This window comes from Arachis hypogaea, chromosome 18, assembly GCF_003086295.3.
Source record: "Arachis hypogaea cultivar Tifrunner chromosome 18, arahy.Tifrunner.gnm2.J5K5, whole genome shotgun sequence".
Lineage (NCBI taxonomy): Eukaryota > Viridiplantae > Streptophyta > Magnoliopsida > Fabales > Fabaceae > Arachis > Arachis hypogaea.
Window position 1 is genome coordinate 41,674,769 of NC_092053.1, and position 72,089 is coordinate 41,746,857.

General features: G+C 39.5%; 5 non-coding genes across 5 annotated transcripts; 2 read left to right on the forward strand and 3 right to left on the reverse strand.

Annotated features, from left to right (window-relative positions):
• Window positions 1-11,257: 11,257 nt before the first annotated feature.
• On the reverse strand, window positions 11,258-11,361 carry LOC112773787 (small nucleolar RNA R71). Its single transcript, XR_003188317.1, has one exon. It is a non-coding gene; the product is annotated as a small nucleolar RNA R71 (small nucleolar RNA).
• Window positions 11,362-20,810: 9,449 nt separating this feature from the next.
• On the forward strand, window positions 20,811-20,916 carry LOC112774170 (small nucleolar RNA R71). Its single transcript, XR_003188670.1, has one exon. It is a non-coding gene; the product is annotated as a small nucleolar RNA R71 (small nucleolar RNA).
• Window positions 20,917-43,313: 22,397 nt separating this feature from the next.
• Window positions 43,314-43,417, reverse strand: LOC112774640 (small nucleolar RNA R71). The gene has a single exon (XR_003189115.1). It is a non-coding gene; the product is annotated as a small nucleolar RNA R71 (small nucleolar RNA).
• Window positions 43,418-53,694: 10,277 nt separating this feature from the next.
• Window positions 53,695-53,798, forward strand: LOC112773799 (small nucleolar RNA R71). Its single transcript, XR_003188328.1, has one exon. It is a non-coding gene; the product is annotated as a small nucleolar RNA R71 (small nucleolar RNA).
• Window positions 53,799-65,806: 12,008 nt separating this feature from the next.
• LOC112773499 (small nucleolar RNA R71) lies at window positions 65,807-65,913 on the reverse strand. Its single transcript, XR_003188046.1, has one exon. It is a non-coding gene; the product is annotated as a small nucleolar RNA R71 (small nucleolar RNA).
• Window positions 65,914-72,089: the final 6,176 nt, after the last annotated feature.

A 72,089-nucleotide genomic window follows, 5' to 3' on the forward strand; every position in this document is an offset into this window, starting at 1 on the left:
AAAACTAAAATTATGCGAGCTCCCCCTGATTGGATGCATTCCTCCACTTTATAACCTCTAATCTATGCTTTCTGTGCTTGGATCTGGGCCAAAAAGGGCTTCAGAAATCGCTGGGGGCGTATTCTGTAAATTCTGATACGTGGCCTCTGTCACGCGTCCGCGTGGGTCACGCGGTCGCGTCATCTGGAACTTTTCCTTTCCACGTGGTCGCGTCAGTCATGCGACCGCGTCATGTGCGTTCTGCTTAAGGCGAGTGGTCGCTTCAGTCATGCGGCCGCGTCGCTGCTTCTTTGCTTCTGGCACGCGATCGCGTTGTCCATGCGATCGCGTGGATACCAGTTTCCTTAAAGCTCCGTTTTGCCTTCTCCTTCCATTTTTTTATGTTTTCTTTTTCATCCTTTAAGTCATTCAGCCTTAGGAAACCTGAAGCTACTCAACACACTAATCACGGCATCAAATGGAAATAAAGGTAATTAAAATAATTAATTTTTTAAAGCTTAGGAAACATGTTTTTCACAATATGACATAATAAGGAAGGGAAAGTAAAACCATGCAATTAATGTGAATAAGTAATTGAAGAGTTGAATAAATCACTCTAATTAAGCACAAAAGAACTCATGAAATATGGGTTTATCAACCTCCCCACACTTAAACACTAGCATGTCCTCATGCTAAATCCAAGGTAAATAATTAAGGTTAAAGTGATGGAATGTTATGAAATGCAACCTATGCTAAATGCATCTACCTAATGAGTCATGCAATTCTAATTCATCCACTCATATATAAAGCCTACATGTAGTCAAATTATTTTCACATTCTCAAGGAGATATATATACATATATAGCTAACCCTCAAATAATAAAGCATTTTTTTTGCAAATGAGATGAGAGAAAAAAAACTTGCAAGACAATCAGAGATAAATGTTAATGAGCTTTCGAACCCTCACTGGATTTTGTGTTTTCTCTCTAATCACTCAGTATTTATTGGGTTAATCACTCTATTATTCTTTTTATTCTTCCTTTCTATAACCTTGTTTTTCGTCTAACCAATCAGCAATTATAGAACATAGTCATACCAAAACTCATGAGGTCTTTACTTATATGTATAAGGCTAAGTGAGCTAATAAGTGAGCTAATAAGTGAATCCTTAATTAGAATAAGATCTCACCTAATATACATACTTAGTAAAACAATGCTTCTTTACCTATTCTCCCTATTTTCTTGCTTTTGATGTCACATGCTCATGTTTCAATTCTTGTTTTTATCCCATGTGCATTGCTTTTTATTTTGCATTGGGGAGTTCTTTTTGTATCCCCTTATTTACATGCTTGAAAACTAACTTCTCTTTTTTTTTTTTGAATACACATGGTAATTTTAATTAATTTGAATTTTCATGAGCCTGCTTCCCAAAATTTTGAGTTGCTTTATTCTTTTTAATTTTTCTGCCTTTTGTCTTTATCAACTATATTCCCAATAAGTTTCTCACATTTTGCTCTATTTATAATTTTCTATCTTAAGCTAACCAAGGATTCACTTGGGATTTTCTTTTGTTTTTCTGCTTAAGGCTAGTAATTTGGCTAAAATAGAATAAGGGGTTTTTTTTTTTAAAAAGCTCAAAGGGGGCTAACAAAGGTGATGTAAAAGGTAGGCTAATTTGGGGTAAGTGAGCTAAAATCAAATGATGGCCTCAATCATTATTTTGAGATGTACCTATATTCTATAATCGGACATATAGACTAAAACAAAGTAAAGAACACCAGAATAAGAAAGAAGGTTGGAACACACAGGAATAAAAATTATGGTTTGAATGTAACCATACAGTTAAGCTCAAAACTCACAGGCTATGTATTCTCTAGCTAAAAAATTATTTATCACTTATGTATGTCATGCAGGTTTAGTTAAAAATTCTCATTATTCTCTTAAAAAGTAATTTAGGGTAGCCTTTGAAGTTTTAATGTTTCTCCTTGATGAAATGTTGTCAGCTTAACTACATCATGTAATGCTATATATACAAGGTTTTATGGATCTAAATCTATTATGTTCAAGTTCCTAGCTTACTCTTTTTTATATTTGTCAATTTAAACTAAGCTATAATTAAGCTATCTTATGTAAAAAGGTAAACTATACTGATTGATCCACTAATAAGTTAGAATTGCAAACTAAACTAAATAACTAAAATGAACTAAATAACTAAAATATGAACAAAAAATGCAAAATGCAGAAAATAGAGTAAAATACACAAGTAGCAATGTATAAGTACTCAGAAAATAACAATAAAAGAAAAAGAGAAAAATACAGAAAAATATCCAAAATAAAAGAAAAAGTATGTAGTAGTTCACCAAAATAAATGCCAGAGATGGCGACCTCCCCACACTTAAAATGAAGCATCGTCCCCGATGCTCAATCAAGCCGGGTGTGAAGGAGTGTCATCACTGGTAGGGATGGTAGCTGGGGTCTCTGTGGCGGTGGTGGGCTGAGAGTCTGGCTGCTGTAGAGGGGGGACTGACTGTATCGGGATCTCTGGATCTGCAGCCTCAAGCTGATGTGGGGCCTCCTGCTGTGGTGTAGCGTGCTCTGTGCCTGCCTGCTGATGAGTCTCCGCCTGGGAATGAGGCTCCTCCTCGTGCTCATCCTCCTCCTCCTCTGATGGCTCTGATGGTGTGTCGGGCTCGGAGGAGATGTCGGCGCCCTGTCTGATCATCGGCGACGCTATTCCCATCTGAAGCTGATGATCAGACAGGGCGCCGACGTCCCCTCCGAGCCCGACACACCATCAGAGCCATCAGAGGAGGAGGAGGATGAGCACGAGGAGGAGCCTCATTCCCAGGCGGAGACTCATCAGCAGGCAGGCACAGAGCACACTACACCACAGTAGGAGGCCCCACATCAGCTTGAGGCTGCAGATCCGGAGATCCCGATCCAATCAGTCCCCCTCTACCGCAGCCAGACTCTCAGCCTACCATCGCCACAGAGACCCCAGCTACCATCCCTACCAGTGATGACACTCCGTCACACCCGGCTTGATTGAGCATCGGGGACGATGCTTCATTTTAAGTGTGGGGAGGTCGCCATCTCTGGCGTTTATTTTGGTGAACTACTACATACTTTTTCTTTTATTTTGGATATTTTTCTGTATTTTTCTCTTTTTCTTTTATTGTTATTTTCTGAGTACTTATACATTGCTACTTGTGTATTTTACTCTATTTTCTGCATTTTGCATTTTTGTTCATATTTTAGTTATTTAGTTCATTTTAGTTATTTAGTTTAGTTTACAATTCTAACTTATTAGTGGATCAATTAGTATAGTTTACCTTTTTACATAAGATAGCTTAATTATAGCTTAGTTTAAATTGACAAATATAAAAAAGAGTAAGCTAGGAACTTGAACATAATAGATTTAGATCCATAAAACCTTGTATATATAGCATTACATGATGTAGTTAAACTGACAACATTTCATCAAGAAGAAACATTAAAACTTCAAAGGCTACCCTAAATTACTTTTTAAGAGAATAATGAGAATTTTTAACTAAACCTGCATGACATACATAAGTGATAAATGATTTTTCAGCTAGAGAACACATAGCCTGTGAGTTTGGAGCTTAACTGTATGGTTACATTCAAACCATAATTTTTATTCCTGTGTGTTCCAACCTTCTTTCTTATTCTGGTGTTCTTTACTTTGTTTTAGTCTATATGTCCGATTATAGAATATAGGTACATCTCAAAATAATGATTGAGACCATCATTTGATTTTAGCTCACTTACCCCAAATTAGCCTATCTTTTACATCACCTTTGTTAGCCCCCTTTGAGCTTTTTTAAAAAAAAATCCCCTTATTCTATTTTAGCCAAATTACTAGCCTTAAGCAGAAAAACAAAAGAAAATCCCAAGTGAATCCTTGGTTAGCTTAAGATAGAAAATTATAAATAGAGTAAAATGTGGGAAACTTATTGGGAACATAGTTGATAAAGACAAAAGGTAGAAAAATTAAAAAGAATAAAGCAACTCAAAATTTTGGGAAGCAAGCTCATGAAAATTCAAATTAATTAAAATTACCATGTGTATTCAAAAAAAAAAAAAGAGAAGTTAGTTTTCAAGCATGTAAATAAGGGGATACAAAAAGAACTCCCCAATGCAAAATAAAAAGCAATGCACATGGGATAAAAACAAGAATTGAAACATGAGCGTGTGACATCAAAAGCGAGAAAATAGGGAAAATAGGTAAAGAAGCATTGTTTTACTAAGTATGTATGTTAGGTGAGATCTTAGTCTAATTAAGGATTCACTTATTAGCTCACTTAGCCTTATACATATATCCTTACCCTTTGCCTTGACCCCATTACAACCTTAATTAAAGACCTCATGAGTTTTGGTATGACTATGTTCTATAATTGTTGATTGGTTAGACGAAAAACAAGGTTATAGAAAGGAAGAATAAAAAGAAGAATAAAGTGATTAACCCAATAAACACTGAGTGATTAGAGAGAAAACACAAAATCCAGTGAGGGTTCGAAAGCTCATTAACATTTATCTCTGATTGTCTTGCAAGTTTTTTTTCTCTCATCTCATTTGCAAAAAAAAAAAATACTTTATTATTTGAGGGTTAGCTATATATGTATATATATCTCCTTGAGAATGTGAAAATAATTTGACTACATGTAGGCTTTATATATGAGTGGATAAATTAGAATTGCATGACTCATTAGGTAGATGCATTTAGCATAGGTTGCATTTCATAACATTCCATCACTTTAACCTTAATTATTTACCTTGGATTTAGCATGAGGACATGCTAGTGTTTAAGTGTGGGGAGGTTGATAAACCCATATTTCATGAGTTCTTTTGTACTTAATTAGAGTGATTTATTCAACTCTTCACCTACTTATTCACATTAATTGCATGGTTTTACTTTCCCTTCCTTATTATGTCATATTGTGAAAAACATGTTTCCTAAGCTTTAAAAAATTAATTATTTTATTTACCTTTATTTCCATTCGATGCCGTGATTAGTGTGTTGAGTAGCTTCAGGTTTTCTAAGGCTGAATGACTTAAAGGATGAAAAAGGAAACATACAAAAATGGAAGGATAAGGCAAAACAGAGCTTTAAGGAAACTGGTATCCACGCGATCGCATGGACGACGCGATCGCGTGCCAGAAGCAAAGAAGCAGCGACGCGGCCGCATGACTGAAGCGACCGCTCGCCTTAAGCAGAACGCACATGACGCGGTCGCATGACTGACGCCACCGCGTGAAAAGGAAAAGTTCCAGATGACGCGACCGCGTGACCCACGCGGACGCGTGACAGAGGCCACGTATCAGAATTTACAGAATACGCCCCCAGCAATTTCTGAAGCCCTTTTTGGCCCAAATCCAAGCACAGAAAGCATAGATTAGAGGTTATAAAGTGGAGGAATGCATCCATTCAGTGGGAGCTCGCATAATTTTAGTTTTCAATGATTTAGATTTAGTTGAGAGGGAGATCTTCTCCTCTCTCTCTTTTAGGATTTAGGATTTCTTCTTGTTTTAAGAGTGACTCTCAATCCAGGTTTTATATTTCCTTGTTTTAAACTTCCCTTTTACTCTATTTATTTATTTCAGTATCTGAGTTGGCTATTTACCTTTATAATTGGATCTATGAATTCTTTCATGTTACAGACAGTTATTTGAATTAATGATATTTGAGGTATTTTCAGTTTATGATTGTTCTCTTTGATTTAAGTTATCATTGCTTCCCATCTAAGGACGTTTTTATTATTTCAGCAATTTTACTTTTTTCCCCTTTTGGTCCTGGTTAAGAATTCAGTAACTCAACAGTTATTAAACTCAACGTAATTGACAATCGTTATCTTGCTAATTGAGCTGAACTTAAATAATCCCAACCTTTTCTTAGGAAATAATTAGGATTCAAAAGTCAATTTAATTAGTCCCTTGACTTTCCTTTGCCCTGGTAAAGGTTGACCAAGTGGAGTTTAGATTCAACTTTCATTATAGTTGAGAGAGATAACTAAGTTGGACCTCTAATTTTCCTTATCTTGCCAAAAGTTGTTTTACAGTTATTATTTATTTTTAATTGCCATTTAATTCACTCGTCATTTAAATTACTTGCTTCTCACCTTCTAAACCCCGATTACAACCTTTATAACCAATAATAAGAACATACTTCCTTGCAGTTCCTTGAGAAGATGACCCGAGTTTTGAATACTCGGTTAACAATTTCTAAGGGTCGATCCCACGAGCATTGATGGACTAAGCAACAATAGTTTTTGATAGGCTTAGTTAGACAAACAAAAATTGGTGTTGAGATGCAGTATAAAAGAGATTAAACAATATAAAAAATATTGAAGAAGGGCAAGTAATTAAGTTGGGAATAATATATATAGAAGACAGTTAAGGCTTCAGAGTTATCTATTTTCTGGATTGACTTTTCTTATTAACTATTTTAATTATGCAAGATTTAATTCATGGCAAACTATTTATGACTAGACCCTAATTCCTTAGACCTTCCTAGTCTTCTCTAAAATTCATCAACTGCCAATTCCTTGGTCAATTAATTCCAATTAGAGGGTGATGATCGAATCCTAGTTTATATGCCACAAGAATCCTAATTATTCAAAGATAAAGGGATTATATGTCACGTATCCCGTTAAATACAAACAATTAGAAATTCAGGATAATATGTTTTCAAGCTATTTTTCAAGTAAAGAGCTTTTCCAAGTTTTACAAGAACTCAAATAGAACATGGGTCATACTTCCGTTCCACCCAAATTCATAAAATAAAGAACGAAAACAATTATTAAAATATAAATCAAAACATGAATTAAAATAGAAAAATAATATTATCAATCCATACAATAGACAGAGCTCCTAACCTTAACAGTGGAGGTTTAGTTGCTCATGGAAAAGAGAAAATAAGGATTCAGGTAAAAATGTACCGCCCCAATCTGATGGCATCAGATCCCTTTTTATAACTAATCCTAATAAATTTAAAATCTAATATTAAAAATTAAATTTAAAATAATATCTTTTCCTAATTTAAGATTTGAATTTAAATTTGAATTAATTAACAGATCTTCAGTTGATGGGTGGGTACCACTTGTTCTGTCCATTCTGCAGCTTTTAATCTGTATTTTCTGGGCTGAAAACTGAGTTAAAACAGCCCAGAAATCGCCCCCAGCGTTTTTCTGCATTTTCTGCACATGGCGCATGTGATGCGTCCGCGTCGTCCACGCGTTCGCGTCATTTGTGCAGATTCCAGTCCACGCGATCGCGTCAGGCACGCGATCGCGTCATTGCAATTTCCTCCATTCCGCGCGGTCGCGTGAGCCATGCATCCGCGTCGGTATTCGCTGGTCATCTCCTTGGCTTCTTCTCTTTCTCTGCAGAAACTCCATTAAATTCTGCCAAATGCTACCTAAAATAACAGTATTGTACAAAACTCAAAATAGCATCCATAGTGGCTAAAATATAATTAATTCTTAATTAAATTCAACAATTTAGATGTAAATTCACTTGAAAAAGATAGACAAGATGCTCACGCATCACAACACCAAACTTAAACTGTTGCTTGTCCTCAAGCAACCAACACTAATATAAGCTTAGGATGTGAATTTGCATGAGAATGAGAGTTCGATTAAGCTCATGTCTCTTCTTATAGTGGGGTTTACAACTGCAATCCTGAATAGTTTTGGCATCTCATTTTATCCTTTGAAGTTCAGAATGATTGGCATCCATAGGAACTCATAATTCAGATAGTGTTATTGACTCTCCTAGTTCAGTATGTTGATTCTTGAACACAGCTACTTTATGAGTCTTGGCAGTGACCCTAAGCATTTTGTTTTCCAGTATTACCACCGGATACATAAATGCCACAGACACATAACTGGGTGAACCTTTTCAGATTGTGACTCAGCTTTGCTAGAGTCCCCAGTTAGAGGTGCCCAGAGTTCTTAAGCACACTCTTTTTGCTTTGGATCACGACTTTAACTGTTCAGTCTCAAGCTTTTCACTTGACACCTTCACGCCACAAGCACATGGTTAGGGACAGCTTGATTTAGCCGCTTAGGCCAGGATTTTATTCCTTAGGGCCCTCCTATCCATTAATGCTCAAAGTCTTGGATCCTTTTTACCCTTTGCCTTTTAGTTTAAAGGGTTATTGATGCCAAGGCATCTTAGGCTAGTTTCACTAGCATTTTTCTGTTAGTTTTAGTTGTTTTATGCATTTTCTTGAGCTTAAAGTAACCAAGAATGGTTAAATGAATAACAAAGCAATGAACCATCCAAACAGTATGATTTTGATGCAAATTCCATGAGTTTTTAGTTATATTACTTGAATGCTATGAATGGAAGATTTCTCATGAAATTTTGCAAGACTTTGATGCAATTGTTTGGATGATTTCAGGGAAGAAGAGGCTAGGCAAGGAAGCAACAAAATCAATAAAGGAAGCTTGAATATCACATGTGGAGTTTAAGTTCCAGTTTAAGCTTAAACTGGAGCTTAAACGCCAGAATCATGAAGGCTAAGAAATGCTGGAACTGGCGTTTAACCTCCAGTTTAACCTTAAACTGGAAGTTAAACGCCAGAATGAGAATTTCACCAAGGGAGCATTTCCACGTTTAAGCTCCAGTTTAACCTTAAACTGGAGCTTAAACGTGTTCGACACAATTCTCACCAGGAAGCATTTCCACGTTTAACCTCCAGTTTAACCTTAAACTGGAGGTTAAACGCCAGAAGTAAGAAAGGCACCAGGAGCATTCCACGTTTAAGCTCCAGTTTAACCTTAAACTGGAGCTTAAACGTGTTCAACTATTTCTCTCCTCGAGGGTTGCTTTCTCATTTCCACGTTTAAGCTTCAGTTTAACCTTAAACTGAAGCTTAAACGTGTTCGACTATTTCTCTCCTCCAGGGTTGCTTTCTCATTTCCACGTTTAAGCTTCAGTTTAACCTTAAACTGAAGCTTAAACGTGTTCGACCCAATTGCTCCTCCAGGGTTGCTTTCTTCATTTCCACGTTTAAGCTTCAGTTTAACCTTAAACTGAAGCTTAAACGTGTTCGACATTTCACACTCCTGGGTTGCTTTCTTCAATTTCCACGTTTAAGTTTCAGTTTAACCTTAAACTGAAACTTAAACTTCAACTTAAACGCCACTTTTTGAAAGGGGTTTCTGGGCCAAATATATTGAAGTTTAAGTTAGCATTTGAGCACAAACATTAACTTAAACGTATTATGGTATGAAACCCAATTGAATATCATGTTTATGGGATTGGGCCTGAAGAATTGATGAGTCTGGAGCTTTAATTTGTTGAGTCTTGTGTCATTACTTGTTTATCACTAAGTTTGCTCAATGAATGTTACAGAATTGGATCACAGCCTCAGCAGGATTATGGACCATAAACCCAAAGCAAAAGGAAATCAGGGAAAGGCCTCAAAGCCCAAGAAACACAACAGAAGCTCAATTTAGAAAGTGTATAAATAGGATAGAATTTAAGTTAGTAAAGGGAGTTTTTACACACAAAGAACTTTGGATCATTTTCTTTTAAGTTTGTAATTGAATTCAGAGCTATGACTCACTAAACCCCTTTCATTGGGTTAGGGAGCTCTATTGTAATTCAATGAATCAATAATAGTTTTATCTTCTTCTTCAATCTTTTCTCTTGAATTTTGTTAGAAAGCTTCTCGATCTAATTCCATTGGGTCGTTGTCTTGGGAAAGAAACTACCCATAATTGGAATCCTTCGGAACCTTGGGAAAGGAATGGAGGATTCATGCTAGAGAAGCTTTCTCACAGTGAATTGGATTGGGGTTTGGATGGATATTGTGACATGTAATCCTACCAAATTGTGGTTCATGAAACTGTGTGGTATAATCAGTGATCGAGCATCATCTCTTCTTATGAACATTTAAACCAAGGGATTGGGAATTTGTTTGTTTTTAGAGAGAATTGGTGAGCCAAGGGATTGGGATCCAATCATATAAGATTGCCAAGCAAAATTCAATGAATGCATTGGTTGAGGAAGAGATAAAAGTTGTTTTGATTCGGAGATCTCAATATCTCCTAACACCCAATGAACTCCCCATTTCTGATTTACCACTTTCTCTTTACATTCGGCAATTAAATTCATGCAATCACCCCCATCCCTTTTAATTTCAGCAATTTAGCTTCTCGCTCTTTAATTCATGCAATTTTACATTCCGCAATTCTCATCTAAATCTTGATTCCGCTCAACTAGAACATACTTCTAATCCGAATTGCTCACTCAACCAATCCTTGTGGGATTCGACCTCACTCTATTGTGAGTTTTTACTTGACGATAACCGGTGCACTTGCCGGAAGGAATTTTGCCGATCGTGCAATTTCCTAAATCGTAGCATATCCAGTTTATGCACATCAAGTTTATGGCGCCGTTGCCGGGGATTGGTTTTCGATTGACAATTCTCAAATTGGAAGTTAACTAGATTGAGCATTTTTCTTGCTTTGTTAATTCAGTTCAAGTTACTTGTTGAATTTTAATTTCTGCACTCTGTTACATGCTTTCTTTCTTTATGCCTTTAAATTCAAGCAACTAACTCACTGACTCACTAACTATTTGAATTAATTCCTCAACTGCTCTAACCATACTCTTCCATTAACCAAGAGTATTTCACTTGTTTGGTGCCTGTGCTGAGTTCTTGTATGACAGGTAGGAGAGGAGAGACATCAACTCCTCCATATACCGAACCAGAGAGGACCCTTCATAGACTTAGAAGGGAAGCAAGAGGGAAGAGAGTACTGAGAGAAGAGGAATCTGAAGGAGAATCTGAGGACAATTTTGAGGAAGCTTTAGATCTCAACATGGATAGAGAAGTTCACAATCATGAGAGGACTGATGGAAACAATGCCATTCCTGAGAGGAGGGTTCTTAGTTCATACATAAACCCAACCTCTGGGAATTGTGGTAGCAGCATTCAGAAACCACCCATTCAGGCCAACAATTTTGAACTCAAACCACAGCTAATATCACTTGTGGAGGATCATTGTTCATTTGGTGGGAGTGCTAATGAAGATCCAAACCAACATCTCACAAAATTCCTGAGAATTTGCGACACTGTGAAGTCCAATAGAGTCTAGGAAGATACCTATAAACTGCTCTTGTTCCCATTTTCACTTAGGGACAAGGCAGCTAAGTGGCTGGAATCATTCTCAAGGGGGAGTCTAACAACCTGGGATGAGGTGGAAAGCAAGTTTCTGGCACGTTTCTACCCCCCACAAAAGGTCAATAGGCTTCGATCTGAGGTTCAGACTTTTAGACAACAAGATGGTGAAACTCTCTACGAGGCATGGGAGAGATTCAAGGATTTGACAAGGAAATGCCCACCAGACATGTTCCATGACTGGGTGCAATTGCATATTTTCTATGATGGACGTTCTTATGAATCAAGGAAGGCTGTAGACCATTCATCAGGAGGTTCATTGAACAGGAAAAAGACTGTGGAAGAAGCCATTGAAGTGATTGAGACAGTGGCTGAGAATGAGTATTACTACGCTTCAGAGAGACACAACACTAAGGGAGTCATGGAGCTGAACCATGTTGATACAATTTTAGCCCAAAACAAGGTGTTTGCCAAGCAACTAGCAGAGCTCACCAGGAAATTAGAAACAAAGCAAGTGGCTGCAATACACACACAAGATCAAGAGGAAGTAAGCACTGAAGGAGGTGATTGGGAAGAGGCCAACTATGTGGGAAACCAACAAAGGCAATCATATGATCCACATTCCAACACTTTCAACCCAGGATGGAAAAACCACCCAAACTTTGGGTGGGGGAACCAACAAACCCAACCACAAAACCACAAACCTTACAACCATAACCAACATAACAATTCCACATACCAAAACTCCAACCAAAGATCATACCAAGCCACACAAAACACTTACTCCCAACCATCATATCATGGCCAAAATAATCAACCTACCCAACCTAATCCGAACTAACAATTTCAAGATCAATTAAACAGGATAGAAGGAATGCTTGCAACCATGGGTCAGGACATAAGTGAGTTGAAAAGCTTTAGGGATGATGTGAGATCTACCTTAAGGAACCATGGTGAAAAACTCAAGAGGATGGAGTCTCAAGTAGGAGAGCTATCTCAACAGGCCCCCAAGTCAACTGCAGTGTTCCCTAGTGACACAGAAAAGAATCCTAAAGGGGAACAAAAGGGAGTGAGATAGGAAGAATACAAGGCCATCACCATATTGAAGGAAGTCTCAGAAGAAGAAGGAATCAGACCCTCAGAACAGGAGCCAGAAATCTTGAAGGAAGGTGTGGAAGAAGCTAAGCAGGAAAGTGAAACTGAGCAAGCCAAGGAACTGCAAAAAGGCATGCTGGAAACATACCAACCAAAAGCACCATTTCCTCAGAGGTTAGGAGGAGGTGAAAAAGGGAAAACCTATTCAAAGTTTTTAGAGACATTTAAGTCTCTCCATATCAATATGCCCTTTCTTGAGATTCTCCAGCAGATGCCTACACATATCAAGTATTTAAAAGAATTGCTGAGCAAGAAAAGAGTTTTGAAGGGAGGACAAACTGTAATAATGAACAAAGAATGCAGTGCCCTCATCAAGAAGGACATAATCTCTAAGAAAACAGACCCAGGAAGTTTTCATATCCCCTGCATCATAGGGGAAACAAAAATTGACAGAGGATTCTGTGATCTAGGAGCTAGCATAAATGTGATGCCTCTGACTCTTATGAAGAGGCTACAACTGAATGAGGTGAGATCCACTGATGTAATCATACAACTGGCTGACAAAACTCAGAAGCAAGATGAAGGGGTAGTAGAAAATGTGCTGGTGAAAGTGGGAAATTATTTCTTCCCCACAGACTTTGTCATTTTGGACATGGAGGAAAGCTACCTACACCCTATCATTCTGGGAAGGCCATTTCTAGCCACTGCTAGAGCGCTCATAGATGTAGAACAAGGAGAGCTAATCTTGAGAATACATGATGAACAGCTCATTTTCAATGTTTTCAAACCTGCATCTGAGCCTGAACCAGAACCTGAAAAGCCTAAGGATGATAGTAGCCATCTGTGTTTGGAGGAAAGCAATCCAGCAACTGAAACTCTGAAACAGTCCTTGGAAGGCAAACAAGAATTGCAAGAGTTAAAGCCACAAGAATCAATAGAAACAGATCAGAAGGATCCTCCTGGCATAAGGGTCAATGAAGAAATCATCAAGAGAAGGGGAAGAATTGTAAAGAAATTGCCAAGAGGGTGGAGAAACAAGAAAATTCCCACTGAAGGTTTCTCTCCGGGAGATAAAGTGATATCAAGTCATTATCTGCCAATCCCACCTGGCCTCAAAACCATTCCTTCCCAGCTCCCTCAAGTGTTCACAATCAGGAAAGTTCTTTCTATGGAACATTTAGAAGTCATGAAGGAATCAAATGGGGACGTTTTCATAGTGAGAGGAGAAGACATCAAGCACTACAATCCACCCTAACAAGGGACAACTGTCAAGCTAGTGACGTTAAAGAAGCGCTTGTTGGGAGGCAACCCAACCTGAGGTAATACCCCTTTGCTGTTTCTTTTATTTGTTTCAATAAAAAGGGTGAAGTAGTTTCTGTGCATTGCAAAGAATTAAGTTTGGTGTTTCACACCAAACAATGAATTCGTGGATCAATAATTCAAAGGGGAATGTGTGACTCTAAGTTTGGTGTTCCACCATAAAGATCAACTGAACACAACAACCTTTGAATTATATGAAAGGAACAACCATTCTAAGCAATCACAGAAATGCTTAAAATCCTTAGCAGCAACTTCATTCCAAGGAGAACTCAAGGATTCAAAGAACAGAGAAGTAAGTAGGAGACTAAGTTTGGTGTTCACACACCAACTTAAGACTCAGACACTTACCCATACATAGTTGAGCTAACCACTCAAGTGCTTGAGAAGCAAGCAACTTCATCACTCTTTGCAGGAAAGGAAACAAGGATCTTAAAGCATGAAGCAACAACTAGGAGAAGAAGGAGAAATCAAATTGTTTCCTGGCAACAAAGAGAAAACAAGGAATTTCACAAGCTGGTGTTGTTCCTTGACAATTCTTTAAAAAGGGCAAACAAAAGCATGCTTGTTCTGGTTTAAACTGTAATTGTTGAATTTTTCTGGAATGTGAAGTTCTAGTATGTTTGTCTGTTTATTGCTTTGAATAAAGTGAATGCCTAGATGTTTGGATATAACTTTACCTTCTTAAACAAATGCTTGCCATGCTTGTTCTGTTTTCAAAAATAAAAGAAAAGTTTGAACAAAAGTAACTTGGCTCAATTAGTGACAAATCAAGTAGAATTAAGTGGTGGTATGCATGCTTGATTGTTTAGTCAGATCACTGGAAATAGAGTGTAGAATTATCATTTTTTGTGTAGAAATTGAAAACTGTCTATGGATCTTGATGAATAAATGTCTTTGGCCATGAAAAAGAAAGAAAAAGAAGAAGAAAAAGCCACTGAAAAAGGGCAACCAAAAAGCAAAAAAAAAAAAATTGAGAAAATAAGCTAGGCACCAATGGTTTGAACTTCTGAGACAAATGCCTGTGGTGTTTATGTATTAAGGATATGCTTGGATGAATAGGTTCTGAGGAGTGTTTCAACACTTGGTAACTTGGGTTAACTAACCCGGGATTATCAACCAAAAGTCCATTATCAAGAGCAACCTAAATACAAAACATTTAGTCACACAAAGAGGTGCTGGGCACCAATGTCTCAAGAAGAAATGTGAACTAAAATGCCTGGAGTGGATATGTGTAGTGCACTGATAAGAAAAAGAAAATGCCAAAGGCTTGTGCAACACATGACACTAAGCAAACAAGGAGCAAAGGAGCTCTAAGAAAAAGAAAAGAAAAACAAAGAAGAGAAAAGTGCCAAGGACATAAGAATAACAAGAGGCCATAGCAGTGTTTGATGGATGCAATGAAAAAGTGATAATCTTACCTGATAAGAATGAAAAAGTGATACTGCAACTTTCTGCATAAAACCCTTCTGATGAACTTCAAATGCTTGCTAATATAGCCAATGTAATTGCTTTCTGTTTCATACTTTCTTCTCAAATAACTCAGGACTTGCTTAGGGACAAGCAAGTATTAAGTTTGGTGTTGTGATGCCAAGGCATCTTAGGCTAGTTTCACTAGCATTTTTCTGTTAGTTTTAGTTGTTTTATGCATTTTCTTGAGCTTAAAGTAACCAAGAATGGTTAAATGAATAACAAAGCAATGAACCATCCAAACAGTATGATTTTGATGCAAATTCCATGAGTTTTTAGTTATATTACTTGAATGCTATGAATGGAAGATTTCTCATGAAATTTTGCAAGACTTTGATGCAATTGTTTGGATGATTTCAGGGAAGAAGAGGCTAGGCAAGGAAGCAACAAAATCAATAAAGGAAGCTTGAATATCACATGTGGAGTTTAAGTTCCAGTTTAAGCTTAAACTGGAGCTTAAACGCCAGAATCATGAAGGTTAAGAAATGCTGGAACTGGCGTTTAACCTCCAGTTTAACCTTAAACTGGAAGTTAAACGCCAGAATGAGAATTTCACCAAGGGAGCATTTCCACGTTTAAGCTCTAGTTTAACCTTAAACTGGAGCTTAAACGTGTTCGACACAATTCTCACCAGGAAGCATTTCCACGTTTAACCTCCAGTTTAACCTTAAACTGGAGGTTAAACGCCAGAAGTAAGAAAGGCACCAGGAGCATTCCACGTTTAAGCTCCAGTTTAACCTTAAACTGGAGCTTAAACGTGTTCGACTATTTCTCTCCTCCAGGGTTGCTTTCTCATTTCCACGTTTAAGCTTCAGTTTAACCTTAAACTGAAGCTTAAACGTGTTCGACCCAATTGCTCCTCCAGGGTTGCTTTCTTCATTTCCACGTTTAAGCTTCAGTTTAACCTTAAACTGAAGCTTAAACGTGTTCGACATTTCACACTCCTGGGTTGCTTTCTTCAATTTCCACGTTTAAGTTTCAGTTTAACCTTAAACTGAAACTTAAACTTCAACTTAAACGCCACTTTTTGAAAGGGGTTTCTGGGCCAAATATATTGAAGTTTAAGTTAGCATTTGAGCACAAACATTAACTTAAACGTATTATGGTATGAAACCCAATTGAATATCATGTTTATGGGATTGGGCCTGAAGAATTGATGAGTCTGGAGCTTTAATTTGTTGAGTCTTGTGTCATTACTTGTTTATCACTAAGTTTGCTCAATGAATGTTACAGAATTGGATCACAGCCTCAGCAGGATTATGGACCATAAACCCAAAGCAAAAGGAAATCAGGGAAAGGCCTCAAAGCCCAAGAAACACAACAGAAGCTCAATTTAGAAAGTGTATAAATAGGATAGAATTTAAGTTAGTAAAGGGAGTTTTTACACACAAAGAACTTTGGATCATTTTCTTTTAAGTTTGTAATTGAATTCAGAGCTATGACTCACTAAACCCCTTTCATTGGGTTAGGGAGCTCTATTGTAATTCAATGAATCAATAATAGTTTTATCTTCTTCTTCAATCTTTTCTCTTGAATTTTGTTAGAAAGCTTCTCGATCTAATTCCATTGGGTCGTTGTCTTGGGAAAGAAACTACCCATAATTGGAATCCTTCGGAACCTTGGGAAAGGAATGGAGGATTCATGCTAGAGAAGCTTTCTCACAGTGAATTGGATTGGGGTTTGGATGGATATTGTGACATGTAATCCTACCAAATTGTGGTTCATGAAACTGTGTGGTATAATCAGTGATCGAGCATCATCTCTTCTTATGAACATTTAAACCAAGGGATTGGGAATTTGTTTGTTTTTAGAGAGAATTGGTGAGCCAAGGGATTGGGATCCAATCATATAAGATTGCCAAGCAAAATTCAATGAATGCATTGGTTGAGGAAGAGATAAAAGTTGTTTTGATTCGGAGATCTCAATATCTCCTAACACCCAATGAACTCCCCATTTCTGATTTACCACTTTCTCTTTACATTCGGCAATTAAATTCATGCAATCACCCCCATCCCTTTTAATTTCAGCAATTTAGCTTCTCGCTCTTTAATTCATGCAATTTTACATTCCGCAATTCTCATCTAAATCTTGATTCCGCTCAACTAGAACATACTTCTAATCCGAATTGCTCACTCAACCAATCCTTGTGGGATTCGACCTCACTCTATTGTGAGTTTTTACTTGACGATAACCGGTGCACTTGCCAGAAGGAATTTTGCCGATCGTGCAATTTCCTAAATCGTAGCATATCCAGTTTATGCACATCAGTTATTGGCTTTTTTTGCTTGCTTTTTCTTTTTATTTTTTTTCTTTATTTTATTAATTTTAATTTTTTTCGCAAGCTTTGTGTTTTTCACTGCTTTTTCTTGCTTTAAGAATCAATTTTATGATTTTTCAGATTATCAATAACATTTTTCTTTTTCATCATTCTTTCAAGAGCCAACAATTTTAACATTCATAACTTCACTATCAAAAATTATGCACTGTTCATGTCATGCATTCAGAATCACAGAAAATACCACCATATTTAAGTAAATAAGACTATTATTCAATATAGACCCACTTTCTCATGCAATATATCACTCCTGTATTTTTTATTTGAATTTAAGCTCAGTGAGTAACACATGAGACATCTTTTCAGAATTAAAGAGATAGGGAGAACTAAACTAGTCCTAAGATTCTAACTAATAAAGGATCATGCAGCAAACAAAGCAAAATAATAGGAAACCGGAACATAACATAGAAAAAGAGGGGAGGAATAAAAAATGAAAGGAACTCAACCACCTTAATTATCCTAGCGGTCGCTTTATTCTTTAGGTTGTGCTCCTTCGCAATGATGATTCGCCTCCCTTTTGTACTAGAAAACCTATAAGCGCAGCGTCAACACCAAACTTAAAGGTTTGCTTGTCCTCAAGCAAAGAATGAATGAAAATAGAAGAGACAAATATTAAAATGAAAGAAAAAATAAAAGGATAAGAGAACAAGAGAGAATTAGGATTGGGAGAGGAAGAAAGAAAACTGGGCGGCGCAAGTGACGCGTTCGCGTGCAGCACGCGATCGCGTACGTCGCGCATTCTTCATAATGACGCGATAGCGTCAGGCACGCATTCGCGTAGATGGCCATATATGCTACTGACGCGAACGCGTCAGTCACGCGTTCGCGTGACCAAATTTGTGCTTTTAGCACACTTCTTGCCCCAAGTTGGCACAACTCTCTGCCCAAACGCTCTTTTACGTCGAATTTGCAGGTCACGCGATCGCGTCGGTGACGCGACCGCGTGAATGGCGAAAATCACAAACGAGGCGAACGCGTGAGGTACGCGATCACGTGGGATCGTTTGTGCGAAAGGCTCCATTCTGGCGCCACTCCCGCGCAACTCTCTGTAACTTTTTATTTTTTTCTTGCACCCTTAGATGAGGCGTTCGCGTCAGCGACGCTGGCGCGTCGGGTGCTTTTTTTTTTAATTATAGCTTGAGGTGTTCGGTTCCTGGAAGAACGTAGCTGCATGATCAGAAAATTAGTAAGAACTCAAAAAACAAAATAAAATAACTAAAAAATCTACTACTACTAAAAATAGCTAAGGATACGAAATTATTGGGTTGCCTCCCGACAAGCGCTTCTTTATCGTCACTAGCTTGACGGTCAGCTCCTCTAAGGAGGAGGATCATAGGGGCTCAGCTCTTCACCCCTTACTTTGAACTTCTTTCCTGTGTCTCCATAACGTAGCTCAATATGCTCCAGAGAGAGGATTTTGATTACTGTATAAACCCATGCTGGATTGCTGGTCAACACCACCTTCATTCCTGGGGAGAAACCTTCAGTGGGGATCTTTTTGTTTCTCCATCCTCTGGGTATTTTTTTCTTTTTGGGGACCTCCTCCTTGGTGGATGATGCAGTTTCAACACCAAACTTAGGTTTGATGTCAGGCAGAATTTTATCGGTTGTCACCACAGGAGGTTTAAGTTGCAAATTCTGCTGTGCATCATCAGGGGGTTCTTGAAGGTTTGGATCAATAAACTCAACCTGCATGCACCTCTCTTCTTCACCTGTTGAATGCACATCTTTGAAGACATGAAAGATCAGTTGCTCATTATGCACTCTAAGCACTAATTCACCCACTTCTACATCAATCAGAGCTCTTCCAGTGGCTAGGAATGGTCTTCCTAGAATTATAGAGGCATTCTCATCCTCCCCTGTGTCAAGAATCACAAAGTCTGCTGGGAGAAAGAACTTACCCACTTTAACCAAGATGTTTTCCACTAATCCGTATGCAGTCTTCATAGATTTGTCTGCCATCTGTAATGCTATCTTTGTGGGTTGTGCCTCTTGGATTTGCAGCTTCTTCATCACAGACAAGGGCATTAAATTGATGCTTGCTCCCAGATCACATAAAGCTTTCTCAAAGGTTGTGCTCCCAATAGTGCATGGAATTTGAAAGCTCCCTGGATCTGGCATCTTTCTTGGCAAGTTATTCTAAATTACAGCACTACATTCCTTAGTCAGGACTACTGTTTCATCTCTCTTTAAATGCTTTTTCTTTGACAACAGCTCCTTCATGAACTTGACAGAGATAGGCATTTGCTCCAAGACCTCAGCAAAAGGAATATTGATTTGTAACTTTCTGAAGATTTCCAAGAACTTTGAGAACTGTTTGTCCTTGGTCTCCTTTTGAAGTCTCTGAGGATATGGCATTTTAGGCTTGTATTTAGGAGCCTTTGGCAAAGTAGGATAAGTGTCAAGAGAGTCTGGGAATGGGTTGTCCGCACGCTTTGGAGGGGCGTATTCTACTTCTTCCTTCTTCTCCTCTGGAGCTTCCTTTTCAACTAGCTCTTCATTGGCCTTAGTCTCAGAGCCAGCTACTTTACCACTTCTTAATTGAATACCCTTGCAATCTTCTCCTGGGTTCACCACTGTATCACCTTGAACTGTACTTGTAGACCTCTCAAGTATTTGCTTGCTCAGTTGGCCCACTAGCACTTCTAAGTTTCTAATGGAGGCCTTGGTTTCCTGCATAAATTGTGCTTCCGCACTTGCCACTTGTTCACTTATTATGGTGATAGCCTTGCATTCCTCTCTTGGATTTGGAATTGTGTTACCAGGAAGGTTATTAGTGGTCCTCTGATCAATTTCATTGACCTTTGTGGCTAATTGACCCATTTAAATTTCCAGGTTCTTGATGGATGCTCTGGTTTCCTGTCTAAAACCTGTCAATATTGCTTCCAAATCATTGTTCTGCTGGAAACCGCCCTGAGAACTATTGTTGACGTTCTGGGGTCTCTGAGGTTGGTCCCTCCATCCAAAATTTGGGTGATTCCTCCATCCCTGGTTGTATGTCTTAGAATATGGATCATTGTTGGGATTCCTATAGCCACTCCCCATGTAATTCACCTGTTCAGAAGAAGGTTGAGCATAATCATAATTATCATTTTGCATAAAGTTACCTGTCATGTCATAGGAGGTATCTTGGGGTGGATTTTGAGTGTTGATAGCTGAGACTTGCATGCCACCCATCTGTTGAGTAAGTAGATTTATCTGCTAAGACATAAGCTTGTTCTGAGCAAGAAGAGCATTAATAGCTTCTACTTCCAACACGCCTCTCTTCTGAGAGGTCTCAGAGTTAACAGGATTCCTGTTAGATGAGTAGAGATATTGGTTACTTGCAACTAATTCAATCAGCTCAATAGTCTCCTCTGGTGTCTTCTTCTTGTGCAATGAACCGCCTGCAGAAGTATCTAAGCTCATCTTGGACATCTCACCTAAGCCTTCATAAAAGATATCTAGTTGGGTCCATTTGGAGAACATGTCTGGAGGGCATTGCCTAGTCAGCAGCTTGTATCTCTCCCAAGCTTCATAAAGAGTTTCACCCTTCTTCTGTCTGAAAGTCTGAACCTCCAACCTAAGCTTAGTCAGCTTCTTTGGTGGGAAAAATTTAGTGAGAAATTCAGTAACGACCTTTTCCCAAGTATTCAGACTCTCCTTTGGTTGGGAATCTAGCCATAGCTTTGCTTTATCCCTCAGAGCAAACGGGAAAAGCATGAGTCTGTACACCTCTGGATTCACTCCATTTGTCTTCACAGTATCACATATCTGCAGAAAATTAGATATGAACTGATTTGGATCTTCATGAGAAAGTCCATGATACTGGCAGTTTTGCTGCACCAGGGTGGCCAGTTGTGGCTTCAACTCAAAGTTGTTTGCAGTTATAGGAGGCACCACAATACTTTTTCCATAAAGATCCGCAGTAGGGGCAGAATAAGAGCCAAGCACTCTCCTCTGTTGATCATCCCCATTCGGATTTACCACATTGGCATTAGCATTATTATTTGCCATAGTGGATTCTGCAGCCTTGCAAAGTCTTGCTTGTTGTAAACGCTGCCTGAAAGTTCTTTCAGGTTCAGGATCAAAGTCTAAGAGATGTTCTTTGTCTCTATTCCTGCGCATACACAAGCAGAAAACAAGAAAAAATGGGACTCTCTACGTCAGAGTGCAGAGAAGTCCCTGTGAGGTAACCTGTGTAAAATAATAAAAATACTAAATAAATAACTAAAAAAATTCGAAAATTTAAAAAAAAAATAAACAGAAAAATTAAAATAACATTAACTGAGTAACACCAAACTTAAATTCAGAAATAATAAATTTTTTTTGTGCTATTTTATTTATTTAAATATAATTTTTTTTATAAAAGAAAAAAAAGTACGGAAAGGGGGGGGGGGAGATAACATAAACGAAAGGGAAAATAAAAAAAGAAAAAAGAAAAATAAACGTAAAGAGAAGAAAAAAGAAAAAAAATAATCGTAAAAAAATGCAAAATAAAATAAAAAAATAAAGATTAATAATAATAAAAAAAATAAAAAAATTATCTAATCTAAGCAATCAAACAACGAGTAGTTGTTAATCACAATCAATCCCCGGCAATGGCACCAAAAACTTGGTGCAGTATTTTACAACCACACTTACTAACCGGCAAGTGCACCGGGTCGTACCAAGTAATACCTTACGTGAGTAAGGGTCGATCCCACGAGGATTGATGGACTAAGCAACAATAGTGTTTGATAGGCTTAGTTAGACAAACAAAAATTGGTGTTGAGATGCAGTATAAAAGAGATTAAACAATATAAAAAATATTGAAGAAGGGCAAGTAATTAAGTTGGGAATAATATATAGAGAAGGCAGTTAAGGCTTCAGAGTTATCTATTTTCTGGATTGACTTTTCTTATTAACTATTTTAATTATGCAAGATTTAATTCATGGCAAACTATTTATGACTAGACCCTAATTCCTTAGACCTTCCTAGTCTCCTCTAAAATTCATCAACTGCCAATTCCTTGGTCAATTAATTCCAATTAGAGGGTGATGATCGAATCCTAGTTTATATGCCACAAGAATCCTAATTATTCAAAGATAAAGGGATTATATGTCACGTATCCCGTTAAATACAAACAATTAGAAATTCAGGATAATATGTTTTCAAGCTATTGTTCAAGTAAAGAGCTTTTCCAAGTTTTACAAGAACTCAAATAGAACATGGATCATACTTCCGTTCCACCCAAATTCATAAAATAAAGAACGAAAACAATTATTGAAATATAAATCAAAACATTAATTAAAATAGAAAAATAATATTATCAATCCATACAATAGACAGAGCTCCTAACCTTAACAGTGGAGGTTTAGTTGCTGATGGAAAAGAGAAAATAAGGATTCAGGTAAAAATGTACCGCCCCAATCTGATGGCATGAGATCCCTTTTTATAACTAATCCTAATAAATTTAAAATCTAATATTAAAAATTAAACTTAAAGTAATATCTTTTCCTAATTTAAGATTTGAATTTAAATTTGAATTAATTAACAGATCTTCAGTTGATGGGTGGGGACCACTTGTTTTGTCTATTCTGCAGCTTTTAATCTGTGTTTTCTGGGCTGAAAACTGAGTTAAAACAGCCCAGAAATCGCCCCCAGCATTTTTCTGCATTTTCTGCACATGGCGCATGTGACGCATCCGCGTTGTCCACGCGTTCGTGTCATTTGTGCAGATTCCAGTCCACGCGATCGCGTCAGGCACGCGATCGCGTCATTGCGATTTCCTCCATTCCGCGCGGTCGCGTGAGCCATGCGTCCGCGTTGGTATTCGCTGGTCATCTCCTTGGCTTCTTCTCTTTCTCTGCAGAAACTCCATCAAATTCCGCCAAATGCTACCTAAAATAACAGTATTGTACAAAACTCAAAATAGCATCCATAGTGGCTAAAATATAATTAATTCTTAATTAAATTCAACAATTTAGATGTAAATTCACTAGAAATTTGCGGATAAATCCTCGTTGCAAGTATAGTTTCTAAACCTTCAAAAGTCCTTTCATACAAACGTTTTGGGTGTCACAAGTAAGAAACCCCTTAATAATTGTTAACCGAGTATTCAAACCTCGGGTCATCTTCTCAAGGAACTGCAAGGAAGTATGTTCTTATTATTGGTTATAAAGGTTATAATCGGGGTTTAGAAGGTGAGAAGCAAGTAATTTAAATGACGAGTGAATTAAATGGCAATTAAAAATAAATAATAACTGTAAAATAACTTTTGGCAAGATAAGGGAAATTAGATGTCTAACTTAGTTATCTCTCTCAACTATAATGAAAGTTGAATCTAAACTCCACTTGGTCAACCTTTACCAGGGCAAAGGAAAGTCAAGGGACTAATTAAATTGACTTTTGAATCCTAATTATTTCCTAAGAAAAGGTTGGGATTATTTAAGTTCAGCTCAATTAGCAAGATAACGATTATCAATTACGTTGAGTTTAATAACTGTTAAGTTACTGAATTCTTAACCAGGACCAAAAGGGGAAAAAAGTAAAATTGCTGAAATAATAAAAACGTCCTTAGATGGGAAGCAATGATAACTTAAATCAAAGAGAACAATCATAAACTAAAAATACCTCAAATATCATTAATTCAAATAACTGTCTGTAACATGAAAGAATTCATAGATCCAATTATAAAGGTAAATAGCCAACTCAGATACTGAAATAAATAAATAGAGTAAAAGGGAAGTTTAAAACAAAGAAATATAAAACCTGGATTGAGAGTCACTCTTAAAACAAGAAGAAATCCTAAATCCTAAAAGAGAGAGAGGAGAAGATCTCCCTCTCAACTAAATCTAAATCATTGAAAACTAAAATTATGTGAGCTCCCCCTGAATGGATGCATTCCTCCACTTTATAACCTCTAATCTATGCTTTCTGTGCTTGGATCTGGGCCAAAAAGGGCTTCAGAAATCGCTGGGGGCGTATTCTGTAAATTCTGATACGTGGCCTCTGTCACACGTCCGCGTGGGTCACGCAGTCGCGTCATCTGGAACTTTTCCTTTCCACGCGGTCACGTCAGTCATGCGACCGCGTCATGTGCGTTCTGCTTAAGGCGCACGGTCGCGTCAATCATGTGGCCGCGTCGCTGCTTCTTTGCTTCTGGCACGTGATCGCGTCGTCCATGCGATCACGTGGATACCAGTTTCCTTAAAGCTCCGTTTTGCCTTCTCCTTCAATTTTTGTATGTTTCCTTTTTCATCCTTTAAGTCATTCAGCCTTAGGAAACCTGAAGCAACTCAACACACTAATCACGACATCGAATGGAAATAAAGGTAATTAAAATAATTAATTTTTTAAAGCTTAGGAAACATGTTTTTCACAATATGACATAATAAGGAAGGGAAAGTAAAACCATGCAATTAATGTGAATAAGTAGGTGAAGAGTTGAATAAATCACTCTAATTAAGCACAAAAGAACTCATGAAATATGGGTTTATCAGAGGTCAGAATCCAGTAGCATCTGCAGTCCTTTTTCAGCCTCTGAATCAGATTTTTGCTCAGGTCCCTCAATTTCAGCCAGAAAATACCTGAAATCACAGAAAAATACACAAACTCATAGTAAAGTCCAGAAAAGTGAATTTTAAATAAAAACTAATATAAATATAATAAAAACTAACTAAAACATACTAAGAACAATACCAAAAAGCGTATAAATTATCCGCTCATCAACGCCCAACATTCGCAGGTTTGAAGCTCTTCACAGTCCTCCCTTCCCAGATCCTACTCGAAATACCACAGACAAGGTTTAGACTTTTCGGATCTCAGGAATGCTGTCAATGGTTCTAGCCTATACCACGAAGATACTAATCTCACGGACTCGGTCCGTGTATTAGATACCCAAGAGAATATACTCCGGCTGTCGTCCAATGACTACGTTGAACATCATGTATACCGCTTGTGGTTGTCAGGCATGCGGATCTTGGCTAAGCGAGTAACGAAGATAGTGGGTGATTGTCACAGGTCACCCCTTCATTCTGACTTAACTGAATTAAGAACAAGAGTATATCTTGGAGAAGAAGTAGGCGTGAATTGAAAGAAAAACAATAGTACTTGCATTAATTCATGAAGAACAACAGAGCTCCACACCTTAATTTATGGGGTGTAGAAACTCTACCGTAGAAAATACATAAGCGAAAAAGGTCTAGGAATGGCCGTGAGGCCAGCCTCCAAAAGAGGTTTCAAAAGTCACACCTTACCAAAATGAATCTCAAAAAAAGTAGTTTTTATACTCAACTAGTAACTTAGGTTTACAGAAAATAAGTAACTAAGTGCAGATAGTGCAGAAATCCACTTCCAGGCCCACTTGGTGTGTGCTTGGGCTGAGCCTTGAGCTTTACACGTGCATAGGCCATTCTTGGAGTTAAACGCCAGCTTGGGTGCCACTTTGGGCGTTTTACGCCAGTTTTGGTGCCAGTTCTGGCGTTTTACGCCAGAAATCTTTGGTGGGCGTTTAACATAGACTATTATATATTGCTGGAAAGCCCAGGATGTCTACTTTCTAATGAAATTGAGAGCGCGCTAATTGAGCTTCTGTAGCTCCAGAAAATCCACTTCGAGTGCAGTAGGGTCAGAATCTAACAACATCTGCAGTCCTTTCTCAGCCTCTGAATAAGATTTTTGCTCAGGTCCCTCAATTTCAGCCAGAAAATACATGAAATCACAGAAAAACACACAAACTCATAGTAAAGTCCAGAAATGTGATTTTTGCATAAAAACTAATAAAAATATAACAAAAACTAACTAAAACATACTAAAAACTATGTAAAAATAATGCTAAAAAGGGTATAAATTATCCGCTCATCAGTAAGAAAACTTAATCTGGATGAATAAACAACTCTGAAACCTTAACTGTTTTCTCCTATACATTTCACACTACTCTTACTGTTTTCATTTTCTATTCTTTAAATTTCTATTTAATGATTTTAAAATCCAAAACACCACTTTCTGCTTGCCTGACTAAGTGAGTCATTCGACCATTATTGTTCAGTCCATCAATCCTCGGGGGATCGACCCTCACTCACCTGAGGTATTACTTGGTATGTCATAAACCCCAATTTTGTAGTTTATCTTGTGTAGAATTTTGGGGGGGGGGGTTTATCAATATTTTTCGCACTTATTCATATAAACTGCATGATTTTGTGTTTCCTTCCTAATTTTGCTTCATGGTTGAAAACATGTTTCTTTTACCTTAAAAATGCTATATTTTAATCTTCTTCTATTACCATTTGATGCCGTGATGTGTTTGTTGAGTGAATTCAGGATTTATAGGGCAAGAATGGTCTAGAAGATGGAAAGGAAGCATGCACAAGTGGAAGGAACATGAAGAATGGAGCTTTGGAAAACTGGAGGTGATGTGCACGCGTGGCTAACGCGCACACATGGATTGGCGCAACAGTGACTGACGCGTACGCATGATTGATGCGTATGCATGGCTCAAAAAACTCAAATGACGTGCACGCGTGACCGATGCGCACGTGTGACGCCCAGCACGTGACTTCATTAAGGAAATCGTGGTTGGCGATTTCTGGGAGGCTCCAGGCCCAATTCCAATTGGATTCTGCATAGAAAAGACCTAGGAATTGATGGAGGAAGGGGGGATCAATCATTTTACACCTTACACACATAGTTTAGGTAGTTTTTGGGTTCTCATGTTCTAGAGAGAAAAACTCTTATTTCTCTCTAGATCTAGTTTGATTTGATCTTCCATTGTTGAAATTCTGAATTGATTTTGTTAATTTTAGTTTCAATTACTTAATTTGAATTCCCTAGTATAATTTTGTTTAGATCTTGTGTTTGAATTTGAATTTTCTTGTTATTTCCCATTTTCTTCTCATTTTATGAACTTTGTAGATCTAGAATTCCTATTGGTGCATTGATGTTTTCTATGAGTAATAGTGTTATTTGAGTTATTTTCTATTGATAATTGTTAGTGGGCACTTGTAGTTTCCAATTAATTTGCAATTTGAATATGTCTTTTATTAATGAATACCATGTGTTTGATTAAATGTTTCATTTGATTATGGAGTAGTTTTCTTTACTCTTGGCCTAAGCTAAGGGAATTGGGTAAACTTGAGTCATTGAGTCTAATTGAGTTGGTGATTTGAGAGCCCTAGTGGTCAAGTTGATACCCATTGACACCAATCTACTACTAAGCCAATTAGTAGTTAGATTGGGACTTATGAGTTGAGATTGATCAAGCCATTTGATGTACTTCAATCTTGAAGTATATATTGTACGTACTTCAAGCATTGAGGTAGACTTAATGAGCTTGGTTCCTCATAATTGTCAAGATATGGTTATTAGACAAGGATGGTGACCCTAATTCCCATGCCTAGCCAAGAGTTCCTTCTATTATTCAATTTTGAAACCCAAAAATACCAATTGCTTGACTCTTGTTATAGTTAGCTTAGTCGTTTACTTAGTCTTAGAATAGAAATTTCTTATACTTAGTTTTAATTACTTTGATTTAGTTTCTTGCACTTTAAGATTCCTTGCATGTTAAGTTTAGTAGTTTAAATTCTTGTTTATGACTTCCAACCCCAGAATTCTAATCAATATTGATGCACATGTTTGCCTATTCTCTTGAGGACGACCCGAGACCAATACTCTCGGTTACTTTATATTGGGATTGACTTTGTGACAACCATAATTCTAAAATTTGATTGATAGGATTACATGTTGGTCTAGGACTATACTATGACAATGACATTGCTTTTCTATCGATGAAATTCTAGATCAACCATGATCTATCTCTATCAAATTTTTGGCGCCGTTGCCGGGGAATGGTTGCAACGTATGCCTTGATATTGGTTATGTGAATATGTGAATAGTGTAGATAGTTTACTTGCTTTCAATATTTTGTTTTTAGTTTATGATTACTTTTTATGCATGAGCTATGACTCCCAAGTTTGATGACTCGGTCTCAACCGAACTCTAGCTTAGCCGAGCTTGATCTTGAGATTGAAAGAACTTTGTTGCATACTCGGCAAGCTAGGCAGCAGTTGAGCTATACGGCTAGTGCTTCGGTCCTTTTTGAGGAACCTTCCGAACCACTAGACGGAACCGAGAGCAACCTAGAGTCCACTACTTCTTATTCTTCTATTGACACTACTGATACATCTTTGCATCCCACAGGTGAAAATTTCATGGCGGAGCCACGAAGAATCACCTTGCACGAACAAGGGGCTCCGGATCTTATTCTTCAACCATTGCAAGCTAGGTATCCAAATCTTGATCCAAACTTGGAGTTGAAGAATAGTTTGATTAATTTATTTCCCAAGTATCATGGACTTCTGGGCCAAGACCCAATTAGACATCTAAGAGATTCTCAAGTTGCTTGTTCTACGGCTCGAAGGCATGGTGCTGATGAGATTGCTATCATGGTTTTTGCCTTCCCCTTTTCTTTTGAGGGGCAAGCAAAAGAGTGGTTCTACTCCCAACCGGATGAAGTTGTGACAGAATGGGATTTGTTGAGAAGAGAGTTTTTAGACAAGTTCTTTCTGCCGAAGAAGACCGATTACATCTGGAAAGAAATCTCCGGTATAATGTAAAGGGACCAAGAGACCCTATATGAGTACTGGACTTGATTCAAGAGACTATTGGAATCTTGTCCACACCATGGATTGGACACTCACTTGCTCATTAGCTATTTCACCGAAGGTCTTTGCGCGGTGGACAAGAGATTGCTCACCGCTTCTAGTGGTGGTTCCCTTTCCAAAAACAAGATGGCGGCGGATGCTTGGAGCTTGATAAATGATGTCGCCGAGGCTACACAACATGTAAGGGTGAGGAACAACCCCCTCAAGGGTGTGGTGGAAGCACCTACTTCCGAATCAAGTTTGACCAAAGTGCTTGGGGACATGACTACTCTCCTCACGGAGATGCGCAAGGAACAAAAGGCATTTTACTCAATCCAAGCCATCCAAGCCCCACCTCAAATCCTCCAACTTGAAGGACCACCTAGAGTATGTGGTTTATGCTCTAGTACCGCACATTACACCGACCAATGCCATCAAGTTCAAGAGGATTACACCCTTACGGTAGCCAATGTGAACTACAACAACCGTCCACCCTATCAATCTCAAGGACAAAATAATTACTCTTTTGGTAATAGTTCCAATCAAGGGTAGAGGGACAATGCTCAAGGGAACACCCAAAATCAAAGATGGAACAACTCCTCTTCTCACTACCACAACAACCACCAATCTTCATCCTAATATCACAACAACAACCATCAAGCCAACCAAAACAACCACTCTAGATACCAAGCACCACACCAAAGACAACAATCCAACCAATCCTCTTCTTCTCCCACCAACCAAGGTGATGATTCTAACCGCTCACTCCACCAAGAGCAAGAAAGACTTAGGGCTATTGTGGAAAAACATGAAGAGAGCAATAGGACTCTCACTGCACAAATGAGCACTATGAGTGCCCAAATGTCTTCTATAGCCAAAATTCTCTCAAGGTTGACCTTACCTCCTACCAACTATACCAACACCAACCAAGCCTCTAGCTTATATAACCTTCCTTCTCAACCTCTCCCAAACCCAAAGGGTAGCATCAATGCAATTACCTTGAGGAGTGGTACAACGCTTGAGGAAGTTGAACCTAAACCCATCAAGTTGGAGGGGAATGTTCCTAATGTGGAAGTTGGTGAAACAATGCAGATGGATGAAGATGAAAAGGAGGAAGAAGTTGCAAAGGAAGAAGAAGAATAATTGAGGGCCAAGGAACCGAAGTGGAAGAGCACCTTAGAGGAACAAATTCCCATACCTTTTCCTACGTTAGCAAAAAAAGCCAAGAAGCATGAGGAGCTTGATCCCAACATAGTGTAAATCTTTAAGAATATGGAGGTAACTATTCCACTCTTTGATGCCATAAATCAAGTTCCGAAATATGCTAAGTTCCTTAAGGATGTGTGCACTTATAAAGAGAAGATTGGTAGACTAGGGATGAATTTATTAGGCAATTCTGTTTCTTCTATGATGGATGATTTTCCTAAAAAATATAGTGATCCCGGTCCTTGCTTGGTATCTTGTATGATTGGTGAGATTCAAATTAAGGATTGCATGTGCAACCTAGGGTCATGTGTGAGCATTATGCCATTCTCGATTTATGAGAAGTTGAACCTTGCACCGTTGAAGCGATCCGGAGCTAGGTTTGTGCTTGCAGACAAGAGTATAATTTCAGTTGTGGGCATTGCTAAGAATGTGTTGGTGAGAATTCAAGACTTAATCTTTCCGGTAGATTTCCATATCCTAGAGACACCTCCCATTGATTCGGATAGGCCATCCTCCATCTTACTTGGAAGGCCATTCTTGAAGACATCCCGGTTTAAACTAGATGCATTTTTGGAAGATTATTCATTTGAGGCTAAAGGGAAGGTGGTGAAGTTTAAATTGGAGGAAACCATGCGGCAACCTTTTGAGGTCCACTCAATTTTTGGTTGTGATAGTATTGAAGATGATGTGATTGAAGAACACCTTAGGAGCAATGATGAGATAAATGTCATTAGGAATTTGGGTATAAGAGGACTTAGCAAGGAAAAGGGGAAGGATCCAAAACATCCATATCCTCAAGTGAACAAGGCTCCCAATCATGGTGCAACTGACAAGTGGAAGCATCTCCCCTTGAAGGACACTCTTACCAAAGGCAACAAGAAGGACAAGATGGATGTCCTTGAGGATGTCCCAAAAAGATGATTTCAAGCTCATGACCGTCCAACTTAAGGACGTTAAAGAAAAGTGTTAGGTGGGAGACACCCCACCATGGTATGATCTTCCTTGTACATAATTTCTTGAATATAGTTTTAGAGCCTTTGATTGATTTTGTGATTGTTTGATGTTGTTGAGTTGATTTTGTTTGATTTTGTTAAGCTTGTTAGAGTCTTCATGAGGATTTCATTGATCTTAGTATTGGTTGAATTGGTAAATTTTGAAAAGAAAATGCTTGATTTTGATTGTTGCATGAAATTTTAAGTAGTTTTGAAGCATCTAGCTTGTATGAATGCCAAGATTGTACTATAATTGTTTTCCTCATGTTGTTGTTTAAAAAAAAAAGTCGCCCCACGCGTAGGGGTGGACGACACATACGCGTCGATGCGTTTCCACAACTCCTGGTACAAAAACCTGAGAGTTGTGCTGGGACTGTTCGAATCCTGTGCTGGGAGTACAATGCTTCCCATGCGTGCACGTCTCTGACGCGAACGCGTCGATGGTCCATAACGCATACCCACGCATGAGCGTGGGTGACGCATATGTGTCGTTTGCTGACTTCGTAACTCCTGGTACAAAAACCAGAGAGTTGCGCGAGTTTTATGTTACTATTGTGCGAGGGACACAATCTCACCCCACGCGCAAGTGTGGTCGACGCGTACGCGTCTCCCTCCCATTTATGCTATCCACGCATAGGTGTACACGACGCTTACGCGTCGATCATCTTTTCCCGCCTCCACGCGTACGCGTGGATGAGGCGCACGTGTCACATGCCTAACGCAGCTAGAAGTGCACGCTGCCCTGTTCTCTTCCTTTTCCCTTTCTTTCTTTTACTCTTTCTTCTCTTCTTTTTCCTTCTCCTTACCACCTTTTCTTCACCCATTACCATCGGCGACTTCAACCACCGGTGACCACCACCTCTGGTGGTCCCACACATTTTCTCTCTCCTCTCTTCTCTCTTCTCTTTTCTCACTTATACTCAACCTCACTTTCCTCTCTTTCAAAGTTGCATTTCTCTTCTTTCTTTTTTGTTTCTTTTTAAAATTTGTCTTTACTATTGCGTTTAATTACTTTGCTCTCTTTATTTTAGTTGCATTTTAATTTTATTGTTTGTTTGTTTGTTTACCCTTGTTTCTTTTTTTTCCTTTTATTTTCTTGCATGGGTGTTGAATCTCATTTACTTTTGAATTGATGAATTTCTTCATATCTCTTAGCTTGTTTGTGCTATGATAAATGGCATTCTATTTTGGGGCATATCCCCCTTGAACTCATCAAACTTGGTTGTTATTTACACGTTGCACACCAAGTATTTGTGAAAAAAAGAGCCAATGCCATCTTTATTCATTGTGAACCTTTTTCTTTCAACTTAGTGCCTCTTTTTCACAACACTTGCACTACATGAGCATTGATCGTCATTTCCATGATTTTTCATCATCAATTGCTCATTATTTGTAGTTTGCTATGCTTGTAGCATTATGTAAGAATGAGTGGTTCAATGCTCTCTAACCCCATATTCTTCCAATTCTAGACTTCATTGTCTTAGAGTTTGTTGAGAGAAAGGTTTTTCTATGACCCTGATAAACCCAGATTTTGTGGTTTATTTTGTGCTTATTTTGGGGGATTTGTTCACCTTTTTCCCACATTTATTCAATGAAATAACATGGTTTTATAATTCTCCCTTGAATTATGCTTAAATGTAAAAACATGCTTTTTAGACCTTAAATTGGTGATTTTAATTCACTTTAATTCCATTCGATGCCTTGATGTGTTTGTTAAGTACTTTCAAGTTCATAAGGCAAGTATTGGATGGAAGAAATGAGGAGAAAAGCATGCAAAGAGGAGAATGCATGAAGAAACAAAGATTTGGAATGCACCAATGGACGCGCACGCGTACAAGGCGCGCACGCGCAAAAGTGGTTTTCCACAAGGACGCGCACGCGTACATGCTGCTTCCGCGCGGATGAGGAAGTTGCCAATCGACGCGCACGCGCACATGACGCGCGCGCCGATATTCTTACTTGGCCCACTTAAAGTGAAATTGCTGGGGGCGATTTCTGAGCTGCCCAGGCCCAAGTCTAACTTGTTTCTGAGTGTATTTAATGTAGAATTGAAGTCCAAGCAAGGGGGAGCAATTGTTGGTAGCCTTAGCATCATGTAGTTTAGTTTCTAGAGAGAGAAGCTCTCTCTTCTCTCTAGAATTAGGTTAGGTTAATCTCTTCTAGATCTAGGTTTAATTACATGTTATCATCTCACTTCTTTTATGATCTCTTACTTCTACTCCTTGATTCTCATGATTTGTAGTGTTAATTTTACTTTTATGCTCTCCTATATATTCATGCACTCATGTTGGATATTGGGTTATTTTTAATGCAATTTAATGTTTGATATTCTTTTAATTGTTGATGATTGAGTTGTGAATTTTACTTTTCATGCAATTGGTAGTTAGTAGATTTAATATTTCTTGCACTTTTATTCTGCCTTCCTTTTATGCCTTCCAAATGTTTGATAAAATGCTTGGAAGGATGTTAGAGTAGATTTTGAGCATTCTTGGCTTGGAGAGAGTGATTAGGCAATCTTGAGTCATGAAAACCCAACCTATGTTGGTGATCTAGAGTTGTAGCTAGCATCGTTTCCATTAACACTAATCTTTTGCTAATTTGATTAGTAAGTTAGTTAGGACTTTTGGATTGAGATTAGCTAGTCTCGTTAGACTTTCTCCCTATTTGTTGGAGATGACGTAATGAGATAAATTCTTGTTTATATTTGTGACATGATTAATTGGTCTTGTTTGACATTTTCCCGATGTGTGAGTTAACTAAATAAGATGAATTAATCATGCATGACTAGGATAGAAAGCATATGATCTCTATTCAATGCCATGAATGTCTCTCTTCTTTAATTGCCTCTTTTAATTGTTTGCTTGATTTACTTTCTTTGCACATTTAAATTCCTTGTCCGATCACCAACTAAAACCCCCCATTTTACCCCTTCATAGCCAATACGCATGCACTCCATTGATTCCTAGGGAGACGACCCGAAGTCTAAATACTCCGGTTATTTCTTATTTGGGGTTTGTTTTTGTGACAACACAAAAATTTAATTTGATTTGAGGATTGACTATCGGTTTGGACTATACTAACAACGGAAATATTTTGTGAAATTCTGAATCGGTAACAAATCCTCTCTATCAAATTAATGGCGCCGTTGCCGGGGAGTCAATGGTGCTATGTTATTGGCTATTGTAAATATTGTGAATAGCTTTATTTTTGGTTTATTTGTTGATTTTTGCTAGTTTTAGGATTTAATCTTCTTTATTTCTTATTGCTCTTTGTTTTTATTTTCTATTTCACTATGAATTCTCACTTTGGCTATGAGTATAGTTCAAACTATGTTGTAGGGAATGAAAGCTTCAATGAGGAGGTGCATCAAGGATTTGGAGATCAAGGGTGGGTGGAGCCTCAGACATTTGATCAACCTCCATGACAACAACCTCCACCAATGCACTACGAAGAAGAGCCATTCTATGATGCATATCAATCCAATGGCTATGGTGAATTCCCTTGTGACTTTCAAGAACCACCACCATATGCCTATGAGCCATATCCTCAATATAGCCACACATCATACTCACAAGCCTCATACCACCATTTACCTCCATATGACCATAACTCATACACACCATATCAACCACCATTAGAATCACATGTGGAACAACCACCATCCCAATACCAATACTCTCAAGAACCACAAATTCCACATACACCACCTCAAGAACTCCACCAATATGAACTACCTTCCGATTACAACAATCTACCCCTAACCGATGAATTTTCTCTTCCAACACCATCTCCAGATGAAGCCTTCATGTTAGAACTGAGAGACCTTGAATCTCGTATTTTAAGGCGACAATAGGAGGATGAAACCAAGTTTAAGGAGTTAAGAGTAAGGGTGGCCGGCATAGTAGAAGCCGTGAGTCACCTAACATCTCACCTAAGCTCATGCATCATAAGCCCTCCACTTGGTGACCATGGAGAAGCGATTAAGGAGCATAATGAAGAAGTAAACTTGGAACTCCATGGTGAGGAAGGAGAATTGAAGCAAGAAGCGCAACAAAAGGAGAAGATGGAAATTAGCGAACAAAAGGAAGTAGTGGGCGGATGTTTAGGATATGTTGAGTACATAAAGGAATCTCGAGTTGAGGAACCCTCTTCCAAGGAGTGTGGAGGGAATATCAAAGAGAAGAGCAATGTTGCGGGAGTAGACAAAGAGTTAAAGAAAATTGATCGAGAAGTGGATTCCATCACTAGTGATTTTTTGCCCACCTTGATCAATTCCCTTGACGATCCTGTTGAACCTTCCCCCAGTAGATTGGAAAGCAAGGTTGAGGAGGACGTACAACCTCCAAGGCCTAGTGCGAGTGAAGAATTGGAAGAAGTGTTCCGAGCAACAAACTCCCCTACCTATGATGATTCCGAATCAACATATGATCCTTTTGAGTTTGAAGAGTCCTTCCCCAAATTGCTTAGACTTGATGATGAAGTGGACTTCACTAAACCTCCTATCTACGATGAGAGTGATGGGGAAGAAATAGAAGAGATTAGTGAAGAGGAATGTGAACTTGAGGAAGCTTGGCATGAGGAGGAACTTGAAGAACCTCGCCAAGTGGTGGAAACCTCTAGAAGAGGATGGACAGGAGTAGATCTTGCTTTATCACGATCTTTGGGAACTCCTCCACCTAGTTCGTCGTCCAATCCTCCGCTTGAGTGGGTAAAACTTCTAACTCTCAGCTTTATTATCCCACTTGAGTATGGTTTGCTTGAAACGGATGGCCAACTTAGGGCGCTTTGTGGAATTAAGCGAAAGAGGAGGATGTTTAGTGGTTGGAATTCTAAATCTAGGCTCATTATGGTGGGAAGCTCGAAATTAGAGAGCATGGATTGGTGTAATGCTAAATTAAATGGGTCTAGGAGAGTAGTTTGGTGCTTCCATGAGAATTCTGTTTTCTCGTCGCCCGGACAAAGTCAAGGCAATCAACTAGAAGATGGGTGCGAGGACAAGATATGGGATCCTGGATTATCCTATGATAGTCATTCTCGGGAGCTCACGTCCTGGAGAGAACCTCACCAAAGCTTAATGAAGAAGGTTGGAACTTCTGACAACCGATTGAAGGACAAGCACTTTTGGAGGTTCAGGGATGGATACAAGTATAAGCCACCTTGACAAGAAGCCTCCCAAGGTCCAACTTAAGGACTTAAACTAAAAGTGCTTGGTGGGAGACACCCCACCATGGTAAACTCTTTCCATTCTATTGTGGATATAATGAATGAATGAATTGGGTTCCATTGTATATAGTTTCTTTACTTCTTGGTATATTTTTCTTTGTTTACTAAGGTGTTTATGCATTCCGTGCTTTAATAAGGGATGGAACTTTGGATTGAGTTTTTGCTTGAATTGCAAGTTTTCTCAAGTTGTTTAAAAATGCCCCTATGTTTCAAAATGTGCTTAATCTTGCACCTTAGCTAGTTCTAGAGTTTTAGAGAAGGATGGGAAGTTATGAGATCTTTTGATGCTCATATAAAAAAAAAAAAAGCAAAGCCACGCGCAAGCGCAAAGTGCGCGCGCGTCGGTTGCGCATTTTAGTTTTCTGGGCCAAGGACCAGAGAGTTGCGCCACTTTTGGGCCAACTCTGTGCCTCAACCCACGCGGACGCATGCTATACGCGTCCGCATCACTCCCTATTTTTCTGTCCACACGTTGGCGTACTTCACGCCTCCGCGCCCATCCAATAAGCTCAAGCCATCCACGTGAATGCGCACAACGCGCGCACGCGTCGATACGTCTTAGCATCACCCAGGCCAAAGGACCCGAGAGTTGTGCCAACTCTGGGCCTCTTTTGTGCCTTTGACCCAGCCCATCCGCGCCGACGCGCACTTTACGCGTCCGCGCCTATTCTAATTCCTCCATCTACGCGCAAGCGCGCATGGCTCTCCCGCGCCGTTCTTCCATTTCTCCCACCCACGCAAACGCGCAAGGTGCGCGCACGCGTGGATTCGAATTTTTACTTACCCCAGGGACGCGAAGCCCTAGCGCGTTCGCGCATCAACCCCCTTCCCCCTCCAACGTTCCATTTCCTTCCTCTTCCTCTATCTCTCACCTTCAACTTTCACCCTCCGGCGAGCGCTCCGCTACCATCGCCGCCGCTGTTACCGCCTAACCGTTGCCGCACCCCTCTCTTCTTTCACTCTTTCTTTCTCTCTCACTTCTTCGCCCCCCCTCTCTATCTCTGTTCACCCTCAGTGCCGCCCCAGCGCCACCGTGACCACCATTGTCGCCGGCGCGAGCTTCATTTCAAGGCGATGTCGAACCACCACTCCACTCTGCCTCCCTCTCATTTTCCCGTTCAGTCTCTGCACCCAGGTTCTCACCTTCCCCTGTTCTGCCTCCTTTTTACTGCTTACTGTAATTCCATTAATGTAGTTAGAGTTAGCTTAGTTAGTTAGTTTAGTTTGACTTAGGTGGTTAGCGAATCTGGGCTGAGTAGTGGAATTAGGTTTGTTTGAATTTTTACTGCTGTGTGAAATTGTTCTATTTGCTGCATTATTTTGTGTTCATGTAATGTGTTAATGCTGCTTGCTTGAGATGGATTGGTGAAGGGAGTGCTGATTGAAGCAACTACCCCTGTTCTCTGTGTTGTCTGCATTGCCTTATGCTGAACTATTGACTATTTGTTATATTCATATGAACTTGTATATGTGTGATTTTGTGCTTCTAATTGTTAATGAGTTCATGTGAAATTTGATTTGACTGCTTGACCTTTGGAAAATAGCCAATTTGCTGCTGAAATGCTGCTGGATTTTCCTAACCATATTCTTCGAATTAACAATGTTTTGATTGGATTAACAAACTTCTATTTGATGATTTTTGTGTCAATTAGAATTTTGTTACCTAAATGGTTTTGAAAAAACTCCTCAAGAACAAGTTCTTTGGTCATGCTTTCCATATTCTTGCTTGTTATTCATGCTGATTTGCTTCTATGCATTGCATGGTTGAGTAAGCTTTTCCACATAGACCACATAATTTACATTAAGCCACATAGACCACAAGGTTTTCCACTCTTCTCTCAACTTGTGACTTTGATGCATCATTGAATTTAGTGTTGAATGCTTCTTGATTGATTCATTCCTTAATGAATTGATTTTACCAACATAAATTCATATGATTCTAGTGATCTTCACATTGATTGGTGACTTGCTTTCATATTAGTTGCTTTCTAGCAATCTTATATTTCATCATCAATGACTTGTTGCAATTCATGATTGTGGACGTGCTTACATCCTTGTTTTGTGCATTCCTTTCGAATTGAGATAGTAATCACCATATCACTAATTTTCAAACTAATTTCTAACTTTAACCTGCTTAACCGACTGACTTCTTTTGTTTTCAACTTAACTCTTTATATCATTCTTTTGGATATGGTGCCTTCTAAGCTCAGTAAACGAATAATGTGCAAAATATGGTTTCAATTCTTGGTTTGAAGTCTAGTTTGAATTCTGTATTTTGTTGCTTGCATTCCAAGAAATCTCCTTTCTTTATTCACTTCATGAATATGCTTTGATTTGAGTGCTTTATATCTACTTGGCTATATGCTTATATTATAATATCTCTGTTTTTCAGGATGTCGGATAAAGGAAAGGCTATAGCCACCACTTCCAAAAAGAAGAAGCGCTCTAAGACCTCTACACCCTCACCATATGCTAACTATGCCAAGAATCCGCTAAATGATAAAGAAAAAGAAAATCAGCTACTTCCATCCACTGATTCAACCAAATTCCCAAACCTCTACTGCGAGCTATGCTTTTCTCGTTATACAAAGAAAAAGCTGAACATTGAGAAGAAGCTGAATCTTCCCAATGACGTGAGGCGTGCCATAAACGCCCGTATTTCGGAGTTAGGATTGGATTTCGTTGATAGAGACTTGGGAAGGATTAACATTTCGTGGGTTAAGGAATTTTACTGTAACTTCTTCCGACCGAACTTGGATTCAGTGCACTTAAGGGGTAGAGAGATTATGGTCACTGAGGATGCCATAGGGGATGCACTGCTTTGCAGAGTTGGTACTCCTGAGACTTGTGCCTACCAGCAGGCAGATGTAGCTCTCCTCTCCATGACCTTTGACTATGAGGCACTTAAGCGCGTGATTGCTACACTAGATTCTTCCTGGGTGATGGATTCGAGCAACAAAAAGCCTAAGGGGATGCTTTCTGCATATCTGACTAGGGAGGCTAGGACCTGGCAGCAGATATTCGCCCACTATGTCCTACCTACCACTCGCTTCTCAGAGATTCTGATGGATATGCTAGTTCTGATTGGGTGTGTCATGGAGGGGAAAGAGGTGTATTTCCCCCGGTTGATTAGGCATAGCATGTGGAGAGCTCATATTCGCGGCTTGCTACCGTTTCCTACACTGGTTACTAGTTTAGCTGAGCTAGCTGATGTCCTGTGGGAGGACGATGACGTGACACCACCACCTCCAGATGACGATGACAAGGAGGTTACTATTCCATGGGGGTGTATGGGTGCACGAGAAGCGCCCGACTAGTCGCCGTTCTTGAGCTATAGCGGTAGTTGAGGCAGCTAGACCTTCATCCTCCACAGCAGCTGGACCCTCTTCCTCCACAGTAGCACCTGCACCACCAGCAGCACCTGAGCCGACTTATCTGTTAGTGCAGCACCTTCTTCTCTTCATGGAGCGCTTCGAGCATCGTGTCATGCAACGTCTTGACCGCATAGATCAGGTGTTCGCATCACAGGGCATTGAGCTTCCTCCACTTCCAGACTCTCCCGCCTCCGACGAGCAGGATCAGGAGGAGGAGCATGGTGAGGAGCCGACACAGCAGGAGGCACCACCAGAGACGCAACCTCCGGAGGTCTAGCATGACATTCCAGAGCCACAACCAGTGCCACTTCCAGAGCCACAGCCAGTGCCACCTCTAGTCCCACAGCCCGAGCCTGAGCATGAGCCACAGCCTGGTGCAATTGTTGACCCCATCCCGAGCTTCAGTAGTAGCATCGAGGACGATGCTTAATTCTAAAGTGTGGGGAGGTCACCGTTCGTGACCGGTGTTTGTACTTATGTGGTGAACTTTCAGACTTTTATTTCTATTCGCTACTACTCTATTTTGTTCTATTCCGCACTTTATGTTTTAGATCATTTTGAGATTACTGTACATATTTATGATATTGTAGATACTCTTATATATATATATATATATATATTTTGCATCTTAGTTGTTGATTGTGATTGGAAAATTTTGGGATTGCTAAAAATCTAGTCAACCCATTTTATATAAGAAATGCGTTTTGATTGAAAAAAAAGGGGGGGGGGGTAAACTAGGAGAATTTTAAAAATTTTTTTTCTAAATCACAATTTTGCATTAGAATAAGCTTAATCAATATGATGAAAATTTTCAAGAAACTCATTTTTAGGGCACCACCCCAATTGGTTGAAATTTTTTTTTTAGAACTTGCTTGAGTTATACACTTTGTGGATCATGTTTTTGATGCCAGGGCATCTTGGCCAGTTTCACTGACCTTTTCTTTACTGTTTTTAGGTTAGTTTCATGCATTTCCTTAGGAAATAAGCTAGTTTTGGGTAGATATTCACTTACACCTTGACTCAAGCATACATTGTGCATTTTACATTATTTCATGAGGATTCTGCATAAGTTTAGTGACAAATTGTATGTTGCATTGCCCATGACTTGGACTAGAACTTTGATGCACTCTATTGCTTGATTTCAGGACCAGAGGAAGCAAGGAAAGGGAGGAAACTTGCAAGGTTAATGAGAAAAGTGATTGCCAATGACACTCTCATAGCCATCATTGCCCACGTTAAGAGTCACGTTAACTAAGTTAACGTGAACTCTAACGTGGAAAAGGGAAGTTGAGCCAATGTTAGTGACACTTAACATTGTCACTAACGTTGGCAAACACTCATGAGTGGCCATGTTAGAGCCCACGTTAACCTAGTTAACGTGGCCTCTAACGTTAAAGGGGGAAGAGAAGCCAACGTTAGTGACATTCAACATTGTCACTAACATTGGCCTAAGGATGCAACACACCACGTTAACTCCCACGTTAACTTGGTTAACGTGGGAGCTAACGTAAGAAGTGAGAGTTGTCGCCAACGTTAGTGACACTCAACATTGTCACTAACGTTGGAAGCAACCACACAACCCCCCAAGGAGCCACGTTAACTTCCACGTTAACTTAGTTAACGTGGAAGCTAACGATGTGGAATGAATGATGAGCCAACGTTAGTGACACTCAACATTGTCACTAATGTTGGGATGGATAAGAATGGCCACGTTAGAAGCCATGTTAACCTAGTTAACGTGGACTTTAACGTGAGATCTAGGGGCACATTGGAACGTTAGTGACACTCAAGGCCACGTTAGAAGCCACGTTAACCTAGTTAACGTGGAGCTTTAACGTGAAGCAAAAAGGGGCACATTGGAACGTTAGTGACAATGTTGAGTGTCACTAACGTTCTCAAAGGTTGGCAAGGCCACGTTAGAAGCCACGTTAACCTAGTTAACGTGGAGCTCTAACGTGAGGCAAAGGGGTACATTGGAACGTTAGTGAAAATGTTAGGTGTCACTAACGTTCTCAAACTTATACTTTCACTAAATGTTAACACCCCTAACGCCCTGAGTTGAAGTCTCTGCCCACTTAGCACTTTCTCTCTGCAAGTAAAGCCAAGCCCAAATGAAGAAAAGAACTTCTTCAAACTCAAGATCCAAAGGCCCAAGACTTGAAGAGTAAACTAGAAGCTGAGAAGAGTAGTATATATAGGAGTAGCTTTGGATTGTAAAAGGAGTTCTGGAGGCTGGAAAAAGAGAACTACTCTCTGTATTTTACTTTCTCTGCATTTTCTAGTTTTATGATGTATTCTCCATCTTTATTTTCATTTCCTAGAGCTATGAACAACTAAACCCCTTTCATTGGGTTAGGGAGCTCTGTTGTAATTTGATGGATCAATACTAATTTTCATTATTTTTCTTCTATCTTTTCTCTTGATTTTACTTGAAAGCTTTCGATCTTCATCCAATTGAGTAGTTATCTTGGAAGAAAAGCTATTCAAACTTGGATCTCTTTTGAACCTTGAAAGAGGAATGAAGAGATCAAGCTAGAAATGCTTTCTCATGCTGGACCAAATTGGGTTTGGATGGGTATGTGACTATAACCCTCTCAATACTTGATTTGGGAAATGCATGTGGTATAATCAGTGACCATACTTCATCTCTTCTCATGAGCAATTGACCAAGGAATTGGCTATTGATAAAGATTTTATGGCGCCGTTGCCGGGGATTGATTGTGCATCAACAATGATTAAATTGGAAGATCACTAGCTTGAGCATTTTTATTTTGTGAATTTCATTTTCTGTTTGAGTGATTTACTTTTTGTTTTAGTTAAACTTCTTCCCTTCCCCCTCTACTCTTTTGTTCTTCTTTGTTATTTTCAATTCTGTTTGCTAACCCACTAACTATTTGATATATTGCATCACCCACAACTAACAGTAATTCTGACACAAATACTTTCTGCACCTATCTTTTCTTGCTTGCACTTGATGGTTGTATGACAGGGAGAAGAAGCGGGGCTTCAACTTCCTTCGATTCTGAACCTGAGAGGACCTTCCTTAGATTAAGGAGGGAGGCAAGAGGAAAGAAAGTAGTTGCTGCTGAGGAAGAAGAGGAATTCTTTGAAACAAACATGGAAGACAACATGGAAAACCATCATGAAGAAGAAGATCACAACCATGGGGGAGGAGGTAGAGCAAATCACGCTGGGGAGGATAGAAGAGTTTTGGGGTCTTACATCAATCCAAACCCAGGCAATTGTGGAAGTAGCATCCAAAAGCCAACAATCCATGCCAACAACTTTGAACTTAAACCACAGCTCATCACCCTTGTTCAGAACAACTGTTCGTTTGGAGGAAGTGTTCAAGAAGACCCCAATCAACATTTAACCACCTTCCTGAGAATATGTGACACAGTGAAGTCTAATGGTGTTCATCCTGACGCCTATAGACTGCTCTTATTTCCATTCTCACTCAGGGACAAGGCAGCCAAATGGCTGGAATCTTTCCCAAGGGAAAGCTTGACAACTTGGGAAGACGTGGTGAACAAATTCTTAGCAAGATTTTACCCTCCTCAACAAATCAATAGGCTGAGAGCTGAGTTCCAAACTTTCAGGCAACAAGATGGTGAGACTCTATATGAAGCATGGGAGAGGTTCAAGGACTTAACAAGGAGGTGTCCACCTGACATGTTCAACGAATGGGTGCAGCTGCACATTTTCTATGAAGGGCTCTCTTATGAGTCAAAGAAGGCTGTAGACCATTCATCTGGAGGATCTTTGAACAAGAAAAAGACCATTGAGAAAGCCATAGATGTTATTAAAACAGTAGCAGAGAACGACTACTTCTATGCTTCCGAAAGAGGGAACACAAGAGGAGTAATGGAGCTAAACAATGTAGATGCTCTGTTGGCCCAAAACAAGCTCATTACCCAGCAACTGGCTGACCTCACCAAGAAGATGGAAATTAACCAAGTAGCAGCAATCTCCACTTCATCAACAATCCAAGAAGGAGTGAATGAAGAAGCAGAGGGAAGTCAGGAGCAAGCCAACTACATTGGGAATTCACCAAGGAAAAACTATGATCCATACTCCAAAACCTACAACCCTGGATGGAGAAACCACCCAAACTTTGGGTGGGGAAGTGAGCAAGATCAAAACCAAGACCAGAGACGTTACAACTCCAACAACAATGTAGCTCACCAGCAATTCACACAGAGGACGTCTCAACACCCCCACAACAATACTTCTTCATATGCTTATCAAAACCAAAATAGCATATCTGCTCCGAATCACCCATCAATTGATGACAAGCTCTCTAAGATCGAAACCTTAATTGAAGGAATATGCAGAGACATTCGAGACAGTAAAGCATTCAGAGAGGAAGTGCAGTCAAACATGCAGAATCAAAATGCTGCCATCACGAAACTGGAGACACAAATCAGCTATCTGTTTAAGCAGCTCCCTAACCATAACTTTTGCTATGATGCCCACTCAAGCAAAAGGGAGGAGTGTCAAGCTATCACACTTAGGAGTGGGAAGGAACTGAAGGAACATCCCCAAAAACCACAAGAAGAAGGCTCAAATGAAAAGGGAGAAGAGCAAGATGGAGTTCAACTTCCCACGCCAAGTCTGCAGAAAGAAAAAGAGATACCCCAACTGAACATCTCAAGAGCTCCATATCCCCAGCTATTGAAGAAAAAGGAAGATGACAACCAGTTCTTGAGATTTTTGGAAATCTTCAAGAAGCTACAAATCAACATACCCTTTGCTGAAGCCATAGAACAAATGCCACTCTATGCCAAGTTTTTGAAGGAGCTAATGACTAAGAAGAGAAGCTGGAAGAACAATGAGACTGTGATACTAACTGAAGAGTGCAGTGCTATCATTCAGTATAAACTACCTCAGAAACTGAAGGATCTTGGGAGCTTTCAGATCCCTTGTATTATAGGAGAAATCACAGTAGAGAAGGCTCTTTGTGACTTAGGGGCCAACATCAATTTGATGTCAGTAGCTATGATGAGAAAGATGAAAATTGAGGAGGCTAAACCAACAAAAATGGCCCTACAACTGGCAGACCGATCGTTCAAATTCCCTCACGGGATAGTAGAGGATTTGCTAGTAAAAGTGGGAGATTTCATATTTCCAGCAGATTTTGTGGTGCTGGACATGCAGGAGGAAGCCAAGACCTCCATCATCCTGGGAAGGCCATTCTTGGCCACTGCTGGAGCTGTCATCGATGTTCAGAAGGGTAACCTCACACTGAGATTACACAATAAAAAGATGACATTCAATGTGTTCAAGGCCATGAGTTATCCACCAGAACAATTGGGGGAATGCATGAGGTTAGATGCACTTGAGGATGAAGTGCAGGAGAATTTTGAAGAAGAAGAACCTGAAGAGGACGAGAGATTGGTGGAGGAAAAATCTGAATCAAGTGAAGAGGTAGCCACAGCAGAAATACATATACCAGATGCACCAAAGGAAGGGAACGAAAAGTCAGAAGCACCCAAACTTGAACTCAAAGCACTGCCACCCACTCTCAGATATGCATACCTAGGAGAAAATAAAAACTACCCAGTGATCATAAATTCATCCCTCAGTCAAGATCAAGAGGACGAGCTACTCAAGGTGCTGCAGGAGCATAAGGATGCCATTGGATGGACCCTTGCTGACCTGAAGGGAATCAGTTCAGCCATATGCATGCATAAAATACTGTTGGAAGATGATGCCAAGCCATCCATTCAATCCCAAAGAAGGCTGAACCCAATCATGAAGGAAGTGGTACAGAAAGAGGTTATGAAGCTTTGGCAAGGAGGGGTCATATACCCAATTTCGGACAGCCCTTGGGTTAGCCCCATACATGTTGTGCCAAAGAAGGAAGGAATCACTGTGGTTACCAATGAGAAAAACGAGCTCATACCTACAAGGACCATCACAGGATGGCAGATGTGCATAGACTACAGGAAACTCAATGAGGCTACACGAAAGGACCATTTTCCCCTTCCATTCATGGATCAGATGTTGGAAAGACTTGCAGGGCACGCATATTATTGTTTTCTCGATGGTTATTTAGGATATAACCAAATAGTGGTTGATCCGAGAGACCAAGAGAAAACCTCATTTACTTGTCCGTATGGAGTGTTTGCCTATAGGCGCATGCCATTTGGATTATGTAATGCCCCTGCAACTTTCCAACGCTGCATGCTTTCTATCTTTTCAGATATGATAAAAAAATTCATTGAAGTTTTTATGGATGATTTCTCGGTATTCGGAGATTCTTTTCCTAGTTGCCTACATCACCTCACCTTGGTATTGAAAAGATGCCAAGAGACCAATTTGGTCTTGAACTGGGAAAAATGCCACTTCATGGTGACAGGAGGAATAGTCCTTGGTCACAAGGTCTCTCACCAAGGCATTGAGGTTGATAGAGCTAAAGTAGAACTTATTGAAAAACTACCCCCACCCAGTGATGTCAAGGCAATTAGGAGTTTTTTAGGGCATGCTGGTTTTTACAGAAGGTTCATTAAAGATTTTTCAAAGATAGCCAAGCCCTTAAGCAATCTCCTTGTATCTGATACACCATTTATCTTTGATGAAACATGCATGCTAGCATTTGCACATTTGAAAATGAGGTTATCCTCTGCTCCTATCATCTCCCCACCTGATTGGAACCTACCATTTGAATTGATGTGTGATGCATCTGATTTTGCAGTTGGGGCAGTGTTAGGACAAAGGAAAGATAACCTAGTTCGTGTGATATACTATGCTAGCAAAGTCCTTAATGAAACTCAAAGAAATTATACCACTACTGAAAAGGAGTTGCTAGCAATAGTTTTTGCATTTGACAAATTTAGATCATACCTCATTGGTGCTAAAGTGATTGTTTTTACGGATCACACGGTACTTAAATATTTGTTTGCCAAGCAAGAATCAAAGCCAAGACTAATAAGGTAGAACTTACTATTGCAGGAATTTGATATTGAAATTAGAGACAAGAAAGGAGTGGAGAACAAGGTGGCAGATCACCTATCCAGAATCCCTCATGATCAAGGTGGAGAAAATGATACAAATGTGAATGAGCTCTTCCCTGATGAGCAATTGATGACAGTTCACAAAGCACCATGGTTCGCAGATATTGCAAATTTCAAGGCAACTGGGGCATTACCCCCAGGGATCAATAAACATCAAAAGAGGAAGCTCATGAATGATGCAAAATACTTTGTCTGGGACGAGCCATATCTCTTCAAGAAATGTTCAGATGGAATCCTTAGAAGATGTGTTTTGGAAGAGGAAGGAAGAGAAGTCCTGTGGAACTGCCACGGTTCATGTTATGGCGGGCACCTTGGAGGGGACAGAACTGCAGCAAAGGTGTTACAAAGCGGATTCTTTTGGCCCACCCTTTTCAAGGATGCCAAGGAACTAGTAAAAAGCTGCAATGAATGCCAAAGATCTGGAAACCTGCCCAAAAGAAACGCCATGCCACAAAATTTCATCTTGGAACTGGAACTGTTTGATGTGTGGGGAATAGATTTCATGGGACCATTCCCAACCTCATATGCAAACAAGTACATCCTGGTAGCAGTGGATTATGTTTCCAAGTGGGTAGAGGCTATTGCAACCCCAACTAATGATAACAAGGTGATGCTGCATAAACTTGTTATGCTACGATTTAGGAAATTGCACGATCGGCAAAATTCCTTCCGGCAAGTGCACCGGTTATCGTCAAGTAAAAACTCACAATAGAGTGAGGTCGAATCCCACAAGGATTGGTTGAGTGAGCAATTCGGATTAGAAGTGTGTTCTAGTTGAGCGGAATCAAGATTTAGATGAGAGTTGCGGAATGTAAAATTGGCGGGAAACGTAAATGACAAGAAATTGAAATGGCGGAATCTTAAATTTGCATGAATTAAAGAGCAGAAGCTAAATTGCTGAAATTAAAAGGGAATGGGGGTGATTGCATGAATTGAATTGCAGAATGTAAAGAGAAAGTGGAAATCAGAAATGGGAAATTCATTGGGTTATAGGAGATATTGAGATCTCCGAATCAAAACATGTTTATCTCTTCCTCAACCAATGCGTTCATTAAATTTTGCTTGGCAATCTTATATGATTGGATCCCAATCCCTTGGCTCACCAATTCTCTCTAAAAACAAACAAATTCCCAATCCCTTGGTTTAAATGTTCATAAGAAGAGATGATGCTCGATCACTGATTATACCACACAGTTTCATGAACCACAATTTGGTAGGATTACATGTCACAATATCCATCCAAACCCCAATCCAATTCACTGTGAGAAAGCTTCTCTAGCATGAATCCTCCATTCCTTTCCCAAGGTTCCGAAGGATTCCAATTATGGGTAGTTTCTTTCCCAAGACAACTACCCAATGGAATTAGATCGAGAAGCTTTCTAACAAAATTCAAGAGAAAAGATTGAAGAAGAAGATAAACTATTATTGATTCATTGAATTACAATAGAGCTCCCTAACCCAATGAAAGGGGGTTTAGTGAGTCATAGCTCTGAATTCAATTACAAAGAAATGAAAACTAGCTAAATGCAAAGGTAAAAGTTCTCTCTAACTTAAATTCTATCCTATTTATACACTTTCTATATTGAGCTTCTGTTGTGTTTCTTTGGGCTTTGAGGCCTCTCCCTGCTTTCCTTTTGCCTTGGGTTTATGATCCATAATCTTGATGAGGCTGTTGATCCAAATTCTGTAACATTCATTGAGCCAACTTAGTGATAATCAAATAATGACACATGACTCAATAAATTGAAATTTCAGACTCATCAATCCTTCAGGCCCAATCCCATAAACCATGATATTCAATTGGGTTTCATACCAGAGTAAGTTTAAGTTAATGTTTGTGCTCAAATACTAACTTAAACCGCAATATTGTTGGCCCAGAAACCTTTTCCAAGAGTGGCGTTTAAGTTGTAGTTTAAGCTTAAACTGCAGCTTAAACGCCAGACACTTCCAGTGATGCCTTTTGTGGAAGCACGTTTAAGCTTCAGTTTAAGGTTAAACTGAAGCTTAAACGTGGAAATGGAAGAAGGCAGCCCTGGAGGGTAACTTAGTCGAACACGTTTAAGCTTCAGTTTAAGGTTAAACTGAAGCTTAAACGTGGAGATAGAAAAGGCAGCCCTGGAGGTCGAACACGTTTAAGCTCCAGTTTAAGGTTAAACTGGAGCTTAAACGTGGAAATAGAGAAAGCCATCCTGGAGGTCGAACACGTTTAAGCTCCAGTTTAAGGTTAAACTGGAGCTTAAACGTGGAAGCTGAGAAAGGTAGCCCTGGAGGTGTCGAACACGTTTAAGCTCCAGTTTAAGGTTAAACTGGAGCTTAAACGTGGAAGCTGAGAAAGGTAGCCCTGGAGGTGTCGAACACGTTTAAGCTCCAGTTTAAGGTTAAACTGGAGCTTAAACGTGGAAGCTGAGAAAGGTAGCCCTGGAGGTCGAACACGTTTAAGCTCCAGTTTAAGGTCAAACTGGAGCTTAAACGTGGAAATGGCTCCCTGGTGCTTTTCCCCTTTCTGGCGTTTAACCTCCAGTTTAAGGTTAAACTGGAGGTTAAACGTGGAACTGCCCCCTTGGTGCCCTTCTCACTTCTGGCGTTTAACCTCCAGTTTAAGGTTAAACTGGAGGTTAAACTTCAATTCCAGCATTTCTTAGCCTTCATGATTCTGGCGTTTAAGCTCCAGTTTAGGCTTAAACTGGAACTTAAACTCCACATGTGATATTCAAGCTTCCTTTATTGATTTTGTTGCTTCCTTGCTTAGCCTCTTCTTCCCTGAAATCATCCAAACAATTGCATCAAAGTCTTGCAAAATTTCATGAGAAATCTTCCATTCATAGCATTCAAGTAATATAACTAAAAACTCATGGAATTTGCATCAAAATCATACTGTTTGGATGGTTCATTGCTTTGTTATTCATTTAACCATTCTTGGTTACTTTAAGCTCAAGAAAATGCATAAAACAACTAAAACTAACAGAAAAATGCTAGTGAAACTAGCCTAAGATGCCTTGGCATCACAACGCCAAACTTAATACTTGCTTGTCCCTAAGCAAGTCCTGAGTTATTTGAGAGAAAGTATGAAACAGAAAGCAATTACATTGGCTATATTAGCAAGCATTTGAAGTTCATCAGAAGGGTTTTATGCAGAAAGTTGCAGCATCACTTTTTCATTCTTATCAGGTAAGATTATCACTTTTTCCTTGCATCCATTAAACACTGCTATGGCCTCTTGTTATTCTTATGTCCTTGGCACTTCTCTTCTTTGTTTTTCTTTTCTTTTTCTTAGAGCTTCTTTGCTCCTTGTTTGCTTAGTGTCATGTGTTGCACAAGCCTTTGGCATTTTCTTTTTCTTATCAGTGCACTACACATATCCACTCCAGGCATTTTAGTTCACATTTCTTCTTGAGGCATTGGTGCCCAGCACCTCTTTGTGTGACTAAATGTTTTGTATTTAGGTTGCTCTTGATAATGGACTTTTGGTTGATAATCCCGGGTTAGTTAACCCAAGTTACCGAGTGTTGAAACACTCCTCAGAACCTATTCATCCAAGCATATCCTTAATACATAAACACCACATGCATTTGTCTCAGAAGTTCAAACCATTGGTGCCTAGCTTATTTGGTTGCCCTTTTTCAGTGGCTTTTTCTTCTTCTTTTTCTTTCTTTTTCATGGCCAAAGACATTTATTCATCAAGATCCATAGACAGTTTTCAATTTCTACACAAAAAATGATAATTCTACACTCTATTTCTAGTGATCTGACTAAACAATCAAGCATGCATACCACCACTTAATTCTACTTGATTTGTCACTAATTTAGCCAAGTTACTTTTGTTCAAACTTTTCTTTTATTTTTGGAAACAGAACAAACATGGCAAGCATTTGATTAAGAAGGTGAAGTTATATCCAAACATCAAGGCATTCACTTTATTCAAAGCAATAAACAGACACTCATACTAAAAACTCCACATAACACTTAAATGACTTATGATGAAAGAAAGCTCATAAAGACAATTCACCAATTATCATTTGATTATTAAGGAACGAGACCACCTCTTATTTATTGCTTGGTTCTTCTTAATTCTTGGGATCCTGCTTCTTCTTGCTTCTTGCCTCTTTTTGACCACTTGTGCTTCCTTTGTCTTTTTCCTCCATTTTTGTCTTTTCTTTTGTACCTGCACAAACAAACAAGTTTGCTATCATTTTTCGGTCCATGTGAATGATGAATAGTACTTGCACATGTAAATCAATGATTGACTTCATGAGCTTATAGCCGTGACTTTTGTATATATGCACACTTATTATTGGACACCAAACTTAGTGTTTGGTAAAGTCTCCTAATGACATGAAATCCATATTGGTTGTCCTTAATGAATGTGCATAATTCTAATAAATCATAGTCACTTTGGCTCTTTGATTCTAAACAAAGTTACTACCCTAAGTAATTGAAACCAAAGTATTAAAACATGCGAATGGTTTACTTGTCATGAATTTCGAAACCCAGAGGAACTTCTTGCTTTTCATGAACCGTGTTCAAAGAGGAACACCAAACTTAATGTTTGGTTGTGCTCTTTGCATGAAAAATTGAATGCATTTTGAATAAAGTTTGGGGTGCCCTCAAGCACACCAAACTTAGAGACAAATTGTATTTTATATGCAATGTTTAGTGCACTCTTTCAGCAGTTGTCCTGAGGATTCAAGTTCATGCATAAGAAACCATGCTTTATTAGATGCAAAACAAAACAAAAAAAAAAATAAGGATATTAAAAACATGGGTTGCCTCCCATGAAGCGCTTCTTTAACGTCACTAGCTTGACGGTTGTCCCTTGTTAGGGTGGATTGTAGTGCTTGACGTCTTCTCCTCTCACTATGCAAACGTCCCCACTTGATTCCTTCATGACCTCTAAATGTTCCATAGAAAGAACTTTCCTGATTGTGAACACTTGAGGGAGCTGGGAAGGAATGGTTTTGAGGCCAGGTGGGATTGGCAGATAATGACTTGATATCACTTTATCTCCCGGAGAAAAACCTTCAGTGGGAATTTTCTTGTTTCTCCACCCTCTTGGCAATTTCCCTATCATTCTTCCCTTTCTCTTGAGGATTTCTTCATTGACCCTTATGCCAGGAGGATCCTTCTGATCTGTTTCCATTGATTCTTGTGGCTTTAACTCTTGCAACTCCTGTTTGCCTTCCAAAGACTGTTTTAGAGTTTCAGCTGCTGGATTACTTTCCTCCAAACACAGATGGCTACTATCATCCTTAGGCTTTTCAGGTTCTGGTTCAGGCTCAGATGCAGGTTTGAAAACTTTGAAAATGAGCTGTTCATCATGTATTCTCAGAATTAGCTCTCCTTGTTCTACATCTATGAGCGCTCTAGTAGTGGCTAGAAATGGTCTTCCCAGAATGATAGGGTGTAGGTAGCTTTCCTCCATGTCCAAAATGACAAAGTCTGTGGGGAAGTAATAATCTCCCACTTTCACCAGCACATTCTCAACTACCCCTTCAGCTTGCTTCTGAGTTTTGTCAGCCAGTTGTATGATTACATCAGTGGATCTCACCTCATTCAGTTGTAGCCTCTTCATAAGAGTTAGAGGCATCACATTTATGCTAGCTCCTAGATCACAGAATCCTCTGTCAATTTTTGTTTCTCCTATGATGCAAGGAATATGAAAACTTCCTGGGTCTGTTTTCTTAGAGACTGTGTCCTTCTTGATGAGGGCACTGCATTCTTTGTTCATTGTTACCGTTTGTCCTCCCTTCAAAACTCTTTTCTTGCTCAACAATTCCTTTAAATACTTGATGTGTGTAGGCATTTGATGGAGAATCTCAAGAAAGGGAATATTGATATGGAGAGACTTAAATGTCTCTAAAAACCTTGAATAGGTTTTCCCTTTTTCACCTCCTCCTAACCTCTGAGGAAATGGTGCTTTTGGTTGGTATGTTTCCATCGTGCCTTTTTGCAGTTCCTTGGCTTGCTCAGTTTCACTTTCCTGCTTAGCTTCCTCCACACCTTCCTTCAAGATTTCTGGCTCCTGTTCTGAGGGCCTGATTCCTTCTTCTTCTGAGACTTCCTTCAATATGGTGATGGCCTTGCATTCTTCCCATCTCACTCTCTTTTGTCCCCCTTTAGGATTCTTTTCTGTGTCACTAGGGAACACTGCAGTTGATTTGGGGGCCTGTTGAGATAGCTCTCCTACTTGAGACTCCATCCTCTTGAGTTTTTCACCATGGTTTCTTAAGGTAGCTCTCACATCATCCCTGAAGCTTTTCAATTCGGTTATGTCTTGACTCATGGTTGCCATCATTCCTTCTATCCGGTTTAATTGATCTTGAAATTGTTGGTTCGGATTAGGTTGGGTAGGTTGATTACTTTGGCCATGATATGATGGTTGGGAGTAAGTGTTTTGTGTGGCTTGGTATGATCTTTGGTTGGAGTTTTGGTATGTGGAATTGTTATGTTGGTTGTGGTTGTAAGGTTTGTGGTTTTGTGGTTGGGTTTGTTGGTTCCCCCACCCAAAGTTTGGGTGATTTTTCCATCCTGGGTTGTAAGTGTTGGAATGTGGATCATATGATTGCCTTTGTTGGTTTCCCACATAGTTGGCCTCTTCCCAATCACCTCCTTCAATGCTTACTTCCTCTTGATCTTGTGTGTGTATTGCAGCCACTTGCTTTGTTTCTAATTGTCTGGTAAGCTCTGCTAGTTGCTTGGCAAACACCTTGTTTTGGGCTAGAATTGTATCAACATGGTTCAGCTCCATAACTCCCTTAGTGTTGTGCCTCTCTGATGCATAGTAGTACTCATTCTCAGCCACTGTCTCAATCACTTCAATGGCTTCTTCCACAGTCTTTTTCCTGTTCAATGAACCTCCTGATGAATGGTCTACAGCCTTCCTTGATTCATAAGAGAGTCCATCATAGAAAATATGCAATTGCACCCAATCATGGAACATGTCTGGTGGGCATTTCCTTGTCAAATCCTTGAATCTCTCCCATGCCTCGTAGAGAGTTTCACCATCTTGTTGTCTAAAAGTCTGAACCTCAGATCGAAGCCTATTGACCTTTTGTGGGGGTAGAAACGTGCCAGAAACTTGCTTTCCACCTCATCCCATGTTGTTAGACTCCCCCTTGGGAATGATTCCAACCACTTAGCTGCTTTGTCCCTAAGTGAAAATGGGAACAAAAGCAGTTTATAGGCATCTTCCTGGACTCCATTGGACTTCACAGTGTCACAAATTCTCAGGAATTTTGTGAGATGTTGGTTGGGATCTTCATTAGCACTCCCACCAAATGAACAATGATTCTCCACAAGTGATATTAGCTGTGGTTTGAGTTCAAAATTGTTGGCCTGAATGGGTGGTTTCTGAATGCTGCTACCACAATTCCCAGAGGTTGGGTTTATGTATGAACTAAGAACCCTCCTCTCAGGAATGGCATTGTTTCCATCAGCTCTCTCATGGTTGTGAACTTCTCTATCCATGTTGAGATCTAGAGCTTCCTCAAAATTGTCCTCAGATTCTCCTTCAGATTCTTCTTCTCCCAGTACTCTCTTCCCTCTTGCTTCCCTTCTAAGTCTATGAAGGGTCCTCTCTGGTTCGGTATATGGAGGAGTTGATGTTTCTCCTCTCCTACCTGTCATACAAGAACACAACACAGGCAACAAACAAGTGAAATACTCTTGGTTAATGGAAGAGTATGGTTAGAGCAATTGAGGAATTAATTCAAACAGTTAGTGAGTCAGTGGGTTAGTTGCTTGAATTTAAAGGCATAAAGAAAGAAAGCATGTAACAGATTGCAGAAATTAAAATTCAACAAGTAACTTGTACTGAATTAATCAAAACAAAAAAAAATGCTCAATCTAGTTAACTTCCAATTGAAGAATTGTCAATCGAAAACCAATCCCCGGCAACGGCGCCATAAACTTGATGCTGCATAAACTTGTTATGCTACGATTTAGGAAATTGCACGATCGGCAAAATTCCTTCCGGCAAGTGCACCGGTTATCGTCAAGTAAAAACTCACAATAGAGTGAGGTCGAATCCCACAAGGATTGGTTGAGTGAGCAATTCGGATTAGAAGTGTGTTCTAGTTGAGCGGAATCAAGATTTAGATGAGAGTTGCGGAATGTAAAATTGGCGGGAAACGTAAATGACAAGAAATTGAAATGGCGGAATCTTAAATTTGCATGAATTAAAGAGCAGAAGCTAAATTGCTGAAATTAAAAGGGAATGGGGGTGATTGCATGAATTGAATTGCAGAATGTAAAGAGAAAGTGGAAATCAGAAATGGGGAATTCATTGGGTTATAGGAGATATTGAGATCTCCGAATCAAAACATGTTTATCTCTTCCTCAACCAATGCGTTCATTAAATTTTGCTTGGCAATCTTATATGATTGGATCCCAATCCCTTGGCTCACCAATTCTCTCTAAAAACAAACAAATTCCCAATCCCTTGGTTTAAATGTTCATAAGAAGAGATGATGCTCGATCACTGATTATACCACACAGTTTCATGAACCACAATTTGGTAGGATTACATGTCACAATATCCATCCAAACCCCAATCCAATTCACTGTGAGAAAGCTTCTCTAGCATGAATCCTCCATTCCTTTCCCAAGGTTCCGAAGGATTCCAATTATGGGTAGTTTCTTTCCCAAGACAACTACCCAATGGAATTAGATCGAGAAGCTTTCTAACAAAATTCAAGAGAAAAGATTGAAGAAGAAGATAAACTATTATTGATTCATTGAATTACAATAGAGCTCCCTAACCCAATGAAAGGGGGTTTAGTGAGTCATAGCTCTGAATTCAATTACAAAGAAATGAAAACTAGCTAAATGCAAAGGTAAAAGTTCTCTCTAACTTAAATTTTATCCTATTTATACACTTTCTATATTGAGCTTCTGTTGTGTTTCTTTGGGCTTTGAGGCCTCTCCCTGCTTTCCTTTTGCCTTGGGTTTATGATCCATAATCTTGATGAGGCTGTTGATCCAAATTCTGTAACATTCATTGAGCCAACTTAGTGATAATCAAATAATGACACATGACTCAATAAATTGAAATTTCAGACTCATCAATCCTTCAGGCCCAATCCCATAAACCATGATATTCAATTGGGTTTCATACCAGAGTAAGTTTAAGTTAATGTTTGTGCTCAAATACTAACTTAAACCGCAATATTGTTGGCCCAGAAACCTTTTCCAAGAGTGGCGTTTAAGTTGTAGTTTAAGCTTAAACTGCAGCTTAAACGCCAGACACTTCCAGTGATGCCTTTTGTGGAAGCACGTTTAAGCTTCAGTTTAAGGTTAAACTGAAACTTAAACGTGGAAATGGAAGAAGGCAGCCCTGGAGGGTAACTTAGTCGAACACGTTTAAGCTTCAGTTTAAGGTTAAACTGAAGCTTAAACGTGGAGATAGAAAAGGCAGCCCTGGAGGTCGAACACGTTTAAGCTCCAGTTTAAGGTTAAACTGGAGCTTAAACGTGGAAATAGAGAAAGCCATCCTGGAGGTCGAACACGTTTAAGCTCCAGTTTAAGGTTAAACTGGAGCTTAAACGTGGAAGCTGAGAAAGGTAGCCCTGGAGGTGTCGAACACGTTTAAGCTCCAGTTTAAGGTTAAACTGGAGCTTAAACGTGGAAGCTGAGAAAGGTAGCCCTGGAGGTCGAACACGTTTAAGCTCCAGTTTAAGGTCAAACTGGAGCTTAAACGTGGAAATGGCTCCCTGGTGCTTTTCCCCTTTCTGGCGTTTAACCTCCAGTTTAAGGTTAAACTGGAGGTTAAACGTGGAACTGCCCCCTTGGTGCCCTTCTCACTTCTGGCGTTTAACCTCCAGTTTAAGGTTAAACTGGAGGTTAAACTTCAATTCCAGCATTTCTTAGCCTTCATGATTCTGGCGTTTAAGCTCCAGTTTAGGCTTAAACTGGAACTTAAACTCCACATGTGATATTCAAGCTTCCTTTATTGATTTTGTTGCTTCCTTGCTTAGCCTCTTCTTCCCTGAAATCATCCAAACAATTGCATCAAAGTCTTGCAAAATTTCATGAGAAATCTTCCATTCATAGCATTCAAGTAATATAACTAAAAACTCATGGAATTTGCATCAAAATCATACTGTTTGGATGGTTCATTGCTTTGTTATTCATTTAACCATTCTTGGTTACTTTAAGCTCAAGAAAATGCATAAAACAACTAAAACTAACAGAAAAATGCTAGTGAAACTAGCCTAAGATGCCTTGGCATCACAAGGTAGTCATGAACTTCCTCAGGAAGAATATCTTTAGCCTGTTTGGAGTCCCAAGAGCCCTCATTAGTGATGGAGGGAGCCACTTTTATAGCAAACCACTAGAAGCTCTCCTCCTACGATATGGGGTAAAACACAAAGTAGCCACACCTTACCACCCTCAAAGGAGTGGGTAAACTGAGATATCCAACAGAGAACTGAAGAGGATCCTGGAAAAAACTGTGGGTGCATCTAGAAAGGATTGGTCGAAGAAGCTGGATGATACTCTTTGGGCATACAGAACAGCATTCAAAACTCCACTTGGAATGTCCCCATATCAACTGGTCTATGGGAAGGCTTGTCATTTACCACTGGAGCTGGAACACAAAGCTCTCTGGGCTATCAAAATACTAAATTTTGACAGCATTGCTGCTGGTGCGAAAGGATCTTGCAGCTGCAAGAGATGGAGGAATTCAGGTCACAAGCCTATGAAAACACTAAGATGTATAAAGAGAAGGCAAAGAGAAAACATGATATGCATCTTGCGCCAAGAAGTTTCGAAAAGGGGCAGTGAGTACTCCTTTACAATTCTAAATTAAGGATGTTTCTAGGAAAACTCAAGTCAAGGTGGTCCGGACCTTTCATGGTTTCGAAAGTATCACCATATGGCCACATCGAAATCACAGATGAAGGTTCAGAGAGGACTTTTACAATGAATGGACAAAGACTCAAGCATTATCTGGGCAATATAAGGGAAAGCCCCAGAGTAAAGTACCATCTCAAGTAATTAAGGACTCGTCGAGCTAGCGACGATAAAAGAGCACTCTGTTGGGAGGCAACCCAACCTCAGGTAGTTTCACTTTTATCTTTATTTCAATAAAAATCACAAGTCGTTTCCCCTGTATTGTAAGGAGCTAAGTTTGGTGTTCCACACCAGAACAATCCAAGAGTGATGGTGTAATTCTAAGTTTGGTGTTCCACCAAAGGACATTGGTCAGAATTACACTCCACTCTAGAAGAACATTGCTAGTTCCATCCAATCAAGAGAAACCACTTAGATGTAGTTAGACTATAGGTGATCATTGCTTTGCTGACAATAAGATATGGGGTTCTCTGCATATGTGCAATGTTTGCACTGGGCAAGGAACTAAGTTTGGTGTTCACACACCAAATTGAGTTCAAAAAGCACCAGCATACATGCAAGCTGACTATGTCTCAAGTGCTTTGGGAACAAGCAACTTCCAGTCACCTTGCAGGAATCTTATGAGAAAATGGTGCACCTCTACCCAAAGAAGCGAGGCAGCCAAAAACTAGGATGATGACAAAGAGAGAGAGGAACCAGAAATCATCACCCGAAGGTTGTATTGTTACTTAATTCCATTGTACTCAGAATGGTTGAAAGTTGGAAGTCCGAATGCACTTTTGATTTGTGGCTACTTGTAGTTGAAATTTTTTTATTCTGTCTTTTAAGTTCTGAGTAGGTCTGTGTGCTAGTCTTTATGTCACTGCATCCTTACTTAACTTACTTGTATGCTGGTTCCTTTTGAATTAAATGAAGAGAGAATGATTGTTTTTAAAAGACCAGAGTGGAGTTCATATTGTGGAAGTGCATTCATGAATCTTTGGGGTAGTCATAAGTTAGCTAAGTTGGTTCAACCACAAGGTTAGGAGGACAACTATCTATCCTGAATAATTGACTTTGGATATACCCATGAGACTGAGTATATGACAAGATCCTAATAAGAGAAAAGGGAAAGAATAATGGAAGTGAAAAACAAGAGAAGAAGAGTAAGCAATAAGGCTAGGCACCAATGGTTTGGACCTTGAGACAAGTGTCTGTGGTGCTCCTGTGTGAGGGATCTACTTGGATGAATAAGCTCTCAGGGGTGCTTTATCACTTGGTAACTTGGGTTAACTAACCCGGGATTATCAGCTGAAAATCCACTATCAAGAGTAACCCTCACTACAGAGCATTTAGTAACCCAAAGAGGTGCTGGACACCAGGGTCTCAAGAAAAGAAAATAAACAAACTATATGCCTGTGGTGTGTATGTATGGGGGAGAGACTTGAGGGAGTAAGTCCTTAAGGGTGCTTCAACACCTAGCACCTTGAACCAACTGGTTCGGGAGTGTTGGCTGAAAACTTATCTTAAAGAGTTGCCCCCTTACAGAGCACTTAGCCTAAATAACACAAATAACCCTTGAAATAACAATAAAAGGATCAATGAATAAAAGTCTCATGGGATATAAACAAAGTAAGTGTTTAGGGACATGATAAAGGTCTGAAAGCCAGTAATGGAATGAACCTAAGTTGCTATGCATGAAACCACCATAAAATCAGTAACATGACTTCCACAAGAATGACTCACTCCTCTGGATATTCCATTCATCATTCTCTTGTTCCAGTACTTGCTTAGGGACAAGCAAGCTTTAAGTTTGGTGTTGTGATGCCAGGGCATCTTGGCCAGTTTCACTGACCTTTTCTTTACTGTTTTTAGGTCAGTTTCATGCATTTCCTTAGGAAATAAGCTAGTTTTAGGTAGATATTCACTTACACCTTGACTCAAGCATACATTGTGCATTTTACATTATTTCATGAGGATTCTGCATAAGTTTAGTGACAAATTGTATGTTGCATTGCCCATGACTTGGACTAGAACTTTGATGCACTCTATTGCTTGATTTCAGGACCAAAGGAAGTAAGGAAAGGGAGGAAACTTGCAAGGTTAATGAGAAAAGTGATTGCCAATGACACTCTCATAGCCATCATTGCCCACGTTAAGAGTCACGTTAACTAAGTTAACGTGAACTCTAACGTGGAAAAGGGAAGTTGAGCCAACGTTAGTGACACTTAACATTGTCACTAACGTTGGCAAACACTCATGAGTGGCCACGTTAGAGCCCACGTTAACCTAGTTAATGTGGCCTCTAACGTTAAAGGGGGAAGAGAAGCCAACGTTAGTGACATTCAACATTGTCACTAATGTTGGCCTAAGGATGCAAAACACCACGTTAACTCCCATGTTAACTTGGTTAACGTGGGAGCTAACGTAAGAAGTGAGAGTAGTCGCCAACGTTAGTGACACTCAACATTGTCACTAACGTTGGAAGTAACCACACAACCCCCCAAGGAGCCACGTTAACTTAGTTAACGTGGAAGCTATCAATGAGGAATGAATGATGAGCCAACGTTAGTGACACTCAACATTGTCACTAACGTTGGGATGGCTAAGAATGGCCACGTTAGAAGCCACGTTAACCTAGTTAACGTGGACTTTAACGTGAGATCTAGGGGTACATTGGAACGTTAGTGACAATGTTGAGTGTCACTAACGTTCTCGAAGGTTGGCAAGGCCACGTTAGAAGCCACGTTAACCTAGTTAACGTGGAGCATTAACGTGAAGCAAAAAGGGGCACATTGGAACGTTAGTGACAATGTTGAGTGTCACTAACGTTCTCGAAGGTTGGCAAGGCCTCGTTAGAAGCCACGTTAACCTAGTTAACGTGGAGCTCTAACGTGAGGCAAAGGGGTACATTGGAACGTTAGTGAAAATGTTAAGTGTCACTAATGTTCTCGAACTTATACTTTCACTAAATGTTAACACCCCTAACGCCCTTAGCTGAAGTCTCTGCCCACTTAGCACTTTCTCTCTGCAAGTAAAGCCAAGCCCAAATGAAGAAAAGAACTGCTTCAAACTCAAGATCCAAAGGCCCAAGACTTGAAGAGTAAACTAGAAGCTGAGAAGAGTAGTATATATAGGAGTAGCTTTGAATTGTAAAAGGAGTTCTGGAGGCTGGAAAAAGAGAACTACTCTCTGTATTTTACTTTCTCTGCATTTTCTAGTTTTATGATGTATTCTCCATCTTTATTTTCATTTCCTAGAGCTATGAACAACTAAACCCCTTTCATTGGGTTAGGGAGCTCTGTTGTAATTTGATGGATCAATACTAATTTTCATTATTCTTCTTCTATCTTTTCTCTTGATTTTACTTGAAAGCTTTCGATCTTTATCCAATTGAGTAGTTATCTTGGAAGAGAAGCTATTCAAACTTGGATATCTTTTGAACCTTGAAAGAGGAATGAAGAGATCAAGCTAGAAATGCTTTCTCATGCTGGACCAAATTGGGTTTGGATGGGTATCTGACTATAACCCTCTCAATACTTGATTTGGGAAATGCATGTGGTATAATCAGTGACCATACTTCATCTCTTCTCATGAGCAATTGACCAAGGAATTGGCTATTGATCAAGATTTGAGAGATTGAATTGCAAGAAATTGTAATTCAATCACTTAAGATTGCCAAGGAGATCAATGAGTGCATTGATTGAGGAAGAGATGAAAATGAACTTGATCCGGAGAATTGCAACATCTCCTAAGCCCAATGAACTCCCCATCTCTGATCTTACTCATTCTCTTTAATTTCTACCATTTACTTTTATGAGCAAATCCCCCATTCCCATTTACAATTTTGCAATTTATTTTCAGTCATTTGCTTCCAGTCCTTTAATTCTAGCATTTACTTTTCTATTATTTACATTCCTGCCATTTTATTTTCTGCAACTCTCAACCCAAATTCTGGATTCGCTCAACTAGAACATTCTTCTAATTAAAGTTGCTTGATCAATCAATCCTTGTGGGATTCGACCTCACTCTATTGTGAGTTTTTACTTGACGACAAATTCGGTACACTTGCCGAAGGGAGATTTGTTGTGAGACAAGTTTTCCGTGCATCAGTTTTGAGCGGAGAACACAAGCATGTGAGTTTTGAGCCTAATTGTGTGGTTACATCATACATAACCACTTATTTTCATTCTTGTGTGCATTATTCTCTTCCTATGATTGTAATCTTTGATTTGTTTGATTCTTTATGTCCGTTACTTTGTGTATACATGCATTTACATGATTGAGGCCATTGTTCAAATAGCTCACTTATCCAAATAGCCAACCTTTTATCTTCCATTGTTAGCCAATTTTGAGCCTATGCTTAACCCACTTATTCTTAAATGTTAGCACATTTCAAGCTTAAGTGAAAAACAATAAATGTCCCTTGTTTGGATCTTTGATTAGCTTAGACTAGTGAGAGTGCTCATTATTTGATTTTGGGAGAGTTGGGAACATTGGGTAGAGATAAAAGTGTATTTTTGTGTTTTGTTGAAAAATCTTGGGAATTGGGTACAAACTCATGTATCAATCATGTTTATACCATACACAGTGATGCTCTTGTATATATTTTAGTTTGAAAAAAAAATAGAAATAGAAAAAGAAAGAAAAAGAATTGCAATAAAAAGGGGACAAAATTCCCCAAAGTGAAAATCAATAATAATTAATGCATATGTGTGGTGATAAAAAAGAGAATACATGAGTGTGTGAAAAAGTGAAGAATGGGTATTTAGGATTGTTTAGAATTGTATAGGTTGTCATAGGTTAGGTGGGAAGTTTAAGTTAATCAAAGATTCAAATTTTTAGCTCACTTGACCATATGCATCCTACCTTGCCCCTAACCCCATGATGCCAGGGCATCTTGGCCAGTTTCACTGACCTTTTCTTTACTGTTTTTAGGGTAGTTTCATGCATTTTCTTAGAAAATAAGCTAGTTTTGGGTAGATATTCACTTACATCTTGTTTCAAGCATACATTGTGCACTTTACATGATTTCATGAGAATTTTGCATGAATTATATGACAAATTGGATGATGCATGTCTCATGACTTGGATTAAAACTTTGATGCACTTTGCTGCTTGATTTCAGCACAAAGGAAGCAAAGAAGAACCACGTTAGCATTCACGTTAGTTCAACTAACGTGACCTCTAACGTGGAATGGGAGCTAGCTTGCAAAGTTAGTGAGAAAGGTAATCGCCAATAACACCCTCGAAGCCATCATAACCCACGTTAAGAGTCACGTTAACTAAGTTAACGTGAACTCTAACGTAGAAGAAGACAACAAGGCCAACGTTAGTGACACTCTCCTTTGTCACTAACGTTGGACCAAGCTCATAATTGGCCACGTTAGTTGCCACGTTAACTTAGTTAACGTAGACTCTAACGTTAAGAAGCAAAAGAGAAGCCAACGTTGGTGACATTCACCTTTGTCACTAACGTTGGCCAAGCCTCCATGAGCCACGTTAAATCCCACGTTAACTTAGTTAATGTAGAAGCTAACGTGGAGAGAGAAATTGATCGCCAACGTTAGTGACACTTACCTTTGTCACTAACGTTGGGGTGAACCACTAAAAGCCACCATGAGCAACGTTAACTCCCACGTTAACTTAGTTAACGTGGAAGCTAACGTGGATAAAGAAATGATGAGCCAACGTTAGTGACACTCACCTTTGTCACTAACATTGGAGATGGCTAGCATTACTACGTTAGAAGCCACGTTAACCTAGTTAACGTGGACTCTAACGTGGGAAATAGGGGCACATTGGAACGTTAGTGACAAAGGTAAGTGTCACTAACGTTCTCGAAGAATTGGCATCACTACGTTAGAAGCCACGTTAACCTAGTTAACGAGGACTCTAACGTGGAAAGTAGGGGCACATTGGAACGTTAGTGACAAAGGTAAGTGTCAGTAATGTTCTCGAAGGATTGGCATCACTACGTTAGAAGCTACGTTAACCTAGTTAACGTGGACTCTAACGTAGGGAGATGGGGTGACATTCCACGTTATTGGGAAAGGTAAGTCCCAATAACGTGTGCGAAGGACCAAGAGGCAACGTTAGTGGTCACGTTAGTGCCACTAACGTTGAAGTTAACGTGATCATATTTGGGTTAGGAACGTTAGTGAAAAAGGTGATTGTCACTAACGTTCTCGAACCCACACTTTCACTTAACGTTAACACCACTAACGTCCTGAGCCAAAGTCCCTGCCTACTTCACATTTCCTCTTTACAAGCAAAGCTAAGCCCAATGAAGATGATAACTGCTTCAAACTCAAGATCCAGAGGCCCATACCCAAGACTTAAAGAGCCAACTATGAGATCAGAAGAGTTGTATATATAGGAGTACCTTTGAATTAGATAGGGGGGTTGGATACTTTAGGAAGCCTTGGGCATAGAACTACTCTCTGTATTTACTTTCTTTGCACTTCTAGTTTTACTTTTATGATGTATTCTCCATCTTTGTCTTCATTTCCCAGAGCTATGAACAACTAAACCCCTTTCATTGGGTTAGGGAGCTCTGTTGTAATTTGATGGATCAATGTTAGTTTTCATTTTTCTTCTTCTATCTTTTCTCTTGATTTTACTAGAAAGCTTTCGATCTTCATCTAATTGGATAGTTATCTTGGAAAAAAAGCTATTCATACTTGGATCTCTTCTGAACCTTTGAAGAGGAATGAAGAGATCATGCTAGAAATGCTTTCTCATGCTGGACCAAATTGGGTTTGGATGGATATCTGACTATAATCCTACCAACATTTGATTTGGGAATGCATGTGGTATAATCAGTGACCATACTTCATCTCTTCTCATGAGCAATTGACCAAGGAATTGGCTATTGATCAAGATTTGAGAGATTGAATTACAAGGAATTGGAATTCGATCACTTAAGATTGCCAAGGAGATCAATGAATACATTGATTGAGGAAGAGATGAAAATGAACTTGATCCGGAGAATGCAACATCTCCTGAGCCCAATGAACTCCCCACTTCTGATCTTACCCATTCTCTTTAATTTCTGCCATTTACTTTTATGAGCATTTCCCCCATTCCCTTTTAAGATTCTACAATTTACTTTCCGCATTTACATTCAGCTCTTTATATCTAGCATTTACTTTTTCTGCTATTTACTTTTCTGCAAATCTCAAATCAAATTCTGGTTCGCTCAACTAGAACATTCCTCTAATTAAAGTTGCTTGATCAATCAATCTTTGTGGGATTTGACCTCACTCTATAGTAAGTTTTTACTTGACGGCAATTTGGTACACTTGCCGAAGGAAATTTGTTACAAGACAAGTTTCCCGTGCATCAAGTTTATGGCGCCGTTGCCGGGGATTGATTTTGTATCAACAATGATTAAGTTTGAGGATAACTAGATTGAGCATTTTTCATTCTGTTGATTTAAATTTCTATTTGAGCAATTTACTTTCAGTTTAGTTGTGTTCTTCTGATCCCTTTGACCCCCTTTATTCCAGTTGTTTACAATATATTTCACTCACCCACTAACTGTTTGATATATAGCATCACTCACACTAACAGCAATTTTAACAAGAATAGTTTCTGCATCTATTTCCTTGCTTGTGCCTTGTTGGTTGCATGACAGGGAGAAGAAGCGGGGCTTCAACTCCCTTTGATTCTGAACCGGAGAGGACCTTCCTTAGATTAAGGAGGGAAGCAAGAGGAAAAAGAGTAGTAGGTGATGAGGAGGAGGAGGAATACTTTGAACCAAACATGGAGGAGAATATGGAGAACCATCATGAAGAAGAAGCTCATAACCATGGCAGAGAAGGTCTAGCAAATCATGCTGGGCAAGAGAGAAGAGTTCTAGGCTCTTACATCAATTCAAACCCAAGAAACTATGGAAGTAGCATCCAAAAGCCAACCATACATGCCAACAACTTTGAACTGAAGCCACAACTTATCACTCTTGTTCAAAACAATTGTTCATTCGGAGGAGGTGTCCAAGAAGACCCTAATCATCATTTAACCACATTTCTGAGGATATGCGATACTGTGAAGTCTAATGGTGTTCATCCTGACACCTATAGGATGCTCCTATTTCCATTCTCACTCAAGGACAAAGCAGCCAAGTGGCTGGAGTCTTTTCTGAAGGAGAGTTTGACAACCTGGGAAGATGTGGTGAATAAATTCTTGGCAAGATTTTACCCTCCTCAACGAATCAATAGGTTGAGAGCTGAGATCCAAACTTTCAGGCAACAAGATGGTGAGACTCTTTATGAAGCATGGGAGAGGTTTAAGGATCTGACAAGGAGGTGTCCACCAGATATGTTCAACGAATGGGTGCAGCTGCATATCTTTTATGAAGGCCTGTCATATGAATCAAAGAAGGCAGTAGACCATTCATCCAGAGGATCTTTGAACAAGAAGAAGACCATTGAAGAAGCCATAGATGTCATTGAAACCGTAGCAGAGAATGACTATTTCTATGCTTCTGAAAGAGGCAACAATAGAGGAGTGATGGAGCTAAACAATGTGGATGCACTGCTGGCCCAGAACAAGCTCATTACCAAGCAGCTGGCTGACCTCATTAAGAAGATGGAGAGGAACCAAGTAGCAGCAATTACCACCTCATTAGCAACCCAAGAGTGGGTGAATGTAGAGGCAGAAAGTGAGCAGGAGCAAGCTAACTACATTGTAAACTCACCTAGGCAAGCATATGATCCATACTCCAAAACCTACAATCCTGGTTGGAGGAACCACCCAAACTTTGGGTGGGGAAATCAACAAGACCAAGGCCTAGATCAAAGACGTCCAAATCCCAGCAACATAGTTCACCAACATGCCACACCTCCTAGACTATATCAGCACTCACATAACAACCCCTCTCAACACCTTTACCAAGGTCAAACTAACCATTCTCATCCCTCCAATCTCAACTCACCATCATCTTCTGATGACAAGCTCTCAAGGATTGAGAACTTACTTGAAGGCATATGCAAAGAGATTCAAGACAACAAGGTGTTCAAGGAGGAAGTACGAGCTAACTTTAAGAACCAGGGAAACACCATCAAGAGGTTGGAATCTCAAGTGGGGTATCTATCTGAGCAGATTCCCAAACCTACAGATGGATTCCCAAGTGACACAGAGAAAAATCCGAGAGGTGAAACAAAGAAAGTGAGATGGAAAGATTGCAAGATGGTTACTACAAGTGACCAGGAGAGTAAGGACGAGCCAAACAAGCCATCAGAACAACCTGGAGATACCCCAGCAGAGAAGAAGGAAGAAGATCACCAAGAACCAAAAGTCTCACAACAGGAGCTGCTGAGACTTTATGCATCCTTCCCCCAATTACTCCATGGTGCTGTAGAGAGGAGAATATACTCAAGGTTTCTTGATTTGTTTGCATCCCTCCATGTAAACATACCATTCATCAAGACACTTCAACAAATGCCTGCATACATCAAGTATATGAAGGAGTTGCTTCCCAAGAAAAGCTCACTTAAGGGAGGCCAAACTATAGTGATGAATAAGGAGTGCAGTGCTCTCATTCAACCAGAGTTGCCTACAAAAAGAAAGGACCCAGGGAGTTTCTAAATTTCCTGTGCCATAGAAGAAACAATGTTTGATAAAGGACTTTGCGATTTGGGAGCAAGCATAAACTTAATGCCCTTATCCCTTATGAAGAGGCTGCAGATTAATGAGATAATGCCCACAGATGTAGTCATCAGGCTGGCTAACAAAACTCAAAAACAAGCAATAGGAGTGGTGGAAAATGTGCTGGTAAAGGTTGGGAAATACTTCCTCCCAACAGACTTTGTCATATTGGACATGGAAGAGAGCCACACTCACCCAATCATATTGGGAGACCATTCCTAGCTACAGCCAGAGCTCTCATAGATGTGGAGCGAGGGGAACTCATTCTGAGAATCCATGATGAGCAGCTCACCTTCAATGTTTTCAAACACTCACAAGAAACAGATCAAGAGAACAATGAACCAAGGAAAGATCACAGTGAGATACTGAAGGAAGAGACAAGCACTGAAGCACAACCAGCACATATGGGAATCCCATTGATTGATGAACAAGGCAAACAACAATTGCCACAGCTCAAAGAAAATCATGAGGAACCTAAACCGCAACAACATTTCCTTAGAGGAAGAGGTCACAAAGAGCAAGACAACATCACAAGGAACAAAGAAGAAGGTGTCAAGGAGGTGGAGGAACAAGAAGATCCCTACCGAGGACTTCTCTCCAGGGGATAAAGTGATCTCAGCTTACTTCCCAGATATCCCCCCTGATCTCCCCACTATCCCATCTCAGTTACCTAAAGTCTTCACTATCAACAGAGTTCTCTCCTTAGAACATGTAGAGCTCATTGATACAGCCAATGGATATAGGTCTACTGCCAGAGGAGAAGACTTGAAGCATTATCAACCTCCCTGATAAAGGAAAAACGTCAAGCTAGTGACGCTAAAGAAGTGCTTCATGGGAGGCAACCCATGTTTTATATGCTTTTAAAATAGTGAATAATTCAATATTCATAAATTCCAAACCAACCTTGACAAGCACTTAGTGAAATCCTTATTATGCAGTATATAGTGAAGAACAAGTTTGGTGTTCAAAGCATGCCAAGAGAGCATGAATGCAACTCAGATCATGTTATTCTTGGAGCCTTGAACAAAACCTTTTCATCACATTGCTACAAACTAAGTTCGGTGTCACCCAAGGTGCCACCAATGTGCATATAAGGATATCCAGTTAGTTAGTTAGTTGGTGTTCATGAATAAGCAATCTAATGGTTTTTCTTTATTAGTCTTGCCGAAAAGTTTAGCTTTTTCAATAATGTTAATGTTTTTTTTATTTTGTTTTATAGGAAAAAGGAAAGGAGCATTGAAGGGGATTGATTGGACAATTAATGAGGAGGGTTCGGACACCACAAAAGAAGGGTACTACACACGTGCCTCAAGGGGGAATGCTTGGGAAATGTTGCCATACAACATTGAAAAGAATGAAGACCCTTGAAGACCGAACAAACACCTTCATAAAATTAATGATCCTTGTCCTTTCTCCATGCTAAACCCCATCCGTCCATCTCACACTCACATCATCTATCCAAACCCTTCATTTACCCACCACCTCCCTATATAAGTAGTTCTCCCTCCATAACACTTTCACATTCCAAAACTTCCAGCTTAACATCCCCCTCTTCAGAACCAAACCATTCTTACCCCATTAAAAACACTTCCCCTCACTCCCTTCGTGCTAAACAACCAAAAGTCTCCACACCCTTACCACCCTTACACATTAACTCTCACTCATGGCATCCTCGAGCTCTAAAAGAAGAAAGGGAAAGGAACCTATGGAGCAACACCCGTATGATGAAAAGAAATTTAGAAGCTTTCAGCATGCGTTGCAGTACGGGTGGATGGTTGATAAGGAAATCATCTATGAACTCGGCTTTCAAGTCAGAAAAATTGAGTGCCCAGAAATCACAAAGAAGGTAGAAATGAGAATATGGAAGCTCCTCACTGATCCGTTTGTTAAGGTAAATACAAATCTTATAAGAGAGTTCTATGCAAATGCGGTCCGATATGATAAGGCAGATGAGTCATATACAAGCTTTGTGAGAGGAAAGACTGTGGATTTCAGTCCCATGAGTGTCATGAGGGCATTAAAGCTACGGTCCATACCATTTAAAGAGGAGAGTTATCATTCAAGAATGGACAACAGCCCTAATTATGACCAGATTGTGCAAGATATTTGTGTACCAGGAGCTGACTGGGAAAGATATGCGGATAGGAGACCAAGGTTCATCAAGAGAGGAGACCTCACTCTGGAAGCAAAGGGGTGGTTCGAAATTGTAAGGAGATCCAGCCTCCCAGCAGGGAACAACTCGGAGGTGAATCTCAAGAGAGCCACAATGGTGCACTGTATACTCAAAGGAGGAGAGATCAAGGTTCATGAACTCATAGCCGTAGGCATTAGAAAGATGGCAGAGAAAAGCGACTCAAGAGGAAAGTTAGGTTACCTCAGCACTATTTACCGACTATGCAACAAAGCTGGGGTGGTGTTTGAAGATGAGGACCCCGTGTGGATAAAAGAGGGCATTCCAATAACCGTTCGATGGATGCATGCTGCCGCATCCCCCCTGCCTCAACGGAAGCAAAGGAAGAGGCCAGCCCCTCAAGTAGTAGAAGGACAAGTCTTAGAGGGGCAAGCACCAGCCACTTTGGATATGCACCAACTACAGGAAGCCATTGATGGCCTATCTAGACAATATTTGGAAAGCCAAGGAGCACAGAAAGAGCTTCAACTACAGATGATGGGGCAACAAGAGGAATCACTCTCAAGATGGATGACTCAACAAGGGGAGTGGCAAAAGCAAATGATGGAGCAGCAACTGAGTCAAGGACAACAATGGAATGAAACCTTCCACAGGATAGAACAAAGGCAAAATGAACAACAAGGATCCTTCCAGAAGCTAATCAACATCCAAGCACATCAAGGTGCACACATACATGAGATGCATCGAAAACAATTAGAACAAGCATAACTATTAGACGAGCAAAGGGCATTCGCAGAAGGAGTTTACATGAGCGAGACTGGGCATCATATAAACACTCAAGCCAGGCTCGGATACTTAGTAGGACAGCTACCAATATTGCATCCAGGAATCGCAAGGTATGAAGAAGTGAAGGATGAATTAGCACGAGAAGAAAGACAAAGGGTGTAAGAGAGTAATGAATCAGTGAGGAAGGCACTTGAGGATTGGAAGCAAGCAAGACTGGCACGGATGCGAGGGAATGCAAGAGGACACAAAGAAGACAAACAAGAGGGAGAGCATGTGCATCCACATGAGTAAAAGGTGGTGGAGTTCCTTCTTTGGTCCATTTTTTTCTATGCTTTAAATAAGGAAGATCTTGTATGAAATAGAACATGCTTCCATGATAGTTTGAACATTTTTCAATTCTGTCTTTTAAGTTTTTCATTGCTTAGGTCTAGGATTGCTAGTCTAAATGTCACTGCTGCATCCTTACTTTGTTTAATTGTATGCTTGTCCTTTTTAATCAAATGAAAAGAGAATGAGTGTTTTATAAAAGACCAGAGTGGAGTTCATATTATGAAGTAAGTTCCTAAGTTTGTGGTGTAGTCATAAGTTAGCTAAGTTGGTTCACCAACAAGGTGGGAAGACAACTATCTGTCCTGAATCCTATGCTTTGAACACACCCCATGAGACTAACTAATTAACAAGATCCTAATAAGAAAAAGGGAAAGAAAAATGAAAGTGAAGAATAAAAGAAAAATAGCAAGAAAAGAGGCTAGGCACCAAGGGTTTGAGTCTTGAGGGATGTGTCTGTGGTGTTCTTGTACCAAGGATCTACTTGGATTACTAAGCTCTCAGGGGTGCCTTATCACCTGGTAACTTGGGTTAACTAACCCGGGATTATCAGCTGAAAGTCCACTATCAAGAGCAATCTTTGCTACAGAACATTTAGTAGCCCAAAGAGGTGCTGGACACCAAGACCTCAAGGAAAGAAAATAAACAAACCATGTGCCTGTGGTGTGTATGTATGGGGGAGAGAGACTTGAGGAAGTAAGCCCTTAGGGGTGTTTGATGAGTATTTTGGTGAAAAATAAATTTCCCCCAAAACACACAAATCTAACCGGCAAGTGCATCGGGTCGCATCAAGTAATAATAACTCACGGGAGTGAGGTCGATCCCACAGGGATTGATGGATCAAGCAACTTTAGTGGGTGATTAGTTTAGTCAAGCTAACATTGATGTGAATTGTGTGAAATTGTAACCAACAGAAAGTAAATGACAATGAATTTAAAGTTGCAAAATGTAAATTGGCAAGTAACTTAAAGAGCAAGAAATGTAAATTGCAAGAATCTTAAATGACAAGAAATATAAATTGCATCAAATGTAAAGGGAATTGGGAATTGGATTTGCAGAAATTAAACAAGGAAAAGTTAAATTGCAACAAGCAGAGAAGTAAAAGATGGATTTGATTGATTCGGAACCAAAACAGAAATGTAAATAAACATGAAAAGCAATAAACAGAGAATGTAAAATTGGAATTAAGATCTCAGGACCCAAGAGACTAGATAACCAAGTCTAGATCTCAATGCCTTCCTAGATCCAACAAGAACAATTGCAAGAGAAATTAAAGAAAAGTAAATTGCAGAAGCCAAGAGAAGGTGAAGTAGTAAACAGGAATGGAAATTCAATTGTGCAGAGAAAGTAAACAAGAAAATTCTCAAGGTGAGATTGAAATAGAATTTCTTCAATTCTCAACCCAAGATTCAAAACGAAATTGAAAACTAAGAGAGAGCTCTCAAATCCTAATGCTCCCTAGTGGAGCCAGCCTCCCTTACAAATATGAAAATGATGCCTTATATAGGCTTTACAAAATGGAAATGAAAATGAAATTAAAAACAAATTACAATTAAATGAAATTCCTATTTTATCTATTTCTTGTGCTTTTGAGTGATGATCATGGGC